Here is a 72,089-nt window from a genome sequence, read left to right as displayed (position 1 = left end):
TCTTCGACGCGTTCTCACGCACTCCAACGTTCACATGCAATCACTGGCGTCTGATTTTGGCAGCGTGCCTCATGGTGAAAATTGTCATCGACTGTGTTTTTATGCTGCCGCCACTGGCCGGCATCACACAGACATGTACTTCAACTTCCAAATTTGAAAGCACAAGATTCATGGATGCCATGAAGTTGTATGTTTACAGGATGACCTCCACCCCTACCCAAGAGTTCAACGATTTTTGACATTTTATGGTTACATGCTATGTTCCTTAACCAATGTGGGACAGGACAAGAATACTTTACAGGGATTCCCGTGCGGAAACCCACCCATTGTTTTTGGAGCTCCCATACTGAAGCTGCAACCGGACCTTTTGGCTGTGGCCATCTTGTTTTATTGGAGCCAGAATTGACCGTATTTGGTTGAGAGAGGGTGGAGCCACGGAGGAGCGAGCGGTGGATCTGACTGAGAACTTAAGAGCACCTTGCCTGTCTTGCCTATACAGTCAACCTGCCTGCACCTCCCGGCATGTCAGTCAAACCAGCCACGCCCCCAAAAGGAGCCAGCCCCCAGTGGCCCTCAGTGTTTTTTAGTTTTTTTTTCACGTAAAGGCACTTTTGCTCTGACTTTACTTTTCAGACCCAGAAACTACATCCATTTTTATATTCACATTATTTAATGAGGCGTAATGGTACTTAAAATGAATGATTTGTTACATAGCATGGGTTTTGGGGTCAAAGTTCAGTGCATTTTGGTACAAAAGAGAAACCAAAATAAATGCATGAAATAACATTTTGACAATTTGGAAAACCTTGAACAGTGTCTCACTGCTTTTCTACCTTGTTGTTGGCCCATTTTGCCCCTCCCTCTTACCCGTCAATCAATCTGGACGTGATCAAATTGAAGATTCCGGCCCCCGATTTTGAAACGTGATGCTGGGACGCCGATTGTTTGACACAATTCACCAAACCTCATTGGGAATGCAAGGCCACGCTGTTCCTGTTCCACACGATACTTACCACATTTGATGAGGACTCCGCTTCCTGCGGTCGTGGTCTCGACCCGCTCAGACTAAAGGGGTCTTGACTCCACTCATCGGCTGTCAGTGTTGTCTGCAGGCCTCTGACGGCGAGAGTGGAGTGTTGTCCTGTTTGTGTCCCCCACTCTCCTCCTCTGCGCTTGTAATTACCTCTCCACCGCGATCCCTTAATACCTCCAAGTGGGCAAAGACACCTCCAGGGTGTCTGAGCATGTGTGTGTGGATGCGCGCGGCTGCCCATTCCCATGTGAGTTGAGTGCTGTGTTTGTGTGTGTGTGTGTGTGTGTGTATTTAGACGTGTACATTTGTGTGCTTGCGCCGGAGTCCTCTGGGGCTTTTTGCTCGCTGGATAAATAATGACGAATTACAGATTGATTACCCAGGAGTGAAAGCTCCGGTATTAAACTTATTATAAAAGGCTGCAACCTGTGAGCTGCGCGTGCGTGCGTGCGCGCGGGAGAACGCCCTCAGCTTCTGCTTTGCTCATAATTAAAGGAGTGATATTTCTGGGTCGTAAACATAAGGATTGGCAGCGCGGGTTTTTAAACTATATTGATTGCATACGGTTTGTGCGCTCGGGGCGAGGCAGCAGCTTTGCAGAGCATCAATATTTTACCTGCACACTTCCCTGGGACACACCGAGCGGGTGGTCGAGTAGATGTAGCTTTTACGACCGGTGCGAGGTAATAACCTGCGTCGACCTGCGTTTTGCAGAATCGAGGCCCTCAAGAGTCCGTTTAAAGTGAAACGGCGATAAGTTGAAAGATAATTTATAAGAAATACCTTCTCTGACTCCAAATGCGTACGGCCAGCGGTCACACATCTACGCTGACAAGCGCTCTGTTAACTGTTGCACCGATTAGGCCCCTGTTATTTTTGTTGCAACTTTTCACAACTAGTGCCATGTTCACATGCATGACAGAATTGGCAGGATTCCCCGTGGTAACGATTTTGGAGCATTTGTGTCATGGAAATGGTTGTATAATTACAAAATTGATAGTTTGAGGATTCAAACTGATTATGATGTTCTTATATCAACAGGAACAGTTACATTTTTGTTTAATTACAATTGATAGATAGTATTTGGCTGTGTCCATATTTCTTGTAAATGTGGTGTTGAGTGTATCAGAGCTTTCAGCAAAAATCTGAGTGCCAGTTAGAATTTTGGAAATCAATTGACGCTGTTTACAAGTTGGAAAGCTTTCATGATGGTGCAAAATTACTGAAGGATATGATCGAATTTTACATTTCACATCATTACCTTAGGTGTCCTTTCCCCATTGGATATCTAAAATGAATGTGCGTTGATAAATGTGGCTCTCCACAGAGCAACAAAAGCAATGCATGAATTGTAATGTGAATTCCTCACATTCTGAGAGTGAAATACTAACTGTTACGCTGTCAAGGAAAATCAATGGGACAGAGTTTCTACTTCAAGTCAAGTAAAGTCTGCAGGTCTTAAGCCAAAGAGAGGTCAGAGATAGACCTTGAGACTTCCGGGCATATTGGTCTGCTGTGATTGGATGCCAGCAATCTGTGTTCATCACCTGCTTTAACCCAAAAAGACGGCGTTGCAGATACATGACTCCATAAAAGGGTCCTTCACAGATCACCCTTAGTTTCAGGGCGAGGACCGGAGAACAACTGGAAGGAACTAGAAGTAGAACCGCTGTTCACAAGAGCCAGACATGGTGGTTGGGACTGATTAGGATGTCTCCCAGACACCTCCCTCTGGAAGTATTCTTTGAACTCCTAACCAGGAGAAACGACCCCGTGAGCCAATCCAGAACACACTGGAGGGATTACATATCCTATCTGGCCTGGGAAAGCCTGCGGGTCCCCCAGAAGGAGCTGGAGCACGTGGCTGGGGAGGACGACTTTGCCTCGCCTGCTGCCACTGCTGATAAAGACGGACGGAGGGATAAAATCACACTCCCCCTTTGAGCCGCCCCCTCTGAACTTTGGCCAGGAGGCTTTTTGGATCTCATGGTCATCTTGTAAGATTAAACTGGACTTTTTATTTGACATTTCCAAGCAATCAGTTTAATGTGCCGTATTAAGCAGCCTGTTGTTTGGTATTTTATGTCTCACTCGTTTGAATGAACGATGGTGGGCTGCTGTTTTTGAGCTGCACATCCCACATATTAAATTATACTGGGAGGAAAAAAAAGCATCTTCAAATGACGGAGGTCTTAGAGGAAAAATGAAAGATTCATTTACATTTGAAAAAAAACACTAGTTTCAAACAAAACAGAGTTTTTCTAGCCAGATAATCAGTCTAACAATGCAGTAACAATATTAAGTTTGAGTTCCCGTGGAGAAAAAAGTGTTTCTGTTATCTAATTAAAAAAAAAAAAAAAACATAATTAGTCTGTACTCTCCATTGCAATATGAACTTCTTGTGCATTAGAAAGGCTTTACATGAGAGATACTCCCATTATTACCCAGCACAGTTAACACGACCTCCATACCACATCCAGAAGTGGTTATTTTTTTTTTAATCTTTTTATGCCATTGTTTCACACTCCTTTAACACCCAACATGACTTAAATGCCCCCATTCCCCGTACTGCATCCACAATCGGACAAACACGATATTTTACACCCGTTTAGCACCCTGCAGCTTTACCCAAAAGAATATAGTCTGCACTGAAAAGGGCCTTTATTTATTTTTCACCACGCATCACTCCATATCACTCAAACTAAGTCCAGTTGGCCAAAGCAACAAACTGTTTTAAGTTTAAGCAAGTGGAAGTTAGAAACATTTTTTTTTTTATGAACAAGTATTTAGCTTTTACTTTGAATTCTCACTATTCAGCTATTCCCCCCATTATTTTCATCTTCCCCTGTCTAAACACATCTCGTCATTGCTCCTAATTTTCTCCGTCCAATGTTGGTCTCTACTTTGTGGCCGGATGGAGCTTGAACTCTCTTAAGGGTTGCATAATGTTAAGATTGTTTTTTTTTTATGAGAAGGCTGAATGATTTCGGACCATTTTCTCTGCTGTTTATTCTCATTTTCTTTTTTCATTTCTTCAATATCTGCAGTCAGAAAACGGTCCGGTATTTTGGGGGCATAAAATATCCACGCAGAGCAATCATTGTTTAACAGCTGCTAACTGTGGGTGGAAGTTGTCCTTTGACTGGAAAAAAGACGGACTCGCTGGCCTATTTCAAAACATCCATTGTGGTGGCCTTTTGCACATCACTCCAAGATATGCACATCAGTGGTTTGCACATATGGCAGCTTTCTAAATGCCCGCTTATAAGTGAAGTGCAGCATAAAGTCATATTATTTCAGCTTCTGCGATTTGAGCTATTTAGTAAGTGTCCCATTAATTTTCGTCTGTTCCTGGCCGCACTTTGGCTCCGAACACCTTGCTCACAGTTTGTTCATTCTTGGCATCCGTTTAATTTTTTTAGTTTGTTCCCGCTGCCAAATCAAACAATCTGCAGATTTTGTTGCCAGTGCACCTGGAAATTGGACACTCTGTGGCCTATTTGAAATACTTGCTTCCTCATGTCGCATTGAAAAGTGACATAAAAGAAGTTATTGTCAAACCTCTTTGAATCTAACCCACACTGGTGACTGGCATTCAAATTAATGACTCTCTTGGGCATTTATAATAGCGATTTACTTACTTCAAAGTTGAAATCCACCTTTTATGTGGCATTTCCTTAATTGTGTCCACTTCTTCCACACTGCACATTTACATTTACGTCTGTCACAACCAATAAGGCAAAAAAAAAAAAAAAAAATAAAAAAAGTATATTTTTCTTCAATATAGTGCTGTTATTCAAGAAAGCCAGCAAGGACAGTGGGCATTCTCCTCCCTCCAGCATTTCTCTTCATTGTAACAGAACAAAATGACACTTGGAGAAATATAAAACAGAAGCAAGAGGCAATATCTTCTCGGAACAGAATAATGCACAGGCTTGTATGGTTAAAAACCCGGAAGGCTCGAGCTGATGAAAGACCAGAGACCCATGAGAACCTTAGAAACTCCCTGGGACTCCACGCTCACCACCTCAATGATGTCTGCCTTTGATTATTTTTAACTTGAAATGATTGATGGCTGTACTGAAAACAGGCGGTATTTTCAGAAGCTTTACAGTGTTCTATCAGGTCTTCCATATTGATATGAAACGAGCAGTGATTATTCAGACTATCAAACATTTAACACAAAAGAGGGGAAAAAAAGAAATGAAACACTACCGAAGTGGTTTTGCAACTGTTCAACATGTAAATATAGTTTTAAAAATTCTTTTGGTGTATAAATATTCTTGTCTCTGTGCCAAATCGTGAATAATTTAGTGTTTTCCGCAACTCTGTGAGAAATGACTAGAACAAGTGTACAATGCTGTTTTTTTTTTTTTTTTTAGAGCTTGTGATTCACCCATGGCTCTTTATTCACTGCAAAACTAACTTCCACCCATTGAATCTGTAAGTACTGAAATGTTTGACCCCATTTAAACCCTTGTAGTGATTTAAATTTAGAGGAAATGTTTGAGTAATGATAATCTTATTTATTCAGTGCAGAGATACAGTAAAATTACTGGAAACTAAATGTAGAATAAAACTGTAAACCAACACGGTACATGCAAATAGAAAATGGATTAAAAGCATGTTCGAAGTTTGAACAAAGGCTTTTTAATGAAGATACGTTGCTGTAGAGGGGATGAGTCCAAAACGTCCCAAAGGACTGAAGCATGCGTCAGGTACCAGAACACCAGTCGGTAAAGCATAATGGATGGACTTTAGTAGATGCAGACTGCCCCTGTTTGATGCACTACAAGAAAAGTGCAAGCAGAGCAAGGTTGGCCTCTCGCTGCCATGTCAGCCCAAAGCAAAAGAAGGCCGAGGGATTTGGCTTGCCAGCATTAGCAGCTTTTCCACTGAGCCTGCGGACTGTGTGCATCGAACACCGGGAGCTCCTTCAGTGATGGGTTGAGCTTTATTTTTTACCCTGGCACTACTGCTGCATATTATCTTATTAAGGGAGCTGCCTAAGAAGTGCAGGCGTAGGGAAGCAGCATTGTGAGACAGAACGGGTGGCAAGACTCCGTAATGATATGGAATTATTAGTCCACACAGGACAAATAACAGCACAATTATCAGCTTCATTTAGTCTGTAGTCAGAGGATATTTAATCAATTATGAAATGAAGCGTGTTTTTTATACATCATTTAGGGTACTGTCAGACAGTCAGCAGTCATCCCCGCACTTGCTGTCTGATGATGCCCGTGTTTTGTATTTTAAATGGACAGCAGCACAGTGTGACTGTGCTCCCATGGCTGCAAAGCACTTCCTGCTGGTATCCACTTTCTTTAATCTCATCACATTACTAAATGATGCAGGTTGTGGCTTGAAATAAAGAGAATAGATAGTCACATGACAAGATTATGAAAGCAAGTTTGGTTAACTAATACCTAGACAATTTGTTGACTATTTCTTATGAAGCGCTCATGTTCCCGGAAACAGTTGCACGATGAGGAACTTCCTGCCTCCATCCACTCAGGCGGTTAAGGCAAACAACCACGCTCTTTGCAAACAGCGAAGGCAGCAGTGACTTTGTGAGGTCTGAAAGCACTCTGATGACTGATATTGCTGAATGTGCATAAAGAGATTTCAAATCCCAGCTATCATCTTTCCCAACAGGAGGGCAGAATCATTTCTTTCTGACTTCCGTACCCTGTCCCTGGTGCGTAAAGAACGGTTACTCTGCAGCGTTGCAGTGCAACTTTGAGCTATACTTTACACTTTTGCCTGGCTACGATTTAAAGGGGAATGTTTTACCCAACACAAATGTTCTCGGAGGCCACAGTCATTTTTTCGTTTTTTTGTTTACACTAATATCTGCAAGTTGCTGGCAGGCAAAAGGAAGCCGTGAGCAACATTTGGATGGAGCCACGTTACTTTCAGGGTGCCACAGCCTGAAAAGTGAGAACATGTGTCAGGGTGTGAAGTTGTGTGATTCACTCGGAATAAACTCCAGTAATTGTATGTGTTAATTTAGGACCCAGTGCAAAAGTGATTACACGCACATAATGCTTGTTAGAAGGATTAGTTTGTTGTCACGAAGACAATTTGTTTTTCACAGCGGTGGAAGCAACTTCTATTCTGATTATATGCCAACACTGTATACTTTTTTTTTTTTCAAACAAAGATTGTCATTGATTTTAAATTTGCCAAAACAAGTCCACCGTCAAGTTGTTAGTCCTCGGTGCCGTATGATCGGAGTGCACACTCCGTGACACCGAGAGAACGATCGATGTGATTATTTGGGCAGAAAACAAAATGTCAGTGCGTTTCCCGTTCAGACGGAGCTGCTCAGTTTCTGCCAAGTCTGTCCTGTAGTTCTGCCAACTGCACAGAAAACGTATAATTTTCTGGTTTTTTTTATCCGAACGATTGCAAACAACAGAACGTTTAGAGCCCTTAAATGTGTGTATTTTCGACGTCTCGCCACACATCTATCTTTCATTGTTCATTTGGCACGCCGCTTGATTCTTGTTTGGCCGCGATGTTTTTGTGATGAGCTGTGACAGTTATGCTAATGCATCCCCCCCACCCCCTCCTCTTGGCATTTGTTCTCTTTTGCCTAAACTAGCAGGCAAAGAAAAAAACAAAAAAAAACAACAACTGTTTATTTGAATTAATTGGAGGGGAGGTGAGGGGGGGGCGGGGGAGGGGGGGCTCAGGAGCGGTCAAGGGCGATCAAGGTGGTCTTTAGAGGAGAAGTGGGACAGCGAAAGCTGTGACAAACAGCTGATGCCTTTCTGACGGTCGACTGACGAGTACGCTTTAAACACCGTGTCAACTGACCAGAAGGCAGAGAATTCACATTTGACATTTGTAGCAGGTTTCAGTGCTGATAAATACACGCATACCATCATGTGCCCCTGCTCTCTTGCTCTCTCTCTCTCTCTCTCTCTCTCTCTCTCTCACACACACACACACACACACACACACACACACACACACGGACTGTCGCACGGCTTTATCCCCAGGGAGACATCCACTGCCTTGAAGTCTGCTGCACTACCAATCACAATCTTCCAAGGCTCAGAGAACAGAACTACTGCACCCTGCTGTATCTAAATATCACTGCCACTGCTGGTGTGTGTGTGTGTGTGTGTGTGTGTGCGTGCGCGTGTGTGTGTGTGCGTGTGCGTGTTAGTGTTACTCACACAGATCCCGCCTCATAGTGGAGCTGACAAATGATTAATTTTTTTTCCCCTGGATTTTTTTTTTTTGGCTGGTTCTTCTTATTAACATCACTTACGACATCACAGATAAACGCAAACTGGCTGTTTTTGCCTCGCCAGCAGCACAGATATATTTACACCGGGCTCCATATCAAGACGCTCACGCACATATCGCACATAGCTGCGGCGCGGCTCGCCGACATCATCTCCCATGATCGGATCAAAAAAAGAAAAAAAAAAAAAAAAAAAAAACCCTGAGAGAGTCTTGTTACACAGAACGAGAGGAGTGCGACGGAACGAGAGGAAGTTGTGGGGAAGAGGACAAACTGAGAGGGAGCGGATGAAACGGAGAGGAGGAGAGCGTGGAACAGAGGGAGGCTGAGAGGGGGGAAAAGAAGCAGTCTGACTAAGCAAGACGAGCCTGTTATGAAACAGCAATAGGCTGCATAGCGACTGGCTTCTCAGATTGATTTATAAATGTGAGCTGACAGCTGAAGACAAGTGAAAACAAACTTTCTGGTTTTGCTGCCAACAGTCGGCGCCGGCTTGAAGGCATATTATTCACTGTCATGTGATGCAAGTTGTAACAGTGATTCTGGCTCACAGTTGATTTGTCTGAATCAAATCGAATAAAGAGAGGCTTATTGAAGGGTTCCTTTTATTTCTTTCGGATAATATGGAAAAAAAAAAAACATCAAAGTAGTTTATTATTCGTGAACATATAGTATTTATTACTTTACTAACATCTATGATGCAGCTTTGAAAAATTCACATCTGAGGTTGAGCCTATATCAGCCAGTGATATTTCACCGAATCAAGAGTCCGAAAAAGCTAATAGTTTAATAGAAAAGAAACTTGTGAGACGAAAATGAAATGTATCGTTCCAATACCAAGATCCAACAGAGCCGTATCGGTGCGACTAAATCTTTTATAGAAAATGTTATGTTTTAGCTCAATAAACTGGTGACTTTAGATATTTTTAAGTGTAAAAACTTTTGAAAATGTAAAAAAAAAAAAGTCAGACATGGTGCAGAGTTTCATAAAATGTGAAGTACCATCTGCTGCTGTTGTGGAAGTATTAGGAGATAGAAGTGCTGATGCTGAAGAAGAGGGTGCAACAAGATTATCTCAATAAATTAGTTTTTTTTTTTTAAAGCAGCAGAAACTATGTTAAATATAGGAGGGTTATAGTCTCCTCATCAGTGAGGTGGGCATAGTTTATACATGTCATGATTTTATTTGTTAAAGCTGCTTCCATTACACATTATTACATTTCTCCTTCAGCCAAGTAAAAAAACATCTGCTTTTATTCAGTATTTCAACCTTTTTTAAGCACATTTTTAGACATTGCCTCATGTTTCTTCTAAAACGTGTCTAACTGCCTTGATGCGTCTTATGTAAAGTCCTATATGCACCTTATTGTTAAAAGGCTTTTGAAGAAGGTAATCTTTCCTTTTGCCTTTTTTGCATTCTAGCATCCACTCTTATTTTTTTTATGCACACATAAAAAAAAAAAAAAATGCTCATAAGTTGAACCTTAGTGTACAGTAATTAAAATGTTTAGATCTGTAGTCAGTAGGAGGAGCTGACCTAAAAACAGATTTGGTTTATAACAGTCCTGCACAGGTCCCATTCTATGTTTAAGACCCAGTCTGACTGATTTGAAGCTTTATTATTGCTTCTTTTTTGCATCCATTGCTGAAAATGAGCTTGGCTAGCTGGTCTGTCTGGGCACACATGAAATGCATGGTTGCAGCTGACTGGCCAAGTCAGAGAATTTCCTCAGTAAATGATGCCAATAACCCAGATATGGGCTGCATGTACCTGCAGGATATCTTCAGTAACTCCTCTTCTTCGCTTCATACGTCCAGTTTGGAACTTAACTTTAAAAAAAAAAAAAAGAGCCTCTATTAATTACTGAACAACTAGTTGGCCTCTATTATTATTTTATTCATGAGACACAACCAAACAACTTGTGCTATGTAAAAAAAAAAAAAAAAAAATCACATTACATTGCAAAATTGCTTTACTTAAGTGTGCATATTCATTGCCAAACAAATGTCAACTGCCTTTACTCGTCCCTCCAGCCTACACACACACACACACACACACACACACACACACACACACACACACACACACACTCTCTTTCTCTCTCTTTGTCCACCTCGTGCTCTCCCCCCTCCTCGGGAGACTGATGCAGTGGCTGATTGTGTGGGAAGTTCCTCTGTCATCGTTAGCGAGGTTGCAGGCACTTGTCAGGGGGCCACATTAGGAGTTTCCTATGAACTCCCCTTTGCCTCCGCCAGCCATGAAGAAACACAGAGAGAGGGGTCAGCAGTACACTCGTCGCATTGAAGGTAAAAAAAAAAAAAAAAAAAACTGCTGCACGTGTCATTATGTTTGAAATATTTTTAAAAAATCCAAGTTCCAATATAAAGTAGCAGTTTATTCTCCATATAATTAACCATTTGGACAGCAACAAGGCCCATTTGCACAGAATGAGATGTCACTACTTTGCATCTAGCAGCATCAGATCCAAAACACAAGGCTGGTGCTTGGATACTAGCTTCCAGAATTTGTATTAATACTGTAAAAGCCAGCAATGAGTAACTCTAAGATGCTTGCGATGTGCATTCAGTTGCAGGAGAGGACTTTAGCTGTACTGTGCAGCTGAAGGGCACAAATGCAAATGAACCAAAATGACCGTAACTGTGCAAAGCAGGATGCCATGAAGCAAAGAAACCTGCTGAAGAGATATTATTATTATTATTATTTTTATAATCTGATCATGAGCTATAAACAAATGTCCGGACCTCGGATCACTTTGTGCTCAAAGGCCAAACGCATCAGCAAAAACATCATCCCATCCTTACAGCTCATCGTTTCTGAGCTGTAATCAAACCAGAGCCACGCGTGCACGCAATAATTCCAACTGTCAATCACAGTATTTGTCCACCGCGAGCCGTACGTCACCTGGCAACGCGATGATTAAAAAGCAGCCCGGCGGAAAAAAAAAATACATCAAAAATCAACAGGAGCCATATGATATTTGAGATGAGGTGGTAAAATGAGATGCGTAATATCACAAACACTGCATATGTCGCGCTTCTATATTGAGATAAATCTTCCCCCGCGTAGCGTATCAGAGAAACGCGCAGTGGTAGAAAGGACACTTGCAGACTCATCTTGTTGAGCGTGCAGTAACCGCCGGCTGCGGCCGTGCTGCGAAGGTCATGGCAACAAAAACAAACAAAAAAGGAAAACAGCAGTCGATGGCTTTCGTGTCGTCTTAAAAATGTTTGATCAGCATGTGCAATGGGCCTTTGTGATGGTATCATAACATAGTACATACATGAGCCGTGAGAACAAGCCTCCGTATGTGTGTGTGTGTGTGTGAGAGGGCAGAGATATACATCCCAACCTTTCCAGTGAATTTAGGAGAGAAATATTACTGAAAACCTATTTTTAATAACCTATGCTACTTTTAAATGAGTTATTTCTTGCAAATTAAAGTCCTGTTAAAGATGTTCCAGTCATGTCAATACAAGATCTAAACCAAATGGAAAATCATGGAAACAAAAAATAATAATAATATCATATTATTATTATTATTATTATTATTATTATTATTCTGCAAAAGGTTGAATGCCATTTCACTTGAGAATCAGTGCCACCAGGTGATTATCGACCTCATGGAAAGAACCTGTATATTATTCTTTATTATCATGCCTCTTTGAAATTGAGCCTGCACATTAAATCTGATGTCAAAGACAACTTCTGTCAGCTGAGAGTTTTAGCCGAGGTCTGGTTCTTTCTTTCTTTCTTTGAGTCCCAGAGAAGGTCATTCATGCCTTTATTTCAACAAGGTTGGACTATTGTAATTATTTCTATGTTGGAATGGGGCAGGCTTTTAGTATCCCGGTTGCGGGTGATTCAGAAAGCTGCAGCGAGGCAGCTGGCTGGTGCATTGTACAGTACGCGTGAGCCTATCTTGGCATGCTTACATTGGCTGCCTGTTCAGCATAGGATTCATTTTAAAACGACTGTTTGCCTTTAAGTGCCTAAATGGAGCAGCCTCGTTTTATCGGAGGAAATGACTCTCTGGAGTAAATGGCATTCGATTGTTGTGCACTACTCCAAAGCTGTTCTCGTCAATATGTTTACACTCAGGAACTCATCACCCGACCCAGTTGTTCCCTCTAAGATTTTGGAGAGTTTCAGCATCTTTCAGCGCTTTGTTTTGGGTTGGGAGGTCTGTTAAGGCTTTAATAATATGCCACTATTGCGTACAAGGGAACGGATTCTTGTTTGAATGGCTGCTTTTGATGCCAAACTCCCCTCCACGTGTCTGTATTGAAGGTTTTCGTCATGCAACATGTGTATTTGTGAATGTACACCTTTGGGTGTGCGCGCACTGTGCATTTACTGGCAATTCCGTCTGTGAAGCATTTGCAAGGGTGCATTTTTGTAATGCGCGTATGTGTGTGAACTCCTAATATGGTTTCGGAGAGTCTAGCTTTAGATAGATCGAGGGCCTCTGAATGGGGGGAAGTGAGTGCTTTAAAGCCAAAGCTCGGCCCGTCAAGGAGATTAATGCGCTGCTATTGTCTCCGGCTCTCATCAGAACACTTTTATCTGCAGAAAATGACAGAGCTTGCACTTTTCATTATGTACGTTTGCTGGCGAGTTGTGCTCCACGCCCCTCTCTGCCCGCCCCCCCCCCCCCAACCCTCCCCGCTTTCCCTTTCAAAAAAGGATTGCTTTTGGGGGTGAATGTGTGCGTGTGCATGGAGGACAGGGCGTTTGTGTGTCTGAGGCAAAGAGAGAGAAGACGGGGTAGCTTGTGTGTGTTTGGAGTACAGTTCGTGTATGACCCTGTGCGTGCGCACATGCACGTATCCGGGCCCTCATTTGTATGCCCTACTTGTCATTGTTGACTTCTGAATAAAATTTTGACACAATAATTGATGTTTTATGTCTTGCAAACACGGATATGGAGAATATGGATTACTCTGGAGAGGGCATTGATTGTTTAAAGTGTCTCTGAAAAATGGGATGACAACTGCAGAACCAGTGTGTGTGCATGTGTCTTTGTTCTTTCCTCCAAAGTCCCTCAAGCCGAGTGGCTATAAGTGTGTTTGTGTGCGCTCGTGTTAAAATTACTGGAATATGGCACTCCAGGCTTTGTTGACCCAATCAAGGCATGAAAGAGGTGCAATAGCTTGTACACATCTAACTTTATACAATGGAGTGGGAGCTATGGCTTTTGCTCCTATTTGAAAGTATAATTAGTTTTCGACAATTAGTGAGAACGTTATTCAGGCTGTGAAATGTTGACTCCTTTGGTTTTGTTGGTGGATATGAAAACAGTCTGACCTGAAGGAATACCTTGTGCTGTTTTCGAGCTTGTTTTTCCTCGACCCAGGCTTTATATTATACATTATACATTTAACACGCAGAGATCAGAGGACGGAAACTAGGCGCCCGTCAATGCCTGCAAAACGCAGCAGAGACTCTTGGGGAAACAAAATATATACAATATTTTTGCTGAGCCGCAACAACAGGGCCAGAACTATAAAGTCTGTCACTGAGTGGGAGATCACCGGTTACACCACTGGTCAGCTGAAAGAGGCAACTTCCGTTTCAAAATAAAAGCCCTTTAGGTTCACATAGGGTCCAGCCATGTACTAGGTTTTGAACGACTCGTGTTTCTTTTAGGAGGGGCAAAGGGTCCGAATTGAAGGGGAAATATGATTTTAATCTTAGGTTAATCTCAGTTAATCTTATATTAGATGGCTTAATGTGACACTTAAAACTATTTTGGTCACACAAGAGTTGCGTGCACTGCGGTAGGTATTGAGGGAACACCTGTGTACCTGGAAAGCAACCCTCTTCCCTTAAACTGCCTTGACAAACAGAAATGGTAAATCAGGATAACAAGCCATTGTGCAGGTAGTAGAATTAACTTCAATTTCCCCTTTGTTTATTAAGTATTTCCTATTTCCAAAAAAGGAGTCTACAGTTAGACTTGTGATTTTGAAAGAGCTTTCGCCCTTTTTAGATTGCATACGGTGAAGAGATGGACAGGAAACGAGGACAACTTTCCCCGAAAACTTAGTCCAAGTATCTTTTTATTTAGCAAAACAAGCCTCAGCTACAGGGGCAGCAGATCAGCAAAATACACAGATGAGTCATTTTTGGTGACCCATTTTTTTCACGTGAGGAACCATAACGGTTCACAGCTTCGCAGCTCTTTTTCACATCTTCTGCATGTATTTCAAGTGAAGTGAATGAAGCATAAAAGTGTAATTTAAACAAACCATATCTCTTCTGAAAGGTAAAAGAAAGTCCATCCCCACACTTAGTTGTGCACTTAAAAATAATAACTTTTTTTTTGGAGTCTTTTGTGACTGATACGGTGGCAATAAAGAAATCTGTGTGTGCATCACTGTTAGTCTAAAATGAGATCAAGAAGCCACACAGGGACGTGAACAAAGCAAGCACTCAGCAGTAGTCAGTCTCAACAACCATTTGATCAAAGGTCCGGGATTTAATAGCAGAAAACTTTGATGCTGCTACAACAACCAAGCGGCCAATCAATCTCTTAGACGGTGATCATCACACTTCATTTTGGGCCAGTGCGCGTTCCTCTGATGTGCACAATTTGTTTTTTTTACTATCAGAACCACAGAATAGCGAAAAATGGTGTAGCCTCACCGCATTGCTTATCTCAGAGAAGGAGTCATTCCTATGCTTCCACTTCGAAGCTTTATACCTGCAGCAGAATGCATTGCTTTCCCATATAGACTGGCATTTCAGTTAATGCTGTGCCGAGGCCAGGCCGGTAATTGATTCATTTAAGCAATTATTTAGAGACGGAGAGAAATAGTCAGGGAGGGAGGGGGATGCACAGAGGGCGAAGAGGTAAGCAAACAGGAAGGAGTGGACAGGGTGGTTGATTGTTACATGTTGCTCCAAAACCCTGTAGCTATCATGTTGGCAATGGGAAAACGGGCAAGACAGAATGACATTCCGTGAGAATGTATTGACCATCTACCGTGTGAAAAATGCAATGTGTCACAGGGAAGCAGAGGGAGTGCAGCCGTGCATATCAGACACATTACGAGTCTTAACACTGACGCGCACACGGCACCAACAGCGCCATTAGGGCCGTTCTGAATACCAGCGACCATAACAGGTACGGAGGAGCCCCAGACTTGATTAGATTTGATACTGACAGTGCATATGTCTTCCTCCAGCCTGGCAGTGGCTTCGGAGAGTGTAGAAATTGAATTGGAAGGGGGGGGGGGAGGGGAGGGGAGAGGGGGGAGGGCACTAAACTCTGTTGTTATCGACAGTGGGAGGATCTGGATGGGAGGCAAATGGAGACAGTTACATTTTATGGAAGCATACAGTTAACTACTACATTGTAATAAAGGTAACACACTGTGTTTTATCTGGTCAGCAACATTGTTTCAATTGAAATTTTAAAATCCAGTTTGAGACCACGTTTGCACTCATGTGGAACAATGTACTGACGATGAGTCCGACAAAGGCTTTGCCGAGTGGTTTGAGCATCCCTCTGCAGGAGCTTTCACAAGAATACGATCCTGATGATGTCATTGGGGTTCGGCATGGAAACTGTGATCTGCTTAAAAGACAGCCTGCCTTACAAACTGAGAGAAGCAATATTGACAAGGATTGGAAGGTCTCATAGAAGACTCTACTGGGGGGCATTATGGGAAATGTAAGATGCTGTGTTTCATGATCGGGATGTTGTAACTTAACATCCTCAACTGTAAGTAAACACAACACTTAGTTTTGGCCTAATACTTACCTAACAATCTGAAAATATGAAGTCCTGTTAAATCCAGTTATTGCACCACAGTTATAAGTTCAGGCTTCTGCCATAAGCTCTCGATTCATTGTGAAATCCTTAAAACCTTTTCATTACCTCTTAGTCATTTCCTTGAATTTATATTTCTCTAAAAGCCCTCTGATGCTGCTTTCAGGTGTGAGGGCCAGTCATTGTCTTTATAGGATGGACTGTGTTTCAGCCTCCATTAGCAGCTGTGTTCCCTCGCAGATAGTTTACTGCCAGACGCTTGAATATCTGGCATCTTCGTGTGCGGCTTGACACACCGAGTCCCTTTAACTGTTAAAAATACCTCCCGTGTTTACCTCCAAACATGTGTAGTTTACTACCCAGTCCTGTTGCCGAGCACCGAATGAGAGCGGAGGGAAGATGAATCCAGCAGTCGGTGCAGCACAGTCGGCAAATGAATCCTTCTTAGCTTATTGCACAACTGAACTGGGACATGCAATGTCAGCCAGTCATTTAATTCCAATTTACCATGGCCTGTCATGGGTTATATAATAATTAATCATCTGTGCCAATTAGCCCAAACAAACTGCTGAGTAGAGGCAATAAATAGACGATGGTATTGTGTTCACTTTATATCTCAGTGCATCCCATTTACCAGCAAACACAAGCCGGAGGAAAGTGTGGAATTTTCAGTTTCACTTTTGTTTACACACCGAGAGGCTATGATTGGATGCAGCCCACTGGCACAGCACTGTAATCCGAGCAAAGACAAGTGTTGAGGTTGATCAGCCTGATGGACACCGCGAGGCTCTTAATGCAGTGTGGACCGGCTAATCAGGAGGACAGGGAGGGATCCCAGCAGGCTGTTTGGAGCGGTCTGGATGGAACAGATTTATAAAGTGACCAGGTTGACTTGCTGTGAGAGACCACTGCCGGTGGTCCATATGGCAGACTGTCATTTGCTCTGTGTGTCCGGCTGGCGCACACACACACACACACACACACACACACACACACACACACACACACACACACACACACACACACACACACACACACACTGCTGCCGCCGCCACAGCCCTCCAAACAGGACGGATCAGATTGCTGTCCCTTCCTGCACCGGTCAAGCTCAGCTTCACTCTTCAGTGTGATACTCGAATTGAAAAATCCAGCTAAAAACAAAGAAGACGGCACACTGGCTGACGTTCCTCACAGGTTGCTGCCAGCCTTTTTACGTAATACTAATGTTGCTGATGAAGCTGACTCACTTAACATATACAAATAGACTAAATGCTGGCCTCTCAATGTTAGTAAAGAGTGCCAAATTAGTAATCTCTGACTGATTTTGTTACATATTTCTCATAGTTTCACTCCGGTTAAAAACACCTCTCTTCCCAATGCAGCGAGGTGGGTGATCATGAGTCACCATGCCTGACCTAACATCAACATAATCATCATATTAAAGGAGATGTTTTGTCTTAAAAAAGTCATCTGGGTAATGATTTGCATTGTTATATTTGATGAGACATGCCTGGCATTTTGGGTAGGGAGTCAAGCAGCAATAATGGCTCATATGTGTGATATCAGTTTGGCAGTTTCTCACCCTTTCTGCTTCCTCTTTGTCAGAATCACAAAAACACAAGGTCACAACCGAGAAGAGGTGCTGCACGGCCCCTAAACCCCTCAACCCTGTGCCTTTCAAATTAAAATGCGACACACCCCAGCTAGCTCTCGCATTAAAGCTACCAAGGCAACCCGCTATGATGTCATCCATTGTTTGTGAACTTCAGTTTTGAAGTCTTGAGTCTGGCATTTGACCAACGCAATCTTGTTGTTTTTTTTGGAGCCAGATGTGACCATATATGGACAAGTTGGGGAGGAGCAAGGGGTGGATCTGACTGAGGACCTGAGGACACACCGCCCACTGGAAACCTAACAGGTATGTCAATCTAAATGGCTAAATTTAGCTAATGAACCCACAATAACACGTGTGAAAAATGTATTGACTTTGTATTTTATGAGACAAATGTATGCTTTTTGAACGGGATTCTATTGGAGGGTTTTTGGAGCCAGCCCCTATTGGCCGTCAGTGGTATTGAATGTTAGGGCACTTTTGCATTGGCTTCCATTTACAGACCTGACAACGAGGCCTATTTTTAAATACAGTCTGAGGCAACAGTATCGTTTCCATGGCACTGGATATGGCTACTTATTTGCCTTCAGTATAAATCGTCAGGAGGAAACGGGAATATAAGCCATATGTTTTTCCTTTTGATGGTATTCCATTGATGCCTAACGTGGCATAAACACAGCTGGGAGAATAACATGCTTTTCAAATGCAAACTAGGCTCTAAAATGTGTCATTTAGGTAGCGTGTGTTTAAATCATTCACAATGCTCCTATTCGCAGTGGTTTTTATATTTTCCGACCTGTCTCTGACCTTCGGAAGCACTTTCAGTGGTCTGATGGACGCAGAGAAGAAAATAAAATATGTCTTGTCTAATAAGAAGTTTGAAGTCTGAATATTAATGCCAAAGATTAACTCAGTTCACATTTCAGACTGTGCCCCCATAAAACAAACAGTCCTGCTCGTGTTCCCTTTACCACTTGTGTGAAATTGACATTTTCTTTAAAACCACATTTTCTTTTCGATGACCTCTGTTTCACAACCTTGCTGGAGTTTCATCATGGTCACCTTTTGTTGATCAGGGTAACTTTGCAGGTATCTTTTGTTGAAGCTCAAATACATATTTTTTTTTTTTGGAGCGGAGCATGCAAAATGTATCCTTTGTGTTAAATTGTGAACTGCACAAGGCCGTCTTCTTTCACTTAAAAAGACTTGAAATGAAAAGAAGACAAACAAAAAAAGAAACTTTGTACTTCAAAACTCATCAGCTGATGTGCAGGCACCTTTAATTGTCCTGCAGCTTTGATCGACCCAAAACTAGTTTCATACATTTTGTGCAGGAAAACAGTGGCATGCAGAGCAGTAATGTCAGTAATTGAAAATTGGGAAATTGATTGAATAGACAAGCTTTACACGAGCGTATATGTCACAGCTTCCCGAATGAGCGGCTTCACAAGAGCCATTGAACCCTGAAATGGGATTTTTCCACCGAACATTTCAGATACTCGTTCAACAGTGTTCGCATGCTGCAGTTACATCCATTGCTAAATGCAGAGATGCATTCAAATAAAATGCAAATCACACTGAGGTAACCATTTCAACAGCACCACAGATGTCTGGTGGTGTTTTGTAGTGAGAAAATTCATCACATCTTGTTTCTTTTAGTCAGTATAAACTGTGGATTTTTGCCTGTATAACAGCCGCCTGAAATATTTGCTTGGCAATTTGTAAAGTAGCACATGCAGCACATTTGGTTCTCGCTGATGCGCTGCACCGCACATGGGGGGGCTTGCCTCTGCCTGGTACTGAATCGTTGTATCAATTGGCTCAATCAAAGAGAGTTTGCATGGTACAAGTGTATCTAATCCCCAAAGCGAATTGGATCCACTTGAAGATATAAGGCCAGGATGTCATTAATTGTTATCCCAAAAAAAGCACATTGCATTCCCGCCACCACTGTAGATATCTCCACGGGATAGAGATAGAGAACTGGCCAAATTAAGATTCAGGATGTTAGTAAGTGTCCCTCATTGGAGGAGGGAGTTGAGTTTTAGTCTTCGGGGAGGGAACTGGATAACAGCTTTGCCAGTCTTTTCCAAGGTGCCATTGGATTCGGTGTGACCGCAGAGACCTCCATTTAAGGAAAACCATTCAGGGCAACACTTGTGAGACTGAGAGAGGAAGAAGCCAAGGGGGGGAGGGAAAAGAGAGGACCATGGGAGGACGAATCATGTGGAGTACGGAGAGGCAGTTTGAAGCAGAAGAAAATGAGAAGTTCCAGAAAAATAAACTTTCCTTTGTTTCGTAGCTGAGAATTCCCCACGAGAACGTCCCCTGACAGGAAGAATGAAAGGACCACAGTGTGCATCACACCTGAGGAAAACAGCAGTTGAATACATTTAGTTTACAGGAGTAAGTGGGCAGAAATTTTGTTCATGCAGGCAAAATTCATTTCGCTCTTTATTTCTCAGTGGTGCTAAGGATCCTTGTTAAGCCGGTCTTTGTTTTTGAAATATTTGTGTCAAAGGGAATCGTAAATGCTTCTGGTGTCTGTGTATCTAAGATAAATAACACGTGTGCAGCAGCTCTTTCTCCCCTAGCGTGTGAAAAGGCATGTCTCCTATTTGGAACATACGATGCAAAGAAGGTAAAGGGTGCAGCTCTTTTGTGATGCATAATACAGTACAGAATCCGATCCGTCGCCTTTTTTCTCACTGCTATTTTTATCGGCTTTTGATCAGAGCAGCTCTGTTTTTTAAAGACGAGCACGCACAGAATAATTTTGGCAAGAATGACACGTCTTGTATAGACACTTCTGGATGAAAGGGACTTTTGAATATTCAAGCAAACATCTAAATGAAAGAAAAAAAATGTTCAAGCGGGTTCGTTAATGATGAATCAGTTTTTGATGTCGTCGACAAGCATAGGCATAGTGCCCGGCCCAGGGCCGTCCCACTCAGCAGGTGATAAGTTAGGGGTCCCCGTGTTGGGATGTGGCAAGAAATAAGTCAGATTCCACTACTTTCCCCGAGGTTTAATGGAGTAGGATCTGACAGTAGAATATTCTGAGTCTAACAGGGTGAAAATCTGTGAAACTAAGGAGAGTAACCTTTGCGCAGGCTTCTATGCGTGATATCTTTGCTTACTGACAGCCAGGAATTCAACTGCCAAAAACAAAAATAGTGCCAAGGACCTAAATGTCAGGTAATGCTGAATTTATTTGACACGTGTGTGTCAATGTTTTGTTTTTCATGAAGAATCATGAAGAAAATATCAAAATATCTCCTGCTTGACAAGAGGAAGTATTTCGTAGCTTTAACAATGAAGCAAGCCAGACCTCCATGTCACATTTACGGCGCACTTCTAAACTGGATTATTATAACATTGACTCGTTGCGTAACGCAAACACATACGTGTGTCTTGTGTCTTTGCGCGTGCTCGATGTGGCATCGGGCCCACGCGCACCTGTGGCTTATTTACGTCTGAGACTCGGCTCAAAATCGCCAGTTAATCAGACACAAGTAATTAGGAATTGTTTGCACAGGCTGAGAGCAATTGTTTGCCCAGATGGAGAGCTCATACCTCCCAAAGTGTTACCTGCTCAGCGACACGCCGCATGTTTAGAATTTCCATCACAAATTAAATCTCGGTTTAGACCGTGATATCTCATTCCTCCCGACTCATCTTATCTCCTGTTCCCACTTAAGAAGTTGCCTCAGAGCGGCGATAAGCAGCAGAGGGAGAGGATCCTGCTCCTGACAGACATTTTTTTTTTTTTTTAATTCTTCCTGTTAATGTGGCGAGGCATGTGATTATTTCTGCGATAGTCGTGAAGAGAACGATGGAAATGTGCCACAGGCAATTGACTTGTACATGCTGGATGTGCTGAATGGGACAAAAGCCAAAGACTTCTGACAAATGTAAGTGTTGTGATGACAATTTAAAAAAAAAATGATGGCTGAAGATGGCATACGTGTGGACTTATTTGCATAAAGCGTAAAATCGATCATGTAACGTATGTAGTACATAAAGTTTAGTGGGTTAAAGACTGACGACCTCCGTGATTGCAGCGCAGCAAAATCTTTAGCATTATAAAGTGCATCGCCTTGCAAAGTGACCCCGTTCTGGTAGAATAAAAATATGGAATTTATAAATGACACAATTGTCATTAGAATTACATCTCAAACTGCGACTAAAACGGATAATAAAACTGCAAAGACTAATAATGTCACGGTCTCTGCTGCTCCTGCGTGCTGCCTGCAACACCCAACACACCTGCTCCCACTTCCTCAGTCAGCACACCTGCAACCACTCAGGCCAATCACCTCGCTCCATACATGCACTCCCAGTCGGCACTTCCATCTTGCTGGATTTGTGTTTTTGTTTGCCCGGTTTAGTAAGTGGAACTGTAGCGTGTGCGTAAAACTTTTGGTCAACCTCTTGCCTCCGCTTACCAGCAACAAATGTATCCAATGAGAAAACCAAAGAAAAGCTTTCAGAAATGCAAATCACGTTTATTTATGCACGTCAATATGAGTTGACTCGTCGTCTGCGAAAACCGTTCATGTTTTCGGTGTCTCATGAAGAGCTTTTCCAAGATTGAGAAAACAGCCGGGGTGATGTCACGGCACCGGCATCCGAGTTATCCCGGCTTGTGGTCGACGGCTGCAAATGTATAGAGAAACTATAAATCAGAGGTGTTTACCAGGTTGAAAGAAAGAAACTACCAAGCTACATTTGAAGAACTGACCATCACATCCATCTCATTCTTTCATGATAGTCAAATGTGTGCAGGGTGAAAAGGATCTAATTTTATAGGGTGGTTCCAGTTGTGTCATATATCCCAAAATCCCAGGTTATCCCAGACGACTTCGCAGTCTGTCCAAGACACCCTTCGTTACCTCTTTTAATTCCTGACTTTATTTAATGTAAATGAATGCATCTTGCCAGTTTGATTCTTAATTTACGACCTTTATTTGAGATTCAAGTTTTGTGAAAAGAACACCTTCGCATCACAAACTATCACTGTTTCTGTATTGAAGCCACATCTTTCTATTTCTCTCTCTCCCTCTCTACCCTCCATCCAGATATTATTGAGCTTTTGGTAATTCCTGTTTCTATGGCAACATGAGTCAAGTCATCCTGTGGACGGCGGGGGGAGGGAGCGAGAGAACCAATGGGTAAGTATCTGGGTGTGCAGGCAGTTTTGAAGAGTTCACTTTTTGTCTTTCCAAAACTGCCATATTTCTTCTTTAATATCGTTTTAACCCTGAAAAGTTCGACTCGCATTCACACTGGCTTTGTCAATGACTAAGTGTACAGACATGAAAAACAATAACAACCAATGCAACCTTGATTTTTTTTTTTTTTGGAACGCTTCAGCCTTGCAAGGCCTTTTCCAAGATAATTATTCAGTTAAAAAAAGATGACACTTTATCAATTAAGAACTGGTTCCCTGATGTGACAGTCCAAATATGACCTAAAAAGTCTTTGAAAGGATTTGGATCTCAAAAGTGGGGCACGTGGAAGAAAGAAACAATCCCCCAGCCAGATGAAATCCACGAGGCGTTTGAGGCTCCCAAGTTTAGCTGCCAACATATTCTTAGGAATGCAACAAATATCGGCCGTGCTGCAAACAAGTCAGGATTTCTTTCTTTTTTTTAAAGCAATCAGGATTATTATGTGATTTTAGCAGTATCACATATCGGCCGCAATTTTTCACCCAGTGTTTATGTTCGAGCAGCTCAAGTTTGTCGTGGTGCATGTTTTCGCTGTCTTCCTGTCCTCAAATAACATGACACACTTCCAGATGCCTCCACATGCGCAATTGTCCCCAAGCCGACGGCATCTGACACTGTGAGTTCCTCATCTCCTAAAGGGAATAATTCATAATGAAGTTTCATTCTCCTGAGTGGTGGTGGAGTATATTCAAATACAGTCCCGCATGCAGGTTCATGCGATGTCTTATTACAGATAGGAGGAAATGATAATAAACATATATAAGGCGCACATTTCAAACAAGAGATTGAGCCTCAACATCATGCAGCTGCAGACATCTCAGATCAGAAAGTACCATGGCCTTGTAGAGCCCAGCATGCGGCCGACATGTATTATATCCTTTAAAATAGTCGCTGAGTAGATTAAAAGCAAGAGGTGTTTCATAAAATCCTTGAAAACTGAATTTTCAGTGAATCAAGGATCAAGGTTTTTTTTTCCCCCCCTCTGACAGTTCTGAACACATTTGCCTGAGCCTGGAGGGCCTCAAGAGCACTACAGCGACACTAATGCCAGCTGATAACACATCAGGGCTTAATGGCCGCACAGTGACGTTTAAGAAAAATGCTCATAAAAGCCTGACTGTGCATCATATATTGTAACATTTTCGTTTGAGTTTTGTTACATTTGCCGCAGCTGGACGTCAGGAATGCCAGGTCAAGTCAGTTTCTGTTTTCAGACAAATTTTGTTTCTCTATTTTCTCCGCCGTCCAAAGACAGTCGGTACAGTAAATGAATGGATGACCAAATGATGCCCAATTTGTGTGCATAGAAGTCAATTTCACCCAAAATGGAAATATAATATAATACGAGCAGGGAAAAGGCTAAATAATACCGAAGCAGGGCTATTTAACTGCTTGGTCCAAATTAGAAACTTACCTGGGGCTACACAAGAAGACTTTGTCAATTAATAGCTACAAATAACAATTGCAGTAGAATGTCAATAGATAGCTATGTATTCCTTACACTAAAAAAAATGTTGGTTTATTACTTACTGTTTCTGGCAGAGTAAATAAATAAGATACGTCCGTTCATTTTGGAATTGGTGATTTTTTACAATCACCATTGTCTTCGAGAGACACATTTTGAAGCTCGTTGTTTGCTTGGCTCACTTTAGTATTTCTGTGCCCCCCCCCCCCCCCCCCCCCCCCCCCTCCCGTGTCCTCCGGTTTCCACCCTTCGTTCCTCCCGATGGCAAAAATGCCACATTCGAGGTTTAGAAGCAGCAGTTTAAAAACCATTGGGTGGGTTGCTTCTCGGGCTTGACTTTGAGCGAATGCGTGGTGGGTGGAATTCTGTTGCAGTCACTGGGCACATATGGCCGCAAAAACAGACACACACTGGGTTTCCCCTTATCCTCCCACAGAGATTGCCACCTAGATTACTTAAGATGCACACTCCTACTTACTTACATCCTCATATGTCTGTGATGCAGTTGTCTCTAAACGGCTCAGAGATATGTACCTTAGATGTATTTATCATATCACACACATGCCAGCCTGATCTGCAGGCAGCATCTTGCGGGCCATAGACAACTTCAAAGGGGCCCTGCCTTGGCTGCAGGCCGCGACTTGAACAGGCTTCCATTCAAGGAAACACTGAGGTGAACAAATAAATTCATTTTTATAAATAAAGTACACTCTGCATCAAGCCATGCCAAAAGATGCATGTTAAGGAGTTCTGGAAAGCAAATAGGCCATATTCCATTATTGCTTAACAAATATAGATAGATAAATTTGCAAAAGTTTTAGGTAGTTCAGGTTTTTGCGTCTTTAGGTATCATGCACATTTAATCCAAGACAGTTTCAGGCTTGCTTACTGGTACTAAGCGGAAGTAGAGCAGTTCATTCCCTTCAAAAGAAAATTCTTGCAGGGTATATTTAACTGAGGTCTCATGAGTGTTTTAATTTCCTTACTGCGATAATTGTGTTGATTCTACTTATGTATTCTTTTCCCAGTGAATAAACATTGATATGTCGACATGTAAATAAGAACTGAATGAAGACGATTCAAGCGATCAATGTCGTTCGTTTGCAGTATTAGAAGTACTCGTCTTTGCACCTTTATTGCCAACATGTCATGTATATCGGGATACGTTATTTAGATAATGGCATGCAATCCATTGTTTGTTGCATTTTCATTTGGTTAGTTGGTGAGACTCTGTTATAATTCAATCTCAATATGCAAAGGCAGGCGATGGGGACTGCTCAACAAATATTGCATGTCCAATATTTGTTGATGGATGAATGAATGAGGATCATACATTTTTAATCGCTTTCCGAATTGGACAAGGCACAGCTGGGTGACCTGCAGCACCTTCTGCATGCTTCCACAAATGGGGAATGATGCTGTTTCCTGGTGGCAGTCAGTGACGGTAAACCACCAGTACATTCTTAGAGGGGCAGTGTGTTGGATTTAATGGTGTCTGGTGGGAAAACTTGCGAATTAATGAACACTCCTTTACCCTCCCTTTACAAGCAAGTAGGAGAATGGCCTAAAGGTAGAAATGCCTCTGTAGGACCAGTGTTTGGTTTGTCCTTTCTGGGTTGCCTTATAAACATGGTGGTGCAACATGGTGACTCTGTGGAAGAGGATTGTCATCTGAAGTGATTATACAGTGATGAAAAGATCAATTTGAAAGTATGTGCAATTTCTTCCAATTCTTTTCCCGATTTCTTCTTTCTTCACACTGAACCTTTTAACCTCAAAGAACAAGCAATAGAAGTCTAAGTTAATTTTTGCAAGACCTAATTTAAAGTTTGCTCAGAGAACAAATGTCAAAAGCCGTTGTGCAAGTGTTCCCTGCAATATGCCCCGCTATTCATTTGCTCTAATGTAGAACAAGTGGTCATTTGGGAGCTGTGTGTGCACATTTCCGTCGCACGGCGTTACTCATGATGCTCACTGCGGCATCATGGAGGTCACATTACACCGAAGGTAGATCTTTAGATAACACCCAAATTGGAAGCAGTTGCAGCCTGGCAAAGCCGTTGGTAAAGATGACATAGATATTAATGGTGGCACTAATGAACATAGATGATGCATACGAGAGAGACCTTGTCTTTGTGTTTCCTTGGCGCCTGCACTGCGGACACCAAAGGACAACCCCGATGAAGGATAAGAAAGAGGAGAAGGAATAAGTGTTTCTCGTTTATTATGATATTAGCCCCGGCCTTCAAACCACCTTCTGCCCTCTGGTCTCTCTACATGTCTCTTGCAATGATTGTTTGTGAGTTATTGAATGCAATGTCAGACTCCTCCAGCATGTGACATTCATATAATTTTGCACTTTATGTAGTTCATCTATTCTGGTTCCTGACAAAATAACAAAAATGGTGCATCATTAATGCTATTTGAATTTTGTATTAGGTGAGGGCAATGGTTTTTGTCTGAGATGAAACACAGCAGGAGTAAGTCAGGCTTAAAATCTTTTAAAAGTTAATCCAATTTATTGCCAATGGTAGCAGCCGCTAAATCCCTGAGTAGTTAAAAAAAATCTACCAGCTGGCCATGACCAATGCTTCACACTCCAAAAATGCTTAGTCACCACACAAAAAAAACAAAAAAAAACGAGCCTCCTATTATTTAACTATAGAGATTAATCACTTTGTTTCATAACAAGCATAACTTCTCCACGACTCTGAAAGGAAATAGGGAGGGAAATTACAGCAGACGGGTTATTCTTGACATCCTGTGATAGCAAGTTTACAGTCTTTTACCCTAAATCCCTGTGTGATATGTGCTTATCCTCTCATCCTCTTTATTCTTACTCCCCCTCAGCTCGCTACTTCCCCTATAATATTGCCCTATCGTTTTCCCTCCACTCTTTACTTCCCTACACCTTCTGCCCTTTTTTTTTTTTTTTTTTCCCATTTCCATCCACCTTACTTTCCATTACTCCCATTTCTCTCGTCCTTAAAGTCTTTCTTCAAGTAATATTCTGCAGCATTTGTGATGAATCAGTAAGACATCTTTCTGTGGTGTTTTTGCATTGCACATCCTAGAGATTACTTGTCGGTATAGCAGTGCGGGAGACCGGATTCCTTCTAGGTGCCGTATTATTACCGATAGGGTCCAACCTATATGACTCACATGGACTCGGTTTGACTAAGATGATCAAAGTTGCTCTCACAATCATTGTGTTTCTGCTCGACCAAGAGCTGTGCAAAACTTTAAAGGCACTTTAGATGTTTAAATTCTTATTCATCATGCGATGCCATCTGGGAGGCATCGCATTGGTCCCAAATTCATTCTGAGGCAATGCGTTGAATCCTAACACACAGCCAGAGCCGTAAAGAGCTATCTAAAGCCACAAGAAGAACAAGGAGTCCTGCAGCAGATTGTACAACCGTGTACCTTGAAAAATGGTGGCAGGTGTACCAAAGAGAACTGATACTGTTTCAAAGATTTATTGATCCGATATAGTTTGTTTCTTTTTACTGCAGTTTGTATGAAGTCAATTGATCATTTAAAAAATGAATTGTGAGAGCCTCCTTGTTTACATATAGTGCCCTAACACTTTACTGTCAGTGTCGGAGCTGTGAGGCTTCCATCCTCATCGCGTACCTGTTTCCACTTTGCCATCAGCCTCTTCTGCAGAAATACTCTTCGTCTGTTCTCATGTCATTCGTAGCGTCTCTGGTTTTACATTCCTTTCCCGTGTTTGTACCCTGACTGGACTTCCCGGGATTAAATTGTTTTCCTGTGAACTTTGTGAAAGGTTGTTAATTTACCAAACGTGTTAAAGCCGTTGACGTGAAAAGGTCACGGCTTGAAGTAGAAAAGCTCTCGGAGCTGGCTGTCGGCTGAGCTCAAATATTGATTCTTGACCTTGGAAATAGTCTCTCACACACACACACACACACACACACACACACACACACACACACACACACACAAATAGGTAAATACAAAATTATTGTCCACTTTGTAGCGTCTTTGAAACACATCTCTGGCCTTCATTGGGAAGGAAGTTCAAGCATTCATATTACTTGTTACTGTAGTTTCTGTATTGTGCTCAGAATATAGTCAAAATGTGGATTACTTACAGAAAGTAGTGTGCCTGAAAACCTTCTCTGTAGACACAGGAAGCTGCTGCTGCTGCTGCTGCTCAGATAATGTCCCGCTTATACTTGTGTAGATATATTTAATCAAATGGAATCTATTAATTAATCAGATACCGGAATCAGCAATGATTTTTTTTTTTTAAACAACAACAACAAAAATCACTTAAAGCCATTTCCATCAAATTAGAAATTAATGAAACTATTTTGAGCAGCGCTGAACACAAAGATATACTCGGTTGTACCTTCAAAGGGGTGTAACATGCACAGAAATGTATGTTTTGGGGTCATAGTTCAGGATGTTTTCTGTACTGCAGAGAAGACAAAAGAAATGCATAAAGAGCATTCTTGCAAAATGCAACATTCAACAGTGTTTCAGTGGTCATGATTCTTAATGTAACAGTGAAAGATCAAGGCAAATGCACCCTTATTCCCCTAATTGTCACTTTTACTATCATGTAAAACAAAAAAAGGAAATCTTAACATTTGATAGGTTAAAACTTTAGACATTTTTGTTTTAGCAGTTTTCCTTGGATAAAATATTAAACAGTGAAGCAACTCCTCAGTGTTAGCTCTTATGTCTGCTTTTCTGTTGACTTCTAGCTGCGGATCTCCACTTTCCTCGCCAGACGCTGTTCACTTGTCTGTGTCTTTGCTGGCCAGGTTACCTTTACTCAGGAGACTGTTGAGCTTCAAACATACCGTCAACATGGAGCCACCTAACCAAGGTCATGAACTGCAAGTCGTTAAAAAGCTTCCTCGAAGTGTCGGCTTGCGCGTCCATTCTCAGTGGGTTCGGTACTACGATTGGCCCTTTCTCATCACATCAATCGTTTGCTTGAGTATTAATGTCAAAAGTATCGCCGATTGCGGGTTTAAAATTCAAGTTCCTCTTCCTCCTTTTCACTGGCACACCCACACCTTCACCCCCACCCGTCACCCCCGCTCGCACACTTTCTTGTAATGTGCAATAAGCAGACGCTCTGTACCATCTTCACTCAAATCATGCTGTGTTTGGTGAGCTGCCGTTGTACCCAAAATAGTTGTTGTTCTCCTCAGCATCCGATTGTCAGGGCTTTGAATCATATCTCAGCTTCTCCAAAAACAGAAGGCGCAGCAGCGTCTTAAAGCATCCCCATCCCCCCCCCCCCACCACCCTCACCCGAACTCAAACATCAAGCAAGCAGAAGTGTCCTACTTAAAAAAAAAAAAGAAAGGGGGGGAGAGGGGGAAGCGACATGAAAACCCAAACGGCCTCCCAGAGGAAAGAACAACAAGGATAAGAAGATGGAGGATGAAGCAGTGAGACCCCATATACAGATACACACTGACGTACGCGAGCATGTGCATACACAGCAAGACCCCTACAGGAGAGTCTCTTGGTGTGTTTTTTTTTATTTTTCACTATTGTTAAAACCCTCAGTCCTCATGATTCACAACGCGTGAGAGCACGGGGTGGTGGCTGACGGGCCTAAGATGAACCAGTCCATACACAAACACACAGCGGCTAAATAAAAGTGCACACACACATGCACAGGAGCAGAAAGAGAAACTAATTAAAATCACACCAACGCACACAATGACCATCTCTGTTAATTATGATACTGCTGACAGAAGTGCCTCTTCAAAAATAGTACACACCAGAGGTGCAGTATTTCTCCAGCCTGCAGTCAGTGCATGTTGAGTACTTGAAAAGTTATGATACACATGTTCATTTCATTTTCCATTATGCAATGCAATATTAAACTAGTGTAAATAAACTGAAACCAAATTCAATTGACATAAAACTGATTTAATATACTGGAAATACATTTTAGACGTATTGAATGCATCCCCTGTAGTACAGTGTGACATACTGCATTACAGCTAGGAAACAATAAACCTATACCCTGCAAAATACATTTAATATGTTTTGCAGAAAATGTTTTTGCTGCCTGGAGTACATTTGGTAGTATTTTGTTTTCTAATTTGGAAAAAAAAAAATGACAGTCTTGCACTGTGCAGAAGTTTGAGCTGGATGGATGGATGGATTAGGGATGAAGTGCTGGGGTAATGAATGTGATGTGGTTCCCCCGAAGGAATAGGCGGCGTAAAATGTAAATATAAAAAAAAAAGACTGAGTATTCGACCTTTTATTTTTTTTATTTATTTATTTTTTCTCATTCATTTCGGTTAACATTCAGGATCTCAACAAAGGAGCCTCAACTCTCTTGTAATAATGTTTATGTCTTCCTGCCTGTAGTGACCATGACATTATGCACACAGGAGACGCGCCTTGTGGCGAAGACGCTGTACGTTGTATCAACTCTTGTTTGAGCTGAACTTTTTGAGTCCCTGTTTTTTTGAACTTGAGATGAGTTTCGTAACCCTCACTGAGTGGCATGTCATCCTTTATTTGAACTTGAAAAAGACTCAAATTTGAGATTTGAAATCTGATAATGTAATTCATTCTGATAAGAAATACAAACAGACAATGAAAATAAATACAAAATTGTGATTAAAATGCTGATAGCAGCGTTTTTTTTGTTGTTTTTTTTTGCAGCTTTGCAGTCTTAAGAAGAAAAAAAAAATACTCCTGGTGATAATAGACCACAATCAAAATGGCTCATTTTTGGTAGCGCAAGTGTACTTCTGTGGGCTGCATCAAGGTCAACATGAGCCGTAATGGTAAATCAATACTTCACAACTCCCACTCACTTGTGTTGTGCTCTCTGCTGCTTTCTTTTTTTTTTTTTTCCCTCTCCTCAATGCGTTTTGTCTTTCTCGTACAAACAAGTGATCTTTCAAATTCCAGAGACGGCCTCTGAGGAGGCAAAGTCAAAAACAACTTCATTCTCTCCCGGGAACACTGATGATCTTTAAAAGCACACACACACAGGGGCAGACGAGAACGTGATTGATACTGCAAACGCAGCAATGCTCGTCTCCCACGTAATGGAGATTTCAAACGATTGCGTTTGCCGCTGTCCGATAAATTCACCTGCAGTGGAGCTGGAACCGCAGTGGTGCTCTGATATCGCAGCAAGGATGAAAAGGAAATAGTTTGATCACAAAAAAAACCTACATTTTAAATGCAGAACTTTATTGAGATAGAGGAAACGTTCTTTCGGCAGAGAGGAGTAAATACAACTGTAACGATGTAGGCGAGCGAGCTGCATAGACGAGCTGCAGCAAAGCGCTGGAAGATTGTTATTTTTATCAACCGCAGTTTAAAACTGACATTCAAACTTGTTACACCAATTAGCATATCCAGTCCTACTTGAAGCAAATGACCCGACGGGATGACAAAGCCGCGGACAGAGGAGAGCTAATGGCCATTCCTGTTCAAACGCTCCACGCCTCTTATGTCGGCACTCTCGGTGTACACAGAAAACGAAAACAGGCAATTACCTGTCTCCGAGGACCAGCTGGAATCAATCAAGTGTTTTCTGAAAGTTAGCGTGTTGGTGTTGGTCAGAGAAAATTGCAGGATCTGAGGAGTTTAGATCTTCAGGTGATTGATTACACAGTTCAGACGCGGGGAGCTTTGGAGCATTAGCCAGTGGTATTCACTGATGCTAATTGAGCTTTAAATGATCGCTCCAGTTTTGTTGCAGGCCTGCCGGTTTTAAATACTGCACGGTAATAGCTTATATAACACTCCTCCATGGCGCCTATTGATCCCACAGTAGCGCTGCAGACATTTCTTTAATTTTTTTTTTTTTTTTTTTTTTTTTTTAATGTTGAACAACCTCTCTGTCTAATTCTCTTCTTGGTCCTTCCTTTTTCTCTGCGTGTCCATGTTGCTTTCATTAAGGTCACACGTCGCAGGCTGGCTTAACCTTACGAAGTACTTCAGGCGCCGCACAGGTTAGAACTGCTTTTCGGATCCCTCACCGGCGTCCCACTTCCCACCATGACCAGGCATGAGCACAAGGGCTTAATTTCACTCTCCACGGTGGTGGGTTCAACTGGCAAAACATAATCTTTCTTACTTAAGTTGGCGCTGCGTCCAGCTTCCAGGAAATAGCCATTGCCCCATACTCTGACACTGACTAAAGCTCTCGCCTTGTCCAGGAGAAACAACCTCGAACAGTGTCAGAATCTCACTGAAGTACTGCGTGACTTGGTTTTAACCATTGCAGTGGTGACTAAAGCGTTTGCACGTTTTCCCCGTAGACGTACGCATTCACTCGTATACTCGACCTGAATTTACTCGACCGCTGCAGATCCCATACGTGGTCGCTGACCTCAACGCTTCCCACGCATGTGCGACTGCTGCTGGTATCAGAGACCACAGTACCAGGGTCAGATCTGCACAGTCGAAGCTTGCAAGTCTGTTTGCCTGCGGATACTGTTTCTGAGTGCCTGTCGACTTTGGCGAGACTCATCTCAACAGTTGCCGGGCAATTGTATTGTTTCATTATGTGTGTTGATTAAGTTTTTTTGACCCGATGCATTTCCTGTTTTTTCTACTGGTTGAAAACAAAAAAAAATGTGGATGTTAAAAAAGACTGGATCTCACACTCTTTTTATTAACTGTGGATGTACAGTTGGATGTAGAAGTAAAAGTAAGGAACATAAAGGCAGGTTAGGACATAGACCAACAAGTAGTTTTTACATTATTACTATTTTTCAGACACCTTTGTCTATCAAACCCCCCAAAATCCACAGAGACATAGACAACCCTGGTGCCCTCAATAGAAGCTGCAGCCCTGTGGCAGGCAAATTGTAATTTGTTCGCTGTCTTGAGATAACCAGTGTCTCCAGCACATGGGTAATGTAAACTCAACAACTTAAAGACCCAAATGAATAAGTTGTTCATCAAAGCTCTTAAGCACTAAAAAGCCCCTAGCAATAAGAACAGTATCTCCAGTGAATGAGCTTCTGGAATCAGCACTGACTCATTCTTTTTTTTTTTTTTTTTGCTTGAGCTTGAGAATAATTTCTTTAAAATCATTTGGTTTTCTTTTTTTTTTTATTCCTTTCCCAGCAAAGTTCTGTGTAAAAGTATTCTTTGGAGGAATTAGATTGAACTTTTAACGCAAGCTTGTGATATTAACTTATAATAATGACTCGTCTCTCCCATTTTCAGTGTAAAACACTCTTTTAAGAGCCCCAAAGAGTAAATAATTTAAACCCTGCTACCACTGCTAACCTAACAGTGTTGCAGTAAATCCCCAAAAAAATATTTACCGTGCCTGTCCATTTACCCAGATGGAAACAGTCGTTACAAAACATCAAGTGGTCTCCAGGAACATCCATTAAAGAGCTGTCCAATTAGACTGTGGTCTGGTATTGCATATTAGTGCTACTAGCTGGTACTTACCTCCCATTTCCACTGGGTCTTTCAAAGAAAATCTTCATCTGCCGCACATGTGGTCATCACTGAGGCTAAGGACCATTTATTACATTTCATGAAGATGTGTTAATCTACTGGAGAATCATTTTCACCTTTTCTGTAATGACTCATGAGATAGTCAAGAAGGCTTGACTAATTTGCACCAGATAATAGATTTTTATCCATTTTAGCCTCTCATTTTGGTAGCGCTCTTCGGCAGAATGAAGGAAAGGAAAGGAGGAAGGAATCTGTTAATGGATTCATCAGGTTGCGGTTTGGTGAAATCCCTCTTTTCAGCTGCGTGCTGCTTGAAATTCAGCTCCCTGCCTCTAATTGTATGAAAGAAATGATTTTGTTGCTCAGACAAGGTACAACAAATGACAGCGTCTGACAACTGTTCATTTCGGAAACATCGATTTTGTGTCACAATTTGCATATTTAATTAGACGCAGAACAAACAGGGTGCAACAAACATTAGCACTAATGAAGGAAAGACAGATGGCATCCATGATGGTTATCACTGTCTACCTGTCTTTGCCAAACTTTCTCCTTCTTTTTCCCCCCACGATCTCTTGTATCACTCAGCATTTCAGGTGTCCACATGATAAATAACGACATGATATCCATTAACCAGTTGTGAGCCACAGTGCCAATATAATCCATGAAGAGTAAATCAAGCTACAAGAAACTCCCCCTTTTCAACAGTTCCCTTTCTTGCTCACTTTGTTCTCATTAATTTTCCCAAAGAGGCCTGTCAGCTCGGATAGCACATTATCCATTCTTCAACACGTCATACTCAGGCAGCGCCACATATTGGCAAAAAGAAAAGGTCAAATAAGAACATTTTGTGTTTGCAACCTAAAGTGTGCCATTCAGCATTTTAATTAACAAGCCCGGGCCAATGAAAAATGAATGAGTAGTAAAACAGGCTTTGTGTAGCCCTGAGGAGTACAGCGCAGAGACATAATGATAATGTTCCAAGTCCCCAATTACAATGAAATAGCTAGCTAGGGATACCAAGTCAGAATGGATGAATGACATAGCAAACAGTCACTGTGTAAAGGCTTGGTGAATGTTCAACTTCACAGCTGCCTGTCGCACGAGATGAATGACTTTTGTTTCTGTTCGTTCACCCAACGTTGTAACTTCTTTCATCAAACATTTAAAAACTTAGGGCTGTGGCTTTTTGAAATGAGAATTTTCGACATGAACGAAAGCAATGCCGCACGAATTTGTCATGAAACAGACTGAGAAGTCTCAGCACCTACCTTTGACAGCTCCGCGTTGACGTAACGCAGTATGAAAAACTGACACCCCGTTCTCATCTTCATCCCGTTTCACCTTTTCAAGATATTTAGACTCCATTTATTGACACAATGCTTCTGCCTCAAGTAAAATTAACAACCGCATACTCACAAGTCTTTTCAGACATTTTGAGAATCCATATCACAGCTTTTTGGCCAAAACTGGTGACAGCTTATGCACACCCAGAAACAATGTGTTGAAATGAAGCGGCAACCCACCCATTGGTTTGTGAATGGCCGTTTTGAACCCTCCAATCTGGCATCTTGGTGATTGCCAAGGATTTCTGGAGCCAGAAGTGACCATATTTGATTTCCAACCAGGTACGCCCCCAAGCATAGCTCTCTTTGGGGCCTAATATCTAATTTATGATGGAGTTATTTTCAGAAGGACTACCACAATTTTGCTAATGACATCATAAATGTATTTACTTAGTCTTACATGAAAGAAGTTGCATCCGCCCTCTGCTTCCACCGGCCAGAAGAAAAACAGACACACAAGCGTACGGTATATAATGAAATGTGAAATTTAACACAACGATATGTTGTCCTAATTGTACATTAACATATGGAGAACAACTCTTCCAGCAGTGACCTGCACTCACAGGTACATTCACCCAGAGAGGCAGGGCATGGCCGTTTTTTTCTGTTTCTCAGAATAGCTAAGGTGTAAACCCTCCTATATGGAGGTATTACTGTCAGAGAGGACGCAGGAACTCCTGAATGCTTCTTCCCAACTGTGCTCCTCACTGAGGACAGCTCATTGTGGAGTGGCTGAAAAGGGCTGTCCATGGTGGTGCAGAGCTCTCTGTCCAGAGTCACGTCACCCCAGTGACACTTTGCACAGGTGTGACTGTGCAGCAGAATATAACTGACAATGTTATTGCCACGGGAATTGCCCGTTACAGGGAAGATGAATTCATTGGGCTTCATGAACTTTATTTTTGTTGTTGTTGTTTTTGTTTGTTTTGGGTCGAGGCTGCAGCCTATCCCAGCATGCCTTTGGCTCCTGGCAGACAGCAGGGAAACACCTTCAAGAGACGAGCTGTCCATCGTATGCTTTACACAAATATACAGGCAATTGTTCTCATGTCTGCAACACACCTGACATGCCTTTACGAAGTCAGCGGAAGCCTCACACCTGCAGGGAGAAGCTGCAAGCTCACTGCCAAGAATTGGACATTGAAAAGTAGCCTTTCTTATTGTAAATGTGAGCTGCTTTATTGCGTATTCTAAGTGATCTGACCGAACTAGGTGCTTAAGATCCTTTATTTACCATAATGAAATGGCAAAAACATGTTGCCAATGTGTTGTAAGACTTTGGTCAACCAGTAATTAGTTGCTGTTAAAGCAAATCAGAATATCCCAACGTTTTAAATTTGAAGGCTGGAGTTAGTGGAAGAGTCAGAGGTTTTGGTCGAATTTGGACGAAGGCACCAGTGTCTCAAACTCCTTAGCGTCCTTTAACCTTGTGGTGTTATATCACAGCGTTTTGGGCCACATTTTCCAAGAAATATATCCCTGTGTGTGTGTGGGGGGGGGGGGTTGTTTGCTGATGGTACTGAAGTCATATTTGCTGCTGAGAAAAGGCAATTCTTTGCTCAACAAAGATAACTCTGTTCGGAATCAAAGTCCAGAGAGAAATGTCAGTAATGGAGGAAACCGTTCGGTGACTGATTATGACACCATATGCTGTCACAGCGGTGACACCCAGACTGAAAGGGCCCTCATGGCTGACAAATGATCTGATGAGTGTTTCACTTCAAACAGGAAGTGACTGGAATGAAGATCAGATTTGAGCTGCAACAACAGCTTTAGATTTACTGTTCTCTCGCAGGCTGTAAATCTTTATCTCCTTCTCCGCTTTACCCACAGAGTGCCCCAAAATGTTGGAATAACTCACGCAGACATGACTTCTCTATTTGAATTCATGTGTCATTCAACCTGTCCTTCATCTGCTGTTAGCCAATCTGCCCCCAACTACTGGCCGTCACTCAGTGGCTAAAGATTTATTCGGAACCTTTACTGAAGTGAAAGTACCAGTAAAACATGTAAACACAGTCTATTACAAGTAAAAGTCATGCATTCACAATCTCATTGATTAAAATTAAACTACAGGAGGAAGGGGGTCAAAACTGTGGGCACTCTTCCCCGTTTGCTCAATAATATAATCAGTAATATTGATCATAAAGAAGAAATTCAATTTTTCGAAAAATAATCTGAACTCGAGTTCACAACTCATCATTTTAATCCCTGTATCATCTCACTGTAATATACGACAAGTCTTGTTTATAATGATTAACACTTAACTCACAGCAACAATTTAAATCATGATCTCAGTATTGCTGGAAACTCTTAAAACTATCAGAACAGTTTTGCAGCCACAAATTAACCACACCACAGGTTCTCTGCCGCTCTCACTCACAAATGCACACTCGCAGGCGTTTTACGCAAATACCTTTGCGTGTTTCTTATTTAAACCTGGTTCAACATCAACATAATATCTATTCAAGTCAGCTTAGTGATATCCCGGTGCAAATATCAATCTTTAATACTGACAAACAACGAACGTGTCGATTTTAGTGTCAACACCAAAACAGAGTGGAAACAACCCCTGCTGGCTCTTATTTAAAACTGGGCATGTTAGATGTAACAGACTCGTTTATTTCCAATTTAATTAATTATAAAAGTCTGCATGTTTGAAAATATTTCAAAGTGTTATTAAAATGAATTCAAAAGACTACAAGTCCACCTTTTGGTGGACTTGTAAGCTAAATAGAGGTCAATGGGCCCTCAACACCACTGCAAGAATGCCACAATACCACCAGACTGGAGAGACACCGAGTGATATTAAATCCAATGCTTTTTAATATTCTCTGCTTTATAGAATACATAAAATAAGGATTTAAGTCTGCAAAAAATACGAATAGAAATACAGGTGCAGTAAAAATGATTAATGACAGAAAGAGGAAAGCAGGTGTCATGGGTCCTCTTGTTGATCTCCCCCTGTGCCCCCCATACAACTTGCTATTGGTGTTTCCCCTTAAATCCCTGAGAAGAACACCTGAAGACAAATTCAAGGAACAAAAGCGAACAGCTGGTTCAAGGTTGAAGGCAGCACTTAATTCCCTTTGATCAATCAAAGTAAAACAACGAAAAACAAAATGGAGGCACCAAAGATGAGAACGGAAATACATTTTAATTTTTTTTTTTTTCTTTTTGGTTTTAGCCCTCAACGCACAGATTTTCTGAAAGTAGGGCATAATGAAGAACAGATTCTTTACTTTAATATAACAAGTGTTTATGCTAATAGAGGTGAGGAGGCTCTGCTTGATATAGATCATTGCTTGGGGATCAGTGCAATACAATCTGGGCAGAGGGTTAACTGGATATATTGTGGCCTTGCCATGTAAGGCAAATGCTTTGGGACTGCACTGGAGAAAAAAAAAATGATGGAGCCTATAGTGTTCTGCTGTTTCGAACTCGCTTTCTGGTGAACTATATTTGGCTGCGCTTGCTCTTAACCTTTAGTCAATGATATAATTTGGGTAAGTGGTGTGTCTTTTAATTGCTCGACTTAATTTTAGAATAGCACTCGCTAATTGAAGCCATAAAAATGTCCTCAGGTGGCTCTGGCCAGCCATAAATGCACAGCATGCGTGCAGTAACTGGAGGGCAACAGTTTTACGACTGGAGCCAGTTGGGAGTGAGTTTAGTGGATTTTAGGCACTGTTGCAAATGTTAAATGAGTTTCAAACTCGGTCAAATGGTGAATAAACTGTTCCATTTCAACACAAAGGTAATGCTTAACGTTGACCTGCGTGCAGAACAATTTCCTTTCCGTCAAAACTGAGTCAAGAAGCAAATAAACGAGAGATCCTTTCAAAGTAAATGTGAAGGAATGCTACAAATAATTTGTTTTGCCAATTCGAGCTAAAACGGCAAGCGTCACTTATGCTAAATATGTAAACATGCAGCAGCATAATGATGCATGTAATTATTGATATTATTAGTATGTCCTCACACTGTGATAGTTTTAATGGGTTTTTGAGTGAGCAAACTCCGACTGCAGCTAAATATGACCCAGAAAGCATACATTTCCTTTATCCACAGGAAAAAAAAAAGAAGCTATACTAAAAATAATGGCAATTATACAGTAGTACACGAGTAAATATGACATTGTTTTTATATTTTGTTGTCAGTTATGTGCATGCGACAATGCTAACCTCCTGTGACTTCATCTCGTGAATAAAAAAGACACCAAAACCATTGTTAAACGGGTTATTTTTGTTGGTATTTCAAACCCAAAGCACTTGAATGGATAATTAGCCTTATTTACTTGCTGCCCTGTGAACAGAAGCTTAAGAGGAGCCCTTCTGGTCAGCATTACACCATCCCCCAATTTCACCCCAGGCTCTAGAAGTTGATGAGATACAGAATAATTCATCCAACTTTTGCATTTTTAATTAAAAATTAGAACCCCATATGTTATATGCCAAATTTACTCCCCAATGAAGGAGGGCCCTTTAAAAGCCTGAAATGGAAAGTGAAATAGCAAATAAAACACAGTGAGATTTCAAACTGTGCAGATTCAAGCACACATCGCAGACAAATTATTACACGTTTAAATGTGGTATGGGTAGTTCATCAGTCGTAGAAAAAAAATTCAAAAGATGCAACAGACAAAGGAGGGCCGACACAGACTGCTTAACCATAGGGCCCAGAATTCTTTCCTACACCCCTGTGGTGAACTATATTTCCGCACACATCACGATGTTCAGCATTGTCATTGAGATGATGTTAGCATGCAGCTCAAATCGCTTCAAAGTCTAAGTATAGCCTCGCAGAAACATGACTCGAGACAAAAGAGCCATTTCAGACTCTCCTTCAGAGCTACAGACGGCATTAAACAGCTGGTTCCACAAGCCTTATGACAACTGAATTCATCTTAATGTGTACAATCCACACAGTACCCCTTTGATGCTGAAATGAGCTCGCTAATGTTGATAAGACATGCACGGCTAATGAAGAGCCTGTCTTACATTTTTTTTTTTTTTTTTTTTACTTGCAGTGTGTGATTGCGACACACAATCCAATCAACCGCTCCAGCACAAATATTGTTATCCAGTCTGTAAATAAGGTATGTGGGCAAATTGTACAGCACATGTCTATGGATCACACATGCCAAATTAATAACTGTCTAGTGAGAGGTTTAGTATGTTGTAATATATTTGGCAGGACCAGTAATTATAAAACTAGGCCATATTGCAATGGGAGATAATTAACGTTAGCATGTCCCTGGGAGGTTTTTTTGTGGAGTGGGGGAGGCTTTGACACAGCCTATTCAATTATGTCCTTCCCTGTGGGTCCGGAAACCCAGAATATAGAATATCTAAATTAGGCACATGACAAATCTCTCACCGAGTCAGATTGAGCGGGTCACGGATGGCAAGGTGGCCGGCAAGTTGCAGAAGCACATTGTGTTAAAAGGTCTCGGTGGATACGGAGGTTACAGAAAGTTGTCAACTTTTTGTACTGTGATAAGATAGAGAAATACACACACACACACACATACCTTTTAAACTTCTCAAAGGCCTTCATCATTGAATACAAAAGTGAAATCTGTATTATTATGGACAGACATCCCTAAAAATGGTCTGGCAAGCATTTATATCAGTACGAATATTATCAGGTTTCCATTACGGAGGCGCAAGGAAATATATTAAAATAGGAAGTCAGGATACACGAGATCAATTAATGAGATGCCAGAGACCCCTCAAAATTGCCTATTGATTCCTCTACTGCGTACGTAGCGCTAATTGCATTGGAAATTCCTACAATGTCATGATCATAAGTTTGCTTGATGAAATTGGGAATGGCCTTCCAAATGATGCTCATGACTTGATGGGATTTAATAAGACTGCAATTATAGACAGGATGCAGGCGGTACACCTGAGATGTTGGTGCTTTGAAAATTATAGATGAAATTGGTTTCTAAATGGATGGAATACACGGCACAGTTAAGTGCAGGCGGGGGGGGGGGGGGGGGGGGGGGGGGGGCGCACTGCTATATAAAAAAAGAAAGTTCAAGAGGACAGTGGTTAGATGTGTTGAAGACCAGAGAGGGAGTTTCGATGTTCCCCCAGATATCACATAAAACACATAAAATCTGGCGATTACTGTAGTTATAGAGTGGCAACCTCACATCACAAATGTTTCAAGGAAACAGCCCTTTCTTTTTTTTTTTTTTCCTCTAACAAGCTGCAGCGAAAAGGCTATAAAATATGTCCTCCCTCTTCCGAATCTAGCACATCATGGACAAAGAAGTGGGTCACTTATATCAACACGGGAATTCAAGACATCACACTTGACCCCCTATTCGTAGCCCCTTTCAACACCTGCACACCGGATGTCCTGCTAAAAATAATATATATGGCAACAGAGTTACATCTCACTGGGAGAGAGGCTCGACAATTACAAGCAAAGACACCATTACAAACAGCATTGTAGGTTAATGTATATGGGGTTAAATGGTATTGGTTATTTACCTGATGGTAAATGGCAAAAGTAACACCTCCTTTCCATTAGCACTCTCCCTGGCCATTAACATGTCCTACAGTCAGGAAGATCTAAAGATTGAGTGAAGAGAAATAAAACAAGTTATACGCTGATTACAATAAAAGTTAATTCTGGAAAGGACATTTTGATTTGTGTTCTGAATTCCTCTATCTTGGATTGTAAAAGAACATATGTTGGGAAGTACTGATATATGTGTGAAGAATTTGGCTTTTATTGGGTCTTAAAATCTGATAAACTGGCTGATGTGTTGTCACTTGAGTCGCTGTCTGTTGGGTGCTGGAGAATTTGAAAATGAATATAATTTACTCTATCTTTTACTCTGCTATCTCATCAGTAGTGATTTTTTTTTTTTTTTTTTTATTGATTTATATATTTTGTATATTTACTTCAAACAAAGTGCTGTCCAAGCCCTGATGGTAGGACGTCTTCATTATTTAAATATCAATAGGCTGAGAGGGATTTTGTGGGAAAGCCACACATTATGAGTGTTAATGTGCGTGTAGGTTAGATGTAGGTGTCAAGATGAGAAACAGTTAATGGCCTTGTATTCTATCTTTTATGAGAGTTGCATTAAATGTGACACTGCAAGGACTGAATCAATTTAGTGGCATGATTGGTGGATTGACACCAGCACAGAGCAACAAAACGCTTCCACTTCTCCGTCCTATCCATCCTCGCTTGTCTCATTAGCCTTCATTCCATTACCGGGCCAAAAACTACATCCAGGGTTGTTTATGTAAAGCAATTCTCCACTGCATCTTGTTATCAACAGAGGAGATGTGCCAGTTACATCGCACTGTCAAACCGAAATTGTTTTTTAATTCCTTATTATCAGCATTTTGAATGGATCCTGGCCCCTGGAAGACCCCGTCCTAGACCTGCCGAGTTATGACGGAAATTGCGAGCAACACCAATTGGCCTCTGGACACGCAAGCCAGATGAGACCTCACAAGTTAATCACAGCACAATGCGTGTCAGCGTCTCTTCTGACAAAAGAATTTGCCTTCTATTAAGGCACACGCTCCAAAATGTTCTCTGGCGTCATGAAGGTCTAGTTTGGAAGATTTCCGAAAGATAGAAAGGTTTTCTTGAATTGTAGCTTTAATAGCTTTACAGCCAACGCAGCTTTTGTCAGTTAAGAGGAGCACCTATTGCTAAATCAACGGAAATGAGTTCGTGAGATCAAACTGCTTCAAAATTCAGGCCCAGTAAAGAAAACTATTCAGACGAAGTGCACATTTACCCAGTCATATTTAGAACAATAAACAAGTCGGCACACTAAACCCCTCGCTGAACTCCATCCGTCAAGCACAACTGTAAAATTAAATGTCATTTCTGGAAGATTTGTGCTAAATATACCACTGTCAAATGACAAAAAAAACACAAAAAAAACATGGTGCTGCGGCGTCGTGTTGTACTGTATATCCCCGATGAGATGTTTTCTTTCAGGCACATTTCATTATTCCCACTGCCCACTTGCTTTTGGCTCCCGGCCTGTCTACCAGAAGTCTTTTCTCTTTGATATCACAGACAACCGAGTCCAAGAAAAGAAAACAAAACAAAAAATCCCAATTTGCACGAGAGTACCATCACAACTAATTTCACATTAGCAGTGGAGGATGGAAGTGTGTGATGTGCAAACTAAACTGCCACCGTGTCGATAAGATCAACTCTTCTTTGAAAAACTGTTTTTGTTTTCATATTTTTTTTTAATCAAAGCAAATTCTACTTGTTTTATCAAACGAGAATAAAGTTAAACACAATCTGTGAAGACGGAACCCACTTGAACGCGTGAGCGGCTGGACCGAACCCGTGATTGGATTCAGTCTGCGTCCGGCAACTCTCAAACCAGACGTTGCCACGCCGATACGACGGCAAACGCGTTCCAAATCAACCGCGAGTTTAGGCGCTGCAGCTCGTGAAGCGGAGATCCGGGTCTGCACCCGCAGGCTGAAATGTCCCCGGACTCGCATCAGTGTGCGAGCCGGCGCAACTTAAGATCCAACAAAAGTTATATCTTTTAGAAGTTTGCTCTCACAAACGCACATCACCACCCGGGCACTGCTTTATCAAGGGTATCTACCTCTCCCGTCAGCGATACGCAAAGTCATTTAAGAAACAACAAAAAAAAAGATTTAGGACGGCTACATCCTCGCTTTGATGCCGCGATACCTCTCGGGGGAGCCGGCCCACAGTCCCTTCCAGGGGGAACGGAGCAAACACCCTGCTTGCATTGGTTCCTCCGCCGCTGCAGCCCAGCCGGGGATTCGGCAGATACGGATTCGTCCATCCCCGCAGGATAGACCACTTCTTAATGCGATTACGCAGCTCCCAGACTTTAAGATAATTCAATGCATCTCCACGGCTAATTTCTAAAAGGCGGCACGGGTGCCACATCCGCTTATTGTCGCTCCCCGCATGCTAAACGCAGCGTAAGAGTTGACTTATTGCCACACAATACTGGCTAAGTGGGAAATCTCTTTGGACATGGCGGCCCACCATATGCTAGATTTAATTTGATTTTCTGTTCGGGCTTTAGTTAAGTGCCTCTAAAGTTTCTTGTCCCACAGCAAGAGGGTAAGAGGGCAGCTGAGGCTTTGACTTGATTTTTTTTTTCTACTTTCAACAAGGGGCAAATAAGCCCTGATTTGGTAAAATACAGAGCACTTACAGCAACATGGCAGCATTAGTAGGCTTGAGTATTTGGTCCAAAACTGGATTAAGCCTAATCCTACAGTAAAATCATGTCTTTCAATGCAGATCTCTTGCAAATTTGTGTTTAGTGGGACTATAGGCTTAATCCATGTATTTGGGAGCTTTCATAAAGAGATGTGATGTTTTTTTTGTTGTTGCTTGACCTCATTCACCTGCTACAACTTTAATTCCTCACTTCATAAGAGATTAAAGGTCATCTTAACAAGAGCATGCCGACGTGTCGGTTCAGCAGATGATGAATTAAGTGATTCTCTGTTTTTGTCTGTGCAAATCATGAAGCTCCGATTGTTCAACAGCGAAGCATCCCTCTGCTGTACGGAGGAGGGTGTTGGAGCACTGACGTATTCCAGCGGTGTCGAGCATCCCGCAATCATTTGAAAGCTGTCTCAAGGAATGTTTCATTTTTTTTATTTATTTTTTCCCCCCCGCACGGGATAATGAAGAGACACGACGAATCCGGGATGGCCAACGCGCATCTGCCTCCGCCCTCTTGAATCAAAGCACCGTTGAGGAGATTTTTGAAAGTATTAACGGCATTTTAATACCAAATGAAAAGCCCCCCTTGACGTGGCCAAGTTGTGACTTTTCGGAAGCGTTGGGAATAAGGTGGGCCCCTTATTGGGCTTTGGTGGAAAAAAAAAAAAGAGCTAAAAAGCTCTGAGTGACAACTCAAATGGCTGTTGCCGTTGAATTAAAAGACACCGACTTCCAAAGTGCAGCCTGCAAATACAAGCCTGCCGAGATGCCTTTTTCATCATCGTGCTGCCCTCTACGGGTCTTCTTCCAGCCTCCATATTCTCCCTCCCTCCTCCCCTTCCCCTCTCCTCCACATCATCACCCCCCCCGCCCCCCCATCCTCCTCCTCCTCCACATTACCATACCCCCTTAAAGAGTATTGCACGCATTAAATTGCTTTTCATTTCCGCTGCTGTGACAGTCCTGAGATTGGGGGATTTATGCATTTTCACGAGTGCCACGCGATGGTAATTGTTTCATAATCCGTCCATCGCTGCAGGGTACGCGCTGGTTTGCACCAACCGAGATCCAAGTTCCACTAGTTGAAACGCTGGTGGGAAGATAACGCTTGCGTGTGCGTGTGTACACATAGGGTATCGTATGACCGGCGCAGAGCCGCAGAGAGGGGATTGGATTCGTGCATCCGAAAGGAGAAGACCGGAGGAACGTATCCACTGATCTCCGGTCGTTTTTTTTTTTGTTTTTTTTTTTCTCCCTCGGACTCTGTGTGTGTGTGTGGCAATTGAAATAAAGAGAGCTCGGGCAGATCTATACTACATAAACTGGTACAAGCCGCACCACTGGCAGCAGACAAGGGGATTCGTGCCGCTCTCCTCCGCTTCGCCAGTGCGCATGGATGAAAGTCACTGTTAAAATGCATGCGGCGAGTCTTGTCTGATGTGGGATTACCGCGTTTTCCTTCGCCCCCTTTTCGTTACCATGTTCGAACTTTGGTTTTGGCTCTTTTTCCGAGATGACACTGCTAATTTCAGTCGCCGCTGGAAGACCACGGGCGCCCGTTTTGCCGCGCTGGCTGTCACGTCGTTCGCGTGAATGAGACTTGTGTATGCGCTCTTCCCCCGGCTGGTTCATGGAGCTCAAGACCGAGGAGACTTGACTTGATTTGCTTTTAAAGCCGACGGAAGGGCGGACGGCGAAATCACGAAATCCATGTTTCCCGTGAGGTTGGAGAAAAAAGACTGGGCACAGCCGTGATTTTTTTTTTTTTTTTTTGTCGGGATGCTTTGGCGTTTACCGGGATCAGCACGGTAAGAGGACAATTGTATTGTGTCTTTCTTTCTTTCTTTCTTTCTTTTAATTCCTTTCTTTCTTTCCATTGCCTGTCGGGGCTGAGGCGTTATGCGCTTTCAACATTTTGGGGATCTGTCCGTGGTGCTGAAATCTCTTGTTTTCTCCCCCTCACTTGCATTGCTGAAGTTGATCCGGATTTAAGATGCTGTTAAGCAAGGTGTCTGCGGCTGCTACGGCAATAACAAGCACAGAGCCCGCATTTCTATCCTCACAGTTGTATTCGTTCCAAATAATAAACCTGCTGCCTCTACACACCCCGCTGGAAGACAAGTTATTTTATTTTTTGATTATTTTTTTTTTGTATTATTATTCCCAGTGACGTTAGGCATTTCTTCAGGTTATTGCAACAAACTCAAACGTAAGAAGAAATAATGAGATGAAAGTGCAGCGCTCAGGTACAGTGGAAACGTGCCCCTGTATGTTAAAATGCGCCTATTTGGGGATCGATGAGTGGGCTTTTGTATTCTTTTAAGGAACGCACACAGACCAAATGTGTGTGTGCGTGTGTGTGTGTGTGTGTGTGTGTGTGTGTGTGTGTGTGTGTGTGTGTGTGTCCGCGCGCTCACGCGTCTGTGGCGGAGAGAGAGAGAGAGAGAGAGAGAGAGAGAGGGGAGGGGGGGCTATCTGTAACCTTCTATATAGCAGATGCCATACATAATACTTGATTATGAAATTATTTACACCACGTCAAAATGCAATTTCGATCAGAGATCCGCTGCAACATCAACGACACTTGCTTATTTGCCTTTGATCAACTCCTCTCCTCTCGTCTCTCTTTTTTTTTTTTTTTTTTTTTTTTTTTTTCTCCGCCCGTGGGCAGAAGAAGGACTGCGCTGTCGCCTCGTAGGCTGATATTCACATTTTCTACGGCAGGCCGGATTTTTAAGATGCTTCTCCCGGTCGATCCGTTCGTAAAAGCCGGCGTTCTTACGTTCGTATTTTCACCACGGATCGCTTGAATCGCGGGAGACGAATATATCCCTCGTCCCCATGTTGTTTGGACGGAGGTGGAGAGAAGCGATCCGACAGTTCTCCTCCCCCCCCCTCCTTTCCCCCCCCTCCCACTGTTACCAAGTCGTCGGGTATGCGGGGTGAGTGAGGAATCTTTATGGTGAGGAGATGGGGAGTTCATCTTCAAGATTTTTTTTGAATGTGAGTTTGGGGGAGGAAGATTGAATCCAGATGCTAAATCATCCATCACGCACAGCGACGTGGCGCGAGATACCTTGACAGCGAGTCCTCCTTTGTGTAAAAAAAAAAATTCTCAATGGATTGAATTAGTAAACGACTAAATCTATCAGTCTGCATATGGAGGATTGCAAAGCCTCCCCCTCCCCCCCATTCAAAGATGGATTGGAATTCAGGCGAGCTATCAAAAATGCGCAGTGGCCGTCCACCTCGGGTAGTTAGTGTTAACAACTTGAATATGGAGTGTCGTTTATGTATGCAGTTATTAAAGATTCAACTTGTTTTCTGACCGTCTCAAAACCACAATAATGCCGACATTAAGCATCTGCATAGGGAGCAAACATGAATAGGCCTTCTTGTGTTTGCCTCTGTGTCATGTCTGATATGTGTTGATCAGGGGCTCTGCATTTTATCACTTGTTCTTGTTATTATATATATATATATATTTTTGTTTTTTTGTGTGTAAATATTGCACATTTGTGACATGCATTTCCTGTGCCATATAAAACAGAACCCGTCCTTTTTCTTTTCCTCCCTCAGATGACACCTCATACTGGTACCACACTTGAGTGAGCTGGGGCATCCTCTCCCAGGAAAAATGCATATCTGGATCCTAAAAATAATCCTTCTGATTGCATCATCTCTGAGGCTGGTCGAGATGTATGACAATTATGGGGAGATTTGCCGAAACCTGTGCACATGCGAGGAGAAGGAAGGGATCCTGACGGTGAGCTGCGAGAACCGGGGGATCATCAGACTGACAGAAATCAGCCCGGTCCATTTCTCCATGTATCACCTCCTGCTGACGGGGAATCTCCTGAAGAAGCTGTCAGTCAATGATTTCATCAATTACACCGGGGTGACCATCCTGCACTTGGGGAACAATGACATCTCGGAGATAGAGTCCGGTGCCTTCAATGGGCTCCAGGGATTAAAAAGGTTGCACCTGAATAACAACAAGATTGATGTTCTGAGGGATGACACCTTCGCAGGACTGGAGAGTTTGGAATATCTACAGATTGATTATAATTACATCACCAATATAGAGCCCAACACCTTGAGCAAACTCCACCAACTGACAGTGATGATTTTGAACGACAACCTGCTCTCTGTCCTTCCTCCGAATATCTTCCGGAATGTTCCCCTTACGCACTTGGACCTGAGGGGGAACCGGTTAAAAATGTTCCCCTACATTGGCCTCCTGGAGCACATGGACAAGGTTGTGGAATTACAACTGGAGGAGAACCCCTGGAATTGCTCCTGCGAGCTCATCGCTCTGAAGGCTTGGCTGGAGAGCATAGCCTACACGGCTCTGGTGGGAGAAGTGGTGTGCGAGACCCCGTTCAGGCTCCACGGTCGTGACCTGGATGAGGTGTCCAAGCAGGAACTGTGCCCCCGACGACCGACGGAAGACACGGTCAGGCCGGCGCCCCCCAGCAGCACCAATGGATATTACCAGACCACACCAGCTGCGGTCACAGCCTCCGCCACCTCCTCAGCCGTTTTGAGGTCCTCTTCTAGGCCTACCAAGGGCACGCGGCAATTTAACAAAACCAGGTTAAAGCCCACCTCTCGAATACCAGGCGGCAACCCGTACAACTACGGCCCCATCATTGCTTTTCAGACCAAATCTCCTGTGCCTTTGGACTGCCCCACTGCCTGCACGTGTAATCTGCAGATATCTGAAATTGGGTTAAATGTCAACTGCCAAGAGAGAAAAATTGAGAGCATTTCTGATCTAAAACCCAAGCCATACAATCCTAAAAAAATGTATCTCACTGGAAATTACATCCCTGTGGTACGGAGGTCAGATTTTGTCGATGCGACTGGATTGGATTTGCTTCACCTGGGAAACAACAGGATAACTCTGATCCACGACCGGGCTTTTGGGGATTTAACTAACCTGCGTAGGCTGTATTTAAATGGTAATCTCATGGACAGGCTTACAGGAGAAATGTTTTTTGGTTTGCAGAACTTGCAGTATCTTTATTTAGAGTACAACAAAATCAAGGAGGTCGATGAGGGCACTTTCCGTTACCTCCCCAATCTCCAGCTGCTTTTCCTCAACAATAACCTCCTGAAAACTTTACCCGTGGGCATCTTTTCCAGCCTCTCCCTGTCCAGGCTTAACCTGCGCAACAACCATTTCCAAAACCTGCCCGTGAGCGGCGTTTTAGATCAGCTCAAGTTGCTGGTCCAGATAGATCTGTTCGAAAACCCCTGGGACTGTTCCTGCGACATCGTGGGGATGAAGATATGGCTCGAGCAGCTCAGCGCAGGCACCGTGGTCAACGAGGTGGTGTGCGAGACGCCCAAGCGCCACGCGGGGACGGACGTGCGCGCCATCCAGTCGGAGCAGCTCTGCCCGGACTACTCCGACGCTTACGTCTCGCCGACTCCCCCTACGGAGGAGCCCATGGACGACAGGGTCGTCACCACAGACGCCCCGCAGAAGATCAACACCCCCAGCAGCACCGTCCCCCTCTCTGTCCTCATCCTCAGCCTCCTGCTCGTTTTCATCATGTCCGTCTTTGTGGCCGCGGGGCTCTTCGTCGTGGTGATGAAAAAGCGCAAAAAGTCTCAGAGCGACCGCACGAGCACCAACAATTCCGATGTCAGCTCTTTTAACTTGCAGTACAGCCTCTACAGCAACCGCTCTTGCCCGAAAGTTAAGGCCCCAGCCGGACACGTCTACGAGTATATTCCCCATCCCATGGGCCACATGTGCAAAAATCCCATTTACAGGTCACGGGAAGGAAACACAGTGGAGGATTACCGTGACCTCCACGAGCTCAAGGTCACATACAGGAGTACCCCAGATGAGGAGCGGGATAGTAGTACGATGAGGAGCCCGACGTACAGCGTCAGCACCATCGAGCCACGGGAAAACCCTTCCCCTGTCCAGGATGCAGACCATTTCTTCAGAGGCATCCTCGAGCCTGACAAGCAGTCCCCCCATCAGTCCATCCCGTCCATCCCAGCAGGTGCCAATTTAGAGTACAAGTACACAGGGCCCGTGGCGTACACGTACAACCCGAATTTTGATGTCAGACGTCAGTTCTTGCACCCGGAGAGGATAAGAGAAACAGTGCTCTATGGCACAGCACCCAGTACTGTTTATGTCGAGCCCAACAGAAATGAGTATTTGGAGCTAAAAGCTAAACTGCAGTCTGAGCCCGATTACCTCGAAGTTCTTGAGAAACAGACCACCTTTAGCCAGTTCTGAGAGACAGAGACATTAATGTGATGAAGCATTTTCTGTCTTGACCCTCCTTGAAACACTGGCTCAGTTTATAGGGTGCCTTGGCACAACACAAACAAGCAAAACGGAAGGAGTTAAAAAACAACAACAACAAAAAAAAAAAAAAAACGGGGTGTGCCGAACAATCTTATTCTTATTTCTGAAACATGACATTACAGGAATGGATACAAGCTTTCTGAAACACGGATGAACAAAATCGCTCCACTTAACTGATGATGATGCAAAATCTATTTTTCTATGGTGAAGATCGAATAACACACAAAATGTAAGTGTACAGGTAAATCTTACCCAACTTCATTTTCAGGAATATAACCATACATACGGTATATTGTGAATCAGAAAAGAAATGTTTATAAAAAAAAAGAAAAAAAAGAATCACTCCTGGACAAAAACACTGTACAGCAGATCATCAAAACTGTGTAGGACTATTTTCTGCTGTAGTCTGTAAGTAAGTATTTATTGATATAATCTGCCATGTCTTTTCAAAACTTTTGATTCTACATCAATATTACCTGTGTCATCATAACTCCATGATCCTCTGGAAAAAGGCTTATGTTTGTAGTTTCATTTACTGTAGCTCTGCATTGTACAAGTGGCTTTTTTTGAAAGTGGCACACCCCCAATGTTCAAAACAGACTGCGTCATTTGAAGAAGATAAAGAAAAAAAAAAAGTGTCTTTGTATGCTTTCTGCACTTTTTGGAATTGGAAGGCGAGTCAGCCTTCAATGAGCTCTCATAAAGGAGATTATTATATTAAAAATGAATATGGGTATTCATTCTTAATATGTAGAATTGATATGTTATCAAAACAAAATTCATACATGCTATTTGAAGTATTAATTATGTTGTGTAATACTGATATTTTAATCAATGTAACACCTATTTTTATACAAGCATTGGCAGATTCTCTATTCCTTATCAGTTTCCTTTGTTTTTTGATTGCTTTGCACTTATTGCACTATATTGACCAAACTATGTTATTGTCATCAAATAAACATGATGTCAGGTTCATATCATGTGCTTATGAGGAAACTAAGGCTGTCGGTGATGATACGATAAGAAGGAGGCCACTCTGGATTTTGGCTTAATACTCAAGGTTAACACTAGAAAATCAAATGGCAACACATTGGCTGACAGGAGCTGGTTGTGGACTCAATCAAAGCAGATGAAGATAAAGCATATATATATATATATATATATATATATATATATATATATATATATATGTATGATTCCCTCAAAGGGGCAGCTAACGTCTCAGTGAGGATTGAATTCAATGGGTTTCAATCAATGAGCATTATCTAAGGCTGTCCCTTTGCAATTATACCATAGCAACAGCATCCATGTTGCTGTCTGGCAAGCGATGATTTGCTCATTATATAAACACCGCTGGAGCTGTCCTGGAAATAAAAGCAATTTTAGTATTTTAACTACATGTATAAACTTAGACATATACCCGGATTAAGGGGGATTTGATGTCTTTTTTTTTTCTTTTTTTTTTTCCCCTGCGGTTTGTTTAATGTGCAAAAACATTTTTAGATAAGTGTCTTCACTTAACGAAATGACATGAGAAAAATGTTCCAAAGCTTCTTTTTTTTTTGCATCTTTAAAGTGCTTGTTTTGATTTTAATGGTGCCTCACTTGACCCGTTTATGAAAAGCAGGTTTATATAAAAATGCAAAGGATGCACTAGACCGTGATTTTCAGTGGACAGTATGCATCAACATTTATGTATTCAGTGTTTTGTTAGTTGACAAGAAGCAAACAAATATCAGACACCTTAATCCATCATTCAAAACGACTGATTTCGATTCTTACAAGTTTATCATTAGGGCGACAAATTGCTACCGCGGGTATTAATCTGTCTGCAAAAATCTGCACTATGACTGTATTTCTCAGTAATTCTCACTTAATATCTAGCGGGGTGCCAGCTGCCTTTTCTCAATGACAAGACAAAAAAAAAAAAAATGTAAAAGAAAAATGAAATGAAACGTTCTGGGTCCTCTCCTTTTGTTGGATCTTTTCATAGAAGCCCAGAATGAGAACAGAAGGCACCATTTGGGAGATGACGAGTCCTGGAACTGAGTGTAACTGTGGATGTGTCATACATGTAGCAGGGGATGTGAATCATGGCCAAGGAGTGTGTGCAGTTGCCCAGCATTGGTTGGCCTATGGGAAGGCACATTGCTGAGTTTTTGACATGTATTTTTATTTATTTTTCTGATACCAATATGGCAAAAATATATATATATTTATAGTTTACTGAGGTGCAATAAGGACCTGAGCAGTGCAATGCTGCGCAGATGGCGGTGTTTTGTTGCTATTATTGTTATCATTTGATTTCCTAGAATATTGCATTTTCCAGGATGATTTGGCTAAGATCACACAACTCCAGTGGGGAAAAAAAAAAGAAAAAAAAAAAGGCTTGAGCACAATTACATAATCACTGAATCATGTATTCGAAATGGGCTTGTTATTACTGTACTGTATGCGTGTGTATGTACATCTCTCCCACCCAAAACTCCCAGTGTGGAGGTTTATCACTGTTATGACCCAGCACCCAGCGTAATGGGTGCACGGAGCATCCCGCTGCAGTAGGCTAGAGAGAGATTGTGTGTGTGTGTGTGTGTGTGTGTGTGTGTGTGTTTGTATGTGTTCAGATAGAAAGGAAGGGAAGACTACTGCCAATTGAAATAATGCTTTTAATCAGCCAATGGGCTCTTTCGTTCTTAACACAAATGGCAGCATCAAGGAAGGGCAAAGAGTTTATTACTGCTTCCCGGATTATTCCATCTATAACCTTCATAAGCTTTGTTTAACTATTGCTTACAGCATGTACACTCCATCAGTTAAGTTTCACACGAAATGCAGACAGCGGTTTTTCTACGGTGGTCAACATCTGTATTCAGACATGGAAAGGAAAAGTAAAATCTCTCGCCCTGTGTTGCCTCACGCCACACGAGAGCCCCTGTGATTTATGGCTGAAACCTATTGTGCGGAGTCTGATGCGAGGCTGATGCAACGCAAGGCGTGATGTAGCGGCAGATGTCGCTGTCACACGAGCCTCTGCGTGCGGCGAGGGAAATTCAGAAGACGGCGGCGAAGTTAGTTCGCAGCTCGGACCTCGAATTTCTTCAAACTTTGAAACAAAGAGGTGGGGAGAGGCAGTGATGGGCAGCCCGTGTTCCAGCGTTCTCGTACGCCCTCTGCTTTCGCACCATTCGAGAGTTAATCAATGCGGCATCAGAGTGGCACACGGTGCATGAAACCCATCCAAGCTGCATGAAGCGTTGGCTTGTCACTGCTATTTTCAGCACAAGGAGTTTTAACAGTGTGCTGAAAATATCAGGCTAATTAAACATTTTCTGGATTTGATTTAGCAGACTTTTTGCTAAGAATTACATGTCATCGCTCATTAGATGGTGTTGGCTGAATTTTCCTGTTTATGGTAAATAAAATCAGCTTGATACTACACATGCACAGGGCCACATTTATCTACTGCAAGGCCCAGGGGCAAAAGTACAGTATATGCCACCCCCCATTCACAACCTGTCTTTGTAGTGTGCATGTATCATGTTGTGTTTCAGCACTCACAAGGTACAGTTAGAATGTGAACTGCTTTTTGTGGTAATTTGAGTAAAAAGGAAGTCTAATAATAATAAAAGATCAAACATTGAATTTTGACAATGTTGGGGATGAGAGGCGCAACACCGAATTGAGTTTCAAGCCCTGCTCATGTTTTTTTTTAGCTATTAGTTGTAAGGATATTATTTCAAAATGTTTTATGTACTTTTATGTAAAAAAAAAAAAGAAGCAACAATGATATGCATCCTTTTTAATTTCAATTTTCTTTTATCTTCTTTTTTAAAGGCAAAATAGTATACAAAAAAAAGAAGCTGAGAATAACATTGAGCAACAGATTTTTTTTTTTTTTCTAAAACTGCAATATAGTATTTGAAAGTCAGTTGCTGAAACTATTTGTTGAAAAAACGGATGGCTCAAACAACAACAGAAATGATTAAGTGTTTTGATGGGTATTTTTCAACCATTTGCTGCTTCTTTCTGTCTTCTATGATTTTTATTTTGGGGGTTTGTATTGTGAACATGAACAAAATGGCTAACAAAGATAAAAAAAAAAAAAAAAAAAAAAACAACTGTCATATTAATGAAATATTTGTTTATTGCAGCCCTTTCCCAGCATACGGCCTCCTGTGATTGGCAACCTAACTGACACTTAACCTATGATAAGCGAGGTGTTTCTTTACTTCCACCCCGCACGCTTTACTCCCCACATTCGGACGGTCCCTCCCGACACTGCGACAATCTGTGTGAATGATAATCAGGCTAACACGTGGCTGCCCTCTGTATACCGAGACAGACAGAGTGGGTGGACATTTTCCATATGCTCGAGCGATGCCTCGCCCACCCTCCGCCAAAGATGCCTCGTCCCCAGCGCTGCCTCGCTGCCTTTCCGCCACCCGGTCTCCACGATGATGTGAGCAATTGAGTTCAAGGAGATCTGGGTAATTGAGAGGGCAGGGATGGCATCTGACAGGCACCGATGGCTCCAATGATTACTTTAATCAGAGTGGTTAATGGAATTCCTTCAGGCATGTAGAAATGCTCAAATGTTCATCAGCACTCAACCGATTTTACCCCCACCACCCACCCACCTCTTCTTCTACCTCACGTTGCCATAATTACTGATCAGTTTTCTTTTCCTCTTTAAGCTTTCGGTGTAACACTGCGGTTATGCATTTGATCCTGCAGTGGGAATCGACGCTTTATGGTCGAGAGTCGTTTTTAACATGAAACGTCGTGGCAAAACCGGTTAACGTTAAAAGGGACGGTCAAGGTCTCGCTCTCAATAACATCTGTGTAAGGACAAACACATGCTTGTATGAATAGAAAGCACTTAATGTATAATGAAGGTATTTTATGCTAAAAGCAGGATAAAAACATCCAGATAAAATGATCCTCTTATTTCGTACGTGCTGCTGTAAAGTCTGTTCCATCAGTACCTTCCCCGACTTTCTGCTCGAATCTGCCTCTTGGTTAACACTCCCGCTGTCTGGCCTGTGCAGCATTAACTTTAAGAAAACAACCCATTCCATTTAAAAGTCTGGATCCAGACTTGGATGCCATCTGCTGAACAAACAGCCCTCAGTGCTGTTTTGAATTCTATTTATTTAATTGGTCTGATAACTTTTTTTTTTTTTTCCCTCCTTTTTGTGATACACATATTGACAAAAATGTGACTGCTAAATATAATTTGAAATTGATCTGCGGGTTCTGGTGTCCATCTGGGAATTGTCTGGCTATATAATGCTTGTTACAGAGAGAAGAAATATTTTGTCTTTTGGGTGTGTTATGGTGAAAACAATGTTTTCTGAGTTCCTACGCACATCAGATCTTCCAAATACGTACCCAAATGAGAGCCTGATAGCATTACCTGCAATTCCTTGTCTCTCAGATAACATTTTTCAGATACGCGTGCATTTTAATCTAATATTATACATGCCATTACATGCATGTGACGTACAGAAGCTCCCCAAGTAGCCGAGTCCCTCTTTGATTTACTTCCATGACTAGAAATAATGGACGTCCTTCTAATTCTGCCGTTAGCATGAGCTGGATTTTTTTTTTTTTTTAATTTATTTTACCCTTCTTTCAGTCTAATGTGAATGATAGATAATAAAGTTAATATGCAGATGGAAATTTTGAATCCAAAACGGATAGCAATTATTCTGTGAGCGATCACATCATATGTGCAGTAAAAAAAAAAAAAAAAAGCTGACATGCATGGATGTGGTTTTCTATGCACAAGAAGACGTGTGATCAAAGCGGAATAAGCAAAGAGGAATATGTGTGCATGGAGGGAGATAGATGCTACGGTATGTTGTTTCATGTTTTGTGGCGTGTAAAGGTTTCAGTTTCGACAGCAACGCTCGGCTTTTTTTTTTTTTTTTGTTCCTCCCTCCCTCATTTACCCTGCCCTCCTTTTGCAGTTCCCACCGGGCAGCCCGGTTGTATTCATCAGGCCTCCCCGTTTGTTTGTTTGTTTGTTTGTTTATGGCGGCTGCACCCGTTGATCCGGAGCCGCGGTAACCCTGTCGTTTGATAAATGGCAACCGTAGCATTACTGACTCCCCAGCTGAGCATGGTGACGCCCGGCCAACCAAAAAAAAAGAAAAACAACAGGTTGATGTATGACTTCCTTTAGAGTGTCAAGTCATTTAACGAGAGCCGGCCCAGGCGTACAGCTACTCTGTAATGTCTGCGTATGCGTGGAATCTTGCTCTATCCTGGAGACAACATATGTAAATCAGTGGTTGATAAGGCATGAAGAATATACCCTTAGCAGGTTATTGTTGGGGGAATTTTGTTGTGCACGTGCATATTGACAACTGTCAACATTTTGGACGTATTTTTCCTTGTAATTTAGAATTTGCTTGACGTTTCAGATGTTAAAAGGGGCTGAAATATCCCCAATTTTTGACCGTAGTTTGGTTTAAGCTCCAAAAAAAAAGATGGGATCCCGAATTCCCAACGATGTAACATCAGGCCTTGCTTCGTAAATGTTGCGAACTTCTTGTCCCCAGTTTTTCAACGTAGGATTTATTTGTAGTCGAAGAACACTAATCCTCGCGTGCACAATTGCTGTAATGCTCCTTTAAGTCAGCTGTGCATCTTGTGCAACTCAAATTCAAAAATCAAAGTGAAATGTCATTTCTAATACCGTATCTCCTGTAATTTCTGCCATGTAATCCCTTTCTTTAAAGCTCTTTTGCTGCCTTTTCTCAAACACACACACACACTGCATGTCTCCACCTGGGTGATTGGTTTTATTTTGAAAGGCTTTGTGCAATCCAACAATAGCATTTTAAAGCAGCCACACAGGTTTCCTCAATTCAAAAAGAAAATGTTTACTTGGTATGAGTTTGGTTCACAATTAGACCTTATTGTTAATGGTATAATTAGCCTCTCTGAAGATGTGTGTAGGTTTGTAATAGTTTGAAGGAGTGAGATAAGGTTTGTGCGTAGGTGGCTTGCGTCTTTGTGCGTCTGCAGCGCGTAGACTTTTAACAAATTTTGGAGTTAGTGTAAAATTCCACTCGTTCGCTCTCTGTCTTTCCTCCTCCTCCTCTCTGTCTATCTCTTGCTCCCGTTCTCCTGCCGTCCCCATTTTGTTTCTATCTCTGTCGGCTTTCAAAGTGCGCTGAGGAGTCTGCAGAAACCGGGGCCTTGCTAAAGAAATTAGACTGCGCGCTGGGAGATCGCTCAGATAATGAAATGGTGGGAGGTAGAAAAACTCATTTTCTCACTCACGAGAGAGACATACTAATGTGGCTATTGAAAATAGCACTGAATAGTAGAGATGAGAAAGAAAGAGGTAATCCCCCCCCCAAAAACAAAAATCCGACTGTGTTATTTGATTTCAGCTCATGAGATGTGGACTCGCAAAGGGGATAAAGGTTGGCACTGGGTCTAACCACACAAAATGGACTTGTCACGATGGGTAAAACTATTGTTTTCCAACCGTGTCCTCCTCCCAGAGCGCGTTGAGTGACAGTCTGCTTGTGTTTGGACAATAGCAAGGCTGGAGTTGGCAGAGTGTGGGTGCGCTTGTTAAAAAAATGGCTCCTGTGGAGGGGCTCTCAGAGCTCTTACAGCACTGTTGACGTCAGCTACTTGTGATGTTCTCTGTGCTGAACCTGTGAATGTGTGTGTGTGTGTGTGTGTGTGTTTGTGTAGGCTACATGTATGAAGAGTAGGGATTTAGAGTAATGAATCACGAGGGTTGAATGGGGAGACTGAAAAACAAACTAAGGAACGACAGAGGGAAATATTGTACTTTTTAGACTCTAAAAAGCTTTATTTTTGCACATGCCTCCTTGTGCATTACGTCAATGTTGTCCACTCTGCGTCCCCATTGGCTCTGATCCAGACACAGCAAGGTCTGCATGGAGAGTTGAATACAAATGGAGGCCAGTGAGGTGTGCTGAAATGTTTTGATTTCTTTCTTTTCCTTGCTTGACCTTCAGCGTGTGGAGCCTTTCGTTCCGTGTCGTTTTCCATAAGAACTGTAGCTTTCAATTTGAACCGTGAGCACCTCTGATTGAGATAACGGCATTTTGATTTGTCTTGTCATTTCTTGGAGGGCCCGAACGAATGACTCTTATTCTGCCGCATTTATTTCAAAACGTATCCCTTTTATTGAGCATCCCCCTCCTTCCTTTGTATACCTGAGCACAATTAAATCTGTAGCAGTCTGGCTCCAGTTTGTGCCTACGAATCCAAAGTCTTAAACCCATAATTTTATATTAACAACCGTGTATGTCTACCTTGTAGCCCCCAGGTGACTTTCCACATGGTCCAAAGCAAGGATGCAGGCAGTCGGAGCAAGTCAGTGCTGTGTATTAGATCTCATTTGCCATCTTAAAGTGTGTTAACAGGAGGAATTAGAACCAAATTAAACCACCAGAGAGTCCCAACTCATCTAGCTGTCAAGACGTTATTATAGACTCCATATAAATGTGGACGGTATCTCGGGAGAATGGGGTGATTGAATTATGCCCAAATTAAACCATTAGCGAGGAGGAATCAATCTGAGTGGAAACGGCGTCATGACTGCTCCATGAGAAAGTACATTTTGTCACAGACGGTTTGAAGGACACCGTGAAGTCTTTATCATTTTCTGTGTGTGTGCTGGCAGTTTGTAACAGTCTTATATGAAAAATGACTCAAAACGCTATATAAATTCGTTTACACAGTGACCTGTGGTAAAAAATGCATTCCATGGGTGCAAACAATTTCCCCTTCTGTAGATATAACCTCAGCTGGGACTTTTTCCACATAAAAAACTCTGTCTCTGTGGAAAATAAAAAGGGGATTTAATTGGCCTGCAGTAAAAGGTCTGTCCATTTTTGCACTTGAGGTTGACATTCTCATTTTTATACTGCCTTTGCTGCTAGCAAATGTTAACGGCTGAGAGACTGACTCTGTCAGCACAAGTGAATCTACTCCTAAACTCCAGATAAGGACCACCATATGGATTTTGCATGACAAGATAATATCCACTACTTAAAAACGGCATTTTATTCCATAAATTAGCCTGAAAAAACGCCAAAAAAGATTGCTTCAACTTACAAAAAAGACTCACAAATTGAGGTGCATGACTAAAGTAAACTCCAATTATTCTTCTCCTTTCTGCTGACAGAATGTTAACTGCTAATGGCTCCACAATTGGCCAGTTTACAGTTGGCCAGTTTCTAATGTGATGATTACAGCGTATGACCTTTGTGCTCTGTAAGGGATCCAATTTAAAATGGAGCATGGACAATATCTCAGTCAAAGTATAGTAAATAAAAAGTGGGCAAAAGGAAAAAAGTATATAAAATAGCATAAGTTGTATGCGTTTAGTATATAAATATGTTACCATACATATGCATGCTTTATGTACTTTATTTACCAGATGAATATGGATGCAACAGTAGATATTCAAATTGAAAATATAAATAAATAAGTAAAAGTAATACATAATGTATTTTGATCCATCCAAGTCCTTCACTAACTGCATTTATTCAGTGACACTCTGATTGAATTAATAATTCACATCAAGATAATTACACACCACTCTGCCTTAAACATCCATTTGTGTGTGTTTGAAAACCTGTTAATAGCTTTTAAATGAAAAACTTGATTTCAAAAGAGGATAATGTTCAAATGCTGTGGAAATTGGGGTCCCTGTAGGTTCCAATTTACTGTGAAAATTCAAACAATCAATTTGTGCCTCTGAGATTACTTATGTGGTTATAATTAAAGCCGGGAAGGCCAGAATAAATGCAAGACCAACGATAGCTGGAGCATTATCTCTGAGACCTAGTTTTTGATTTCAGGTTTCAGTATGTATCTCGCGTTTTTTTTTTTTTTTCTCTCTCTCGCTCTTGTTATTAGGAGATTTTCTTGTTTTGAAGCCACAGCTCATCAATGAAACTAATCAGTGTGCATCTGCAGGAAAAAAATGTTCATGATGAAAAGACTCTTTCATTAGGGACAACAAAGGGGATACTCGATGTCTGGACCGTCAGACGGTGAGAATTTTCAGGAATACATGAAGGAACACAAAAGAGGCTTTCACATGTTTGTGGTCGAAGGAGCTGATCATCTTTGTATTGCTTTCAGCCTCCGCATGATATTTAGTTCCACCCCCCCTTCTCCCTCCTCCCCGATGGTTGTTTCGTCTTGAACTCCGGTTATGCGTTGTAAACACACATCTACTCGGTCGGAAATTAACCATTTAACCTTTATTTCGTAGACTTCCCCGTAGAAAATGCATCAGATTTTTGAGTAAAGTTTTTGCTTTGTATTTTTTTTTTTTTTCTGTGCAACCACGCTGTCAGTGTACTGGGAGCCGTCTTGCTCAGGGGCACCGCATCAGCAGCTGCTGTTCGCATCAGCTGCCAAGGATCGTCTTTGCCAGATACGATGAATCTATAACTGCCTCCTGATCTCAAGCCTGCTCGGCACACCTCTGCCCTTGTTGCAGCTATGCCCAAGAATGCATTGAACAAGAGTGATTCCATTATCCAAGATTGGCAACATGATAATAACAATGAAAACGTGTGCAATATAAGATTCTCAACATCGCCTGTATACGTTCAATGATATATCTTTGCTCTAAAATAACCAATAGGAGATCTTTGAGCGTCGACTTTTGAACATATTGATGTTGAAAATTAGTCATCCATGGTTCCCCGATGTAAGTAAGAATTTCCTCGCAACTGGTGTAGGAAATAAAAGCGGCATGTATCATATCGCACTAAAACCCACAAGAAAGATATTTTTCAGGGTTTGAGGAGCTTTGCCTGTCTATGTTCCCCTTTCCGTTTCTTCTTCTCGTTCTCTGCTAAAACTATTTGTGCAGCAAAAATCGTAAGACCAAGCTTCACCAAAACTGGCAGGTAGGTTACAAATTCCTCGACTCCCTTAAGGCACAAAAAAATGACGCTCATTGATCTCAAAGTGGCGCTGTGACAATCAACATTACGTTTTTGTAATCATCTCTAAAACGGACTTAAAATGCTTTCATTGTTTCAATTCTATTCAAAACTATTTAAACCTCAGATGCACAAATCATTGAAGCATACACTCTAAAATGAGACAAAAACTAAATATCAATATTAAAATATATTATTGCTGGTGTCTATTTCTCCAAAATATGCTACATATTTTTGTAGTTGTGTATTGACATAAGTGACAGAATTAATGAATATAAGGCTTGGACACTGACATAATTGTGATCAATTGTGTAGGCAATTTTTAAAACGGCTATCAATTTAGTCAGAAACTCATTTTCATATAAAAAAAACCCAAATATAATATTAATATATATTACTGTATATAAATAAAATGTAAACTTGTCTTGATGGTGATGAAAAGAACACTATTTCTAGTGGGTATATTTTGAGGAATATGTCGGAATATTTGAATCATTTGCAGACTCTTTACCTATGGAGCACTACGGAGCAAAAGACCAAACATGTGATGGATCTTGGTGAGATATTATGGAGCATATTTATGGTAAAGAAATGTGCCCTGCAACTGGTCAACATTTTCAAAACTGCACCACTGCGAGATGTACCGGCATAACCCCGAAGAAGGTGCTCTGCGAGTTCCATGACAATCTGCTCAACATTTCAGCACGCACTCATTGTGGACAATGTCAACAAATGGTAGTGTTGCAGAAGAAAAGTCAAGGGGTCATCAAAAAAGGATTTGAATGGAGACCAAAAATCCATGACTGATTAATATCACAAACGTTAAACTGGACTGCTGGAGAGATGATCTGATATAAATGCAGCCTCAATCTCAAACAATTACTTATCTCATAATGTTATACGTCAGTGTGTTTATACTGTACACTACTGTTAATATTCCAGTCCACATGGATGCATGTATGATGGAAATCCAACAACAACCACTCTTGTCTTCTCATCCGATGATTTCTGCAAAGACACAACGCTGAGCTTTTCGGATATAAATACTCAAAACTGAGCGAACAAACAAAGCTGTAGTGGAATAGCAGCTAATTAATAAATTATATGACTGATTGAATCATGCACATACAAGTACCAGGCCCACACGTACTTATGAAACAGCAAAGGTTCAGCTGCAGCGGTGTCACAAAAGACAACTTGTTGCATAAAAAAAAGAAATCGGCCACAAAAAAAATGAAAAGACACGAAAGAAGAATGCATCTTTTATGTCATTATTTATTTTGTACTCTTTCATGGCAGAACATATTTGAAAAATGAATGCAGGACATATCCAAAAGTCCAGTATCAAAATATGGGCATCAACTGTAGGTCTGATTGAATAATATGGTGCTTGAACGTTTGTGAACCCTTCAGAATTTCTTATAATTCTGCATAAAAATGACCTAAAACATAATTTTACATGTACATTATGAGTCCTAAAAGAACAAAAAGAAAACCAAATTAGACAATTGAGACAAAAATATGAGACTTATTCTTTTAAGAAAAGGATCCACTGCTACATATCTGTCAGAGGCAAAAGTATGTGAAACTTGTGCTGGCAATCAGGTGAGTGGGAATCCTGTTTTACAGGGCTCTATCAAAATCCCAGCTTCACAACATGTTTGTAGAAGTCTACCATGGCAGGAACGCATTTTATTGAGGAGGTTCGAAAATAGTTTTTAATGAGACCAAGAAAGATCAGTCCAAGGAGAAGGCATGTCATATTCTACAATGTCTCAAAGGAACCCAGGGTAACTTCAGAGCAGCTGGACGCCTCTCCCAAATCAGCAATGTTAATGTTTATGAGTCCATCGTCAGGAAAACGATGAACAACAGAGATGTGCGTGTCAGGGTGGCAGGTAGAAAGCCACTTCTCTCCAAACAGAACATCGCTGCCCGTCTGCAGATGTAGAAAAATACAGACTGGCAGAAATGTTTTCTGAACAAAAAGAATAATAACTTTTTGGTTTAAATGAGAAATGTTATGTTTGGGGAACACTGCGTTCCAGCAAAACAACCCGATTCCATCTGTGAAACAAGGTGTTGTGACTTCCTTCTAAAAGTTCTTTACATTGCCAAGTAACCTACTCAACAAGGCTGTAGTGCTCAATGGGTGCCAATTTATCAGCAATCCAATAATACGGTTGGCTACACGGGGCGCATACTAACCCACACAGTTAAATACAATACAGAGAGGATCATGGTTTGTGCCCGTTTCCTGCATCTAGGCCAGAGCACCCTGCTGTCATTGAAGGAATTCTGAATCATACCAGTGAAGTCTAAAGGAAATGTCAGGACATCTGTTCATGAAGTGAATGGCAAGAGAAAGTGGGTCATTAAGTCAGAAAACAACCCTAAGCTCACAAGACATTCTACCAAGGAATGGTTAAAACAAAAAAAAAGAAAAGTGAATGGCCGAGTCAAAGTCCTGACATTAATTGACGAGAAAGGTTGTGGAAGGACCTAAAGCAAGCGGTTCACGTGAGGTAACCCACAATCATCCCAGAGTTTAAGCTGCTCTCTGCAGATGAATGGGATAAACAAAAAAATGCCTCCAATGCTGATGTGCCGGACTGATAAACAGTTACCAGAAAAATGTAGTTGATGTTGCTGCACAAGCGGGGGAAACCAGATACTGGAAGCAAAGGTTCACATAGTTTTCTGCGCACAGAGTTTAACTGGTTTGTTTTTATCAAATTTTAGTACTTGTGCAAAAATCTGATGGCATTTAAGATCATATTTATGCAGGAATATTGAACATTTTAAAGGGTTCGCAAACTTTTTTTGCACCACTCTGCCAGATTACATTTGCAACAACCTGCTCTACTTTTACATAAATCTTTCTGTGAAGAAGTTAGTTACAGTGCGATAGTCAGACCAGTGTAGTGGAGCGTGTCTAAATCTTTCCTGGCATTTCTTTTAATCTGCCCACAGTACCAGATGGCTGGGATTTACCTTGTCGTGACAATTCAGATCATTTCAAGTGCACTGTCAATCACACACGTGGACCAAAATAACTGCCAAAAGTTTTCCTCTGTTTAAACTAGTCTTCACCAGGAATTTTAAATAGATTCACGCTAAGGTTTAGGGTGAAGAGGAAATCCCCCAAAAATATTTTGAACACCAAAATAAAAGATGGCAATGAATATCTATATATTATCCATTGCAATACTCTGTCCATTACATCTTGGCCATTGTGATCTATATATTTAATAAGGAAAAATGTAAAATAATTGTGGCTTTCTCCTCATTTCAACATATCACTATACTTTGTGAAAAGTGCTCAGAACATTCTATGCATTCAGTGTGTGATTTATGAGCATACTAGCACACGGTATAGAAAAGTTTCAACTGCAGCTATCTTTCATTTGTGCTACACGGCTCCCAAAGTACCTTTTTTTTTTTTTTTTTTTTTTTTTTTTTTTTTTGTGGAATCGAGCGACGCTGCATCACCAGCCTAAAACGAAAGAAAAGAAAAGAAAAAAGAAAAAAAAGTTCTGAACTTCCATTACAGTAGATCCATTCTATCAGTCTCTGAGTCCAACCTGATAGATGAGCCTCCCTGGTGTCCTTGTGTCACCCGCGCAAGATGATGGTTCTGCACCTGGGTGCCTCGACCCGTTTTCCCCACAAACAAACTCTTGGCGGTGGGGTGGTGGGGTGGATGTCGGGGTGGTGGGGAGGATGAGGTGGGCAGGTATTGATCCTTTGTTCCTTTTTAAGGCTAATTATCCACTCCGCCACCAGTTCCTGTTATCGATGTCCTGTTCTTCATCCCTGCTCGTCACACTGAGGCCTAACTCCTTGGTGATTTCCAGACAGCAGCCACTACTACCTATACTTTTATAACATAATAAACGAAAGATAGTGATGTGAAAATACAAACTGACAAATCAGGTGACTAATGAGCAGCCAGCCTTGCAGTTATTAAGTCTGCGTCTCAAAATGGGGGTTCTGACCTGCAATTAATAGAAAGACACCCCGCGGCTGTCACATTCATCGTGACGTGAGCTTTTTGATAATTCTTAAATATATGTATTTCATGCTAAAAAAAAAAAAAAAAGATGGAATGTAATGCAAAGTCATTGAGGGAGGGACAATGGCATGATTGATTCGGTGATGTCAAATAACCTCATCGCTATAAAGGCACATATGGTCAAAATGTCCTTGACACAACCTTTTTAGCAATAAATTGGCAGGCGCTTTCATAACAAACAGCTGCATTATTCACAGAAAAGGTGTGCTGTGAATTCCAACGTCACCCTGGCATGAGAGAGGACTGGACCCTGTTTATTGAAACGGTCCAGCCGCGATAATGAAGGAACATTCATCTATTCCAATGGTTTGATAAAGCATCGCCGGAGCTCGCCAGCCACACTAATGGATTAGAATTTAATATGGGGCCCGTTTTTATTAAAACAAGTGTCCCTCAGGAAAATCCTTGGCAGAGGGCTGTTGTGGTAAACAACACCCGAGGACTGACGGGCTTTCTCTCGTCACATGTCTACTTCTCTCCGTCTCTCTCGCTCTCTCTGTGCTCTTTCCCATCACTATGCGCGGGAAGTGATTGATTTGCTTTCTCTTGTGAGTGATGATAAGCTGCAAACTCATTAAGATGGCCGCCGCCACGTCCTAAGAGCACATTGCACGAGGTCCAAATCATATATGCAACATCCACTTCATGTGGAACTTCCTGAATTATTGAGGCAGTTCATTGAAGTAAACTGGTCTTCTTATAGTGTCAGATAAGGACTCTTATTCCTTCTTTTGTTGCTTTTACTTCTTGAAAGACTGCAGAGCATTGATTTAGTCGTTAGTAGTTTTGAATCTGAAGGAAAACGGGACAAGGACGCGGACGCTGTCGCTGTCCTTTTTAAAATCTGCTGAAGGCAGCGCCCATTTCTATCGTGGCGCTCATAACGGACAGACAGTCCACACAGAGAACCGTACAGACCATTTTATGTCCCCACATTCTTTTGCATGTTCTAAACCCATCAACATTTCAGTCTGAGATTTGGGGTTGTGTTGAGCGAGTAGCGGCGGATGTAGCCCTGAGCTGCTCGCCTCGAGCGGAGACTTGGAGCGGGTTAGAGAGGTCTGGTAAAGATCACTCCTTTATGCCTCCATAACCCCAGATTTTCTTCATTTTCAAACTTGTAGTCTTCAAGTGACATCCTTCTGGAGCCACACAGGGCTTTATACGACTCCGCTCACACATGCGGCCGTGCTCCCCTCGCCCTTTAAACACACTTTGATGTGTAAAATCAGATCAGACGAGCTCCCGCTTTTATATCTGGGACCACTTGTTCATATGGGTGTTGCATACACTCCTCTATTATGATATGGTTATGTTTTAATCAATCGGCTACAATTACACACACACAAAAAAAATGAAGAGACCAAATCAAAGCCTGTGTGACTGGCTACGCAAAAAGGAAAAAAAAAAAAAAAAAAATCCCCCAGGCAACCATACCCGTGTTGTCTCTTTGGTCAAATAAGGACATGACAGAGTGCTGTTTGGCAGAACGTACTATAAGTCTATCTTTCATTAACATATGCAGATGTGATTAAGTCACATTTAATCACACGAGGCATCACTCAGTCTCAGTGCTCGTTGCGTCCACCACCCGGTCGGCATCAGACTGCACAGGCAGAATCACAGCATCCAAGTGATTTAGCAGAGCTATTCATCCCGGGTGACAGCAATGTCAAAGGACTGCAGCCCACCCCCTCCCCCCTTCACCCGTCCCCCTGCTCCCGAGCCGACATTACCTCCGCAGGTGTATCTGGGGGCCGTGTGTGTGTGGCCCCCTTTTTACGTAACACACCATTACTCCTGAACAGCCTGTGGAGGGAAGTGGCCTTAGGCAAAAAATACATAGAGACAATTCCCCCATTCACGCCAAGTCAAGCGTGATCATTGAAATGGCAACTCACCAGAAAATGCTGCGATGCAGACACAAAGATGCCAGCGTATTGCACAAGAGCCACTGAAGCTGCGCTACGGAGTATGTTTCCAAAGTGGAGATCCATTTCCAAATCCACGCGTGAGACTTTTCTCGACCAATTCAACCGGTGCTGTCACTGATGTGTTGTTCGCGAGCTCGCCCAGCAGCGCAAGGGTTAATTCTACCTACACGTGTTTTGAGAAATTAATCTCCTTTCGCTCTATCTCTGGAAATATCCTACCTGTAAAGCCCCGGCCCCGGCTCAGCGGGAGACAATGGACTCGTTCACTCATTCTTACTCACTCTTTCATTTCCTCGGTGACGTACCCGGAGAAGATAACCGTTGCCAGATTATCAAATATCTTCTTTGAAGTATTGGTCAAACAGCCTCTATTGTCAGAGACAATCCTGTATCTGCTGTTTGAGTTAATTTCATGCAAATCCTTCGGGAGTTCACGGCAGTCTGAATTCATGGTACTGGTGCAATTTACTGGGCAACATTCGACAACGGCCTCACATTCAGATCGACAAACAAGCAAGCCGAATAGCGATCAAAACAAGTGGCGGCTTCAGAGAGCGGAGCCAGTGAAGTGGTAAATGCACTGCAAATTGTGTATGCGGCGGGAGAAGAACATCTGAAGAATATCTTGACCCCGCTTCGAGTATTTGTCCTAAATATTTAGTACACTTCATACAAAACAAATGGCATCCATGAGCACTGCATGAATGAGATGATCTCCTGTTAGGCAGTGATTGAGGCTCATCTTTGCGTTTTATTTTGGCACGTGTTCAAATCTCTGAATAAAATCACTGCCACTTTGGGACTTCGGAATGATTCACAAGTCAAGTCTCACTTTAGGAGATATTCCGCATCAACTGTTGAGGTTTTAAAGGCTGTTATATACGCCCAGCTGCAGTGCAGGCTTATGACTAAAAACTGCAATATCATGACTTTCATTCCAGCAGGTTTTTGCTGTTTGTTTTTGAAACAAGTCCACCACGCAGTATTCGCCATACTAATGAGGAAACTGCTTATATCCCCCGGTGGTCACTTCTCCACTTCAGGACTGTTGGATTATCAGCATGAGTTAGCCTCTTTGTTGCAGCTTAGATTTACTCCAAACTGTTGAGTTGGATTTTTAAAGTCCCCCAAAGGGCACTGATGATAGTGTTTACCAAAAAACACAGTCATTTCGATAGCAGCTTAGTGTGCCAGATGAAACTGGAACATTACATTTTTTTTTTCATGGCTGGAAATATAATTGTTCTTTACATCAACAGATTGAAGCTGCAACTGTTGAGTCCTTCTCAGAGGCCTGAGCAAAGACACAAATCTCTTTTTTTTTTACTTTTGCGCAAGCTTGAAAGTTTCCTGAATTTCTTCCCTTGTGAACACCCACATGTGTCTTCAGGTGCGTTACGTATGCGGGAGTTCCTCAGAAGAGAGACGGAGAAAGGCACGAACACGCAGCACGCCGATGTTACTTGTGGGATAACAAATTGATGAACGAGCGACCTTTACCCTCTCCCATCTACCGCCCCTCTCCCCCCCATATTGTCTGCGGATCGGTGCCTACATGGTTTTGCAGTTCCGGATCATCCCGTAAGTGCTGAGCTTTGAAAGTGAAAGGGCTGGGTGGTATAATCTCACTCTGGTGGCTGGTGAACAATCGGCGAGGTTAATACGGTCATAGGTGTGCATATGGCTTGACGCCCACACCACGCTGCGCTCCAAATGAAGCACGACTCTGCAGGGAAATCAAGAAGGCGAGGGGACTATGGAAGGTTTAGCATGACAGACAAATGGGGTTGTTATTACTCTTAATAAATGCGTAGATTTTCAAGGATGAGAAAAGGAAATTAACAATAAACAGCATGGTGTCATTGTCCGGTGAGGCGTTTCTGCAGGATATTAACAGGGCTGCTTCTAAAGGCTACGGACGTACCTTGCTTTATTGTTTCAGTGAAATGCCAACCTTTTGGAACATAACTGATTCATATTTTAAAGGCATTTATGATCATATTGTAGGTAATGCAAAACATGTATGTGCCCACACGCGAACATAAGTGAATGGTTACGCAATATAGGCTTAGATTAATGAAGAGAAATATGTATTTCTGTCAACCGTGCTCGTGGCATCGCTCGAGGGAGTGGAACATCCGCACAAAAAGTGGCACATTTTCACTTTAGATATTCTCGAAATTAGGATTTTATTAAATGAAACATTCATTTGAAAAGGTTTATGACCAAAAAAAAAAAAAACTGAAAAAAATAACGAGACTCCATTAGCTTCAACTTGCATGCTTACACACTAACCTAAGATTATGAACAGGATATCATCTTGTCAGCACTGTTATTGTGAGCATGTTAGCATTCAGCTCAAAGCCAGTCTTCGCCTAATTAAGGCCTCACAGAGCTGCGTGGTTCTATTTGGTTCTGTTTCTCATTTTAATCTGCGTTGCTCCAGACACACTCAACATGACATCATCTGAATCATCTTCCGATTGTGTCAGAGCAATGACACGTAAAGTGACAGAAAATGTGGCAGACAGACTGAGACGACGCTCGGCATCACAAACCTCGCTGTGACCTCCACACGCGGCCTGTTTTTTTTAATACGAAGGCTGCGACGTCTCGAGTCGTCAGTGATCTTCAGTGGATGCAACGATGATGGAGTCCTGAGTGACGGGTGACACATGTTAAGGTGGCTGGATATGATGCTTGCGCCTTGACAGAATATGTTTAGAAAAAAAAAAAAAAAAAAACGCTTCCCCCTAACACCATCGTACACACGTTCACCTTCAGTGTTGACTTACGTCTCCGCTCGCACCTGCTGTGTTTTGTCTGGCTTCATCGCTCAGTAATAGTGAGTGACATGCTTCAGTGTGGTTCGAGGCATGGAAGCTGCAGTGATTTTGACAAATTTGAGACCTAAATTCAGCAAAATATATTCCGGTTTGTTTGATCAGATCAGTGGCAGACAGTGAGGACTGCCTCTCAGGAGAAAACGGGATAAATCTCTGGGGAGTTAAATGACAAAGCTGAGACCTTGTGTGTGTGTGTGTGTGTGTATCCCTTTCTACAAATGTCTGCCCAAGTGTGTTTGATTATCTGTGTTTGACACGATGCCACTGTGTCCACAAAAAGACATTTCAATGTGTGCTATCCCAGCAGGAGGCCATGCACAGATATACGCAGCTCCTTGGCTGGATGACTGACAGGGGAAGGAAACAGCTCGGCACAAACGAGTGACGCCCTGATCGTCCACCGCGGCGGTGAAGCCCAGCTTCATTTTCCTCTTCCTTCTTTTTCCGTTTGATTGTCTGCTTGTCGGTTCACATCCCTGCTGGACTGTTTGTCATTTCTCGCAAACACCTCCGAGCGCGCAGGACAACAAACACTCCCAAGGAATTTCACCAAAGAAGAAGAAGAAAAAAAAAAAAAAAAAACATTTTAACTTTTAATGATGCCCACGCTAGAGAGCTTGGTAGGAGTTTACTCCCACTGTCTCCTCATGCCTCTGCCCCGGACTATTCCCTCACATCAGACAGCGAGTGATGGATGGCTTAATTAAGGTGAAAGACAATGAGTGAGTGCCTTTCATTGTGTTTGGTCTCAGTGGTTTGTGACAAAAAAAAATAAAAAATGGATTACTCTTTTAAAATGGGTCTCCTTGGGGAAATGTCACATATATCATTTAAACACATCTATCTGGTCCAGGAGAAATAACTTACACGTGTGTACATCTGTGGCATTTAGATATCAATCACAAGTGTCTCTCTAAGAACAATACTTTAGCTCCACTTGGTTATGTTGTTATGTTACTCACAGTAAGATATTTTTTGATGAAATGTCTTGTTTACTCAAACGACAAGGACACCATTATTATTTTTTTGTATTTTCACAGCCTTTGTAAATCCTGGCTGTTGCTTTTACAATGATAAAGAAAAAGAAAAGAGCAAAATCACCTTGTGCAAACATACCATCACCATCACCATTGTCGAAGGAGCACATTACTCACACGAAGCCAAGCACATGTTATGCCCACACAACCTCCCAGTGTCATTATTCTGCCTCTATATCCCCTCCCCACCCACTCACACACACATTTTTAACTCTTTTCCTATCACACAAGACTACTGAAGACACACTGGACACAGATTTTATTTTGCAAAGAATCCCAGCTTGGTGGGATTAATCGGAAAATCGGGCTAAAAACTGATACCCCGCAGATCCGCTGATCCAAAAATAAATTGGACTTTAGGTATAATATGCTCCCTGGTGACAAATTAAAACCCAGGCATGAAATTTTAAAACATCAAAAGAGCCTGGAATTGAACCCGATGTGGGCGGGTGGATGCATCTCATCCTCTCC

At 42.0% G+C, this 72,089-nt stretch overlaps 1 protein-coding gene across 4 annotated transcripts; it reads left to right on the top strand.

Moving 5' to 3' along the window:
- Nucleotides 1–22,823: 22,823 nt before the first annotated feature.
- On the top strand, nucleotides 22,824–51,737 carry LOC138208448 (SLIT and NTRK-like protein 5). 4 transcript variants are annotated; one of them, XM_069166313.1, is made up of 2 exons: nucleotides 22,824–22,876; nucleotides 48,005–51,737. In XM_069166313.1, exon 2 carries the CDS (start codon nucleotides 48,063–48,065, stop codon nucleotides 50,688–50,690), a length of 2,628 nt encoding a protein of 875 aa, XP_069022414.1. In that variant the 5' UTR covers nucleotides 22,824–22,876; nucleotides 48,005–48,062; the 3' UTR covers nucleotides 50,691–51,737. The 4 variants fall into 4 exon arrangements, with proteins under 4 accessions (XP_069022414.1, XP_069022412.1, XP_069022413.1 ...); XM_069166311.1 differs by lacking the exon at nucleotides 22,824–22,876 and adding an exon at nucleotides 45,376–46,233; XM_069166312.1 differs by lacking the exon at nucleotides 22,824–22,876 and adding an exon at nucleotides 47,108–47,367.
- The last annotated feature ends 20,352 nt before the right edge of the window (nucleotides 51,738–72,089 follow it).

This window comes from Embiotoca jacksoni, unplaced genomic scaffold (assembly GCF_022577435.1).
Source record: "Embiotoca jacksoni isolate LCO1_2020_lvr unplaced genomic scaffold, fEmbJac1.0.p SCAF_38, whole genome shotgun sequence".
In the NCBI taxonomy this organism is placed as follows: Eukaryota; Metazoa; Chordata; class Actinopteri; family Embiotocidae; genus Embiotoca; species Embiotoca jacksoni.
This window is presented reverse-complemented; position numbering and strand designations above follow the sequence as displayed.

Coding starts and splice junctions, on each gene's coding strand:
- LOC138208448 (XM_069166313.1), top strand. CDS start 48,063: ATGCATATCTGGATCCTAAAAATAATCCTTCTGATTGCATCATCTCTG.